The sequence below is a fragment of the Amblyomma americanum genome, chromosome 2 (assembly GCF_052857255.1).
Source record: "Amblyomma americanum isolate KBUSLIRL-KWMA chromosome 2, ASM5285725v1, whole genome shotgun sequence".
Taxonomy (NCBI): Eukaryota; Metazoa; Arthropoda; class Arachnida; order Ixodida; family Ixodidae; genus Amblyomma; species Amblyomma americanum.
The window spans coordinates 43,248,863-43,320,951 of record NC_135498.1 but is presented as its reverse complement, the minus strand read 5'-3'; the positions used below and the strand labels follow the sequence as shown (position 1 = coordinate 43,320,951).

Genomic DNA, 72,089 nt, shown 5'->3' with positions numbered 1-72,089 from the left:
AGGAAATTGGACACGTATATCGAGAATCAACAGGTGAAATGTGTTACGAGTGGTTGAGATAAACGACAAAGACGCTACCAACACGAACGAGATTTACAGGTACAGAGGTGACCTTTGCTACTGAGTCCAAGCTACCGCAGATCTTCTGAGCTGCACTTCGTGGTCTGAGCAGAAGGAGCGTTGCTGATTTTAAGTTAACCGATTCATATGTAAGGCAGGCAAAAGGCCGATACTCCTGGTCAACCTCCCTGAATTCCTTTCTTCAACGTCTCTTTGTTGTGTAATTGATTGAGGGCTTTTGAAAGTATTTTGTACTGGGGAAAGCGCACTGTACAGGCTCATCGCCCAGCGTGTTCCTTGTGAGGGACGAAACATTCTTTGAGCACTTGCGACATAGAACGCAGCAGCAAGGCAAGCCACGACAACACTTCGTCTACGTGACCAGCAGCACGCGGGACCATCGGGCTCCAGGCTGTCAGACACCGGACCATCCGGCGCGCCGCGCCGTTTCGCTGGGCGTTCCTTCAACTTCGTCCCACTTGACACGGCGCATGAGCACAGCTTCTGCAGGTCGGTTTCGCCGGCGCGACGGGCCGCCGACAGCAGCAGCTGCTCCGCACTACGTGACCAACCACGTGGCTGGGCACGTGACCAACCATGTGACGAACCACCTGACCAGCCACGTCGCCGCGCCACCGGCAGCTGCTCCGCACCACGTAACCAACCACGTGGTGGTTGCGGGGCCGCCACGCGACCGCCACGGCGCCGCCACGCTGAAAGCTCAAAATGCTACCGCAATGTAGCTATCACTACAAAAACGCGAGCACGGGCGCTTCGAGCAGCTGGCCTCACGCTTTAACTCCGGCCCAGTCAGCCAGGTACACGCCATTGGTAGAAATCCGAAAGCGCTCCGAGGCCCTTTGTCACGGACGAGGCACCAGAGACGAGACCGGGTCTCAACCTGCCGACCTGATTTTCTTCCTGCTCGACAACTTTCGCTTCTCGCTGCAGCCGCCGCCAGGGCAGCCTTCTGCTGAAGCCAATGCCGAGCATCGTGTGCTTTGTGAGACAGCTCAGGGAAAGTTACTCGCTGGCGGAATCGCGTCATCCCGCTGGGTGAGCCGCACCGGCAGTAGTCGCAGTCTTTACTTTTTATTATACTTGATCTTAATGCCAGGCCATGTTTCTCTATTCCCCTCACTCTGCGCAGACCCTCGCAAACGCGGAAAGCGTGGGTTTACCCTAAATAAGGGATGCCTCATCCTGCCTTGTAACATATATGGTGCTGATGTGGCAAGAAAGATACGATTCTTGAAAACACAAATTGAGCAACGGTGGCAGGAAGGCACTACATTGTACTAGGCACTGTTTCGACAAGAGGACTCTCTGCTCAGACGAAGAGAAGTCGTCTGCTGGAAACGCTGGCTAAAAGGCGCGCAGGATTCCTCATGCCAGCTCTTACCTATTAAGGCGAAAGCGTTTAATGGCTCATACTAGCGGTGTTCGTCCGTCCGTGACACTCTTGAACTCGGTAAGAAAAAGAATCTGTGTGGACGATGGGATTCGAACTAACGCCCTTTCGTTCCGCAGCTGAGCGTGCTAACGGCTACGCTACTTACTGCCAACGCGTATGTAGTTCTCCTTGACTAGGATGCTGGAGAGTTTGCAGAAAGGCGTCTAATCAGATGGATGCCTCCCAAATGCCCTCCACTCTCTCCAGCATTTAAGATTCACAAAAAAATGTGTACTTAATAACATCTTAACCACACTTCAGTGACACAAGCCGCAACACCGCGCTAAAGGCTTTCGCCTCACTGCACATTAGGTCAGCAAAGTGCCTCCTGAAATTTTTTTTCGTCTTCAATGTTCCTCAGTCGAAATGCACGATAAAATGCCCGCAAAACTAGCACCTAGAGCCTCTTTACACTAAGAATGTTGCAGACTACAGATGACTTGTTTCATACCTTCTGTCCACTTGCGCTTCCTCCACCTGCTGCTGGGAAGAAGGCGCCGTCGCGGTGACTGCCACATCCCACCAGGCCCCTTCGAGGCCGGTGTGCTGGTCAGGCCGCCGCATGTCTCGCAGTTGCATCCTCTGGCAAAGATTCAGGCGCTGGAAGCCCGGTAACGGACCCAGGCGTATGTACCGTGTTCTACCCCTGACGGCATCAATGTTCCAGGAATTCGTCAGGGTGCTGTTGTGGTAGTTCCGCGTCTCGTGGTCATTCGTGATGATTCGGATGAAGTCAATCGCGTCGCTGGTGCACCCGAGCATCCTTCTTTGTCCTCCGAGCACACTTGATGGCGAACTGGGAGCTGACTTGGAAGCCTCGGCAGCTCTTGCCTTCTCCAAATCGGTTCCCAGTCAGTCCCGTCAACGTTGTGGCTACTAATCCACCGCTCGAGACGTTCGGAAGATCTCGTGCGCTTCTTCTTCTTCTTCTCCTCAAGTAATATGGCACATACCCACGTGGGGGGATTGGTGGTATTACCATATTATTACGGCGAATTTTTTAAACAGAGATGTACGCAGATTGATTAGAGCCAGTGGCCTGAGCCACCAAAGCATCTCTCGCTCGAGTCTACAACAGCGTCGCTGCTCTTGTTGTGCCCTCGGAAAATTGTGCATGCGCGCGGGTCTATTTGCCAGAGAAAAGTTCAGTCTAAAATTAGCACTCAGATTCTCGGCGAGGAAAAGAAAATGGTAATGATTTTCGAACCATAACGGTCGAAACATTCTAAAGCATGTGGTGAAATTGAAACACTAAATGACTTTCTCCTCCCCTGTAGACGGCTTGCTTCTCAGCGAAAAGCTTATCTGAAGATTACCCTCGCTCGGTTAGGGGTTCCTCTTTCTATCCCGGTTCTTCTCTCCATTGAGGGCAAGAGCCAGAAGTATGTCCTAAATCCAGTGCGTGATTATGTGCATAATTTCATCATTGCGTCTCAGACTCCTTTTGTTAATTATAATTCACAATTTTTTTCAAGCACAAATTTCAATCTCAACTACCTTAAATGAGTCATTGTTTTACAATTGTTTGAGTGTAAAAGGCACCTTGGCCAATCCTACACTGTAGATATCTGCCACTCCAACAGACGACAACAACTAAAAATCCTCCTCCGTGGGCATGCGCCATCGCTTGAGAGGCAACAACAACAACCGTGATGCTATCTATGAGAGAAGAAAGGAAGCATGCGTAGTGAAAAGACCGCAGCGTCACGTCGACGTGATACTTAGCGCTCATAGTTATTCCATCATATAATAGCGTCATTCTTACCGTAACTGTCGTCAACTAAGCAGCAGTGCCACCTGGTGTGACACAGTCATTGCTTGTATGAAACCATTGTCGGAGCGGCCTCCACTGGCCATCTAATAACCTGCTAAATCATCGTATCAAATTTCTGAGGATAGAATATAAAAATGTGGTGCTACGTACCACATTCATGCCAAGAAGGGTACTTCGCGTATTCTGATAATTCTGAAAACATTTAGAGCTTAAGCGCTCTTAATAAAAGGAAGCAATCCAATCCTTTCTCCCCAATTTCCGAGGGTGCCCCATTCCAATATCTATTCCTTGATCAATATGAAATCTCAGGAATAGGGCTACTGTTTCAACATTAATATTGGCCGGCTCATGAGCTTGCATTTTCGGTCACACTAGGCGAGGGTGATAGCTACATCATTTACTTGATCGAACATTCCCAGACCTTTCTGTGTCTGTAGCGGTCGAAAGTACCTTCCTTCATATGGAAATAAGCAAAACTCGATAAATAGGAATTTCTTAAAGGTTAAAGTCAGATGAAAAGACTGCTCTTCGGAAAGTGCGCCATTGGTTCATTTACTATGTATTTATTGTTACTTCGGCTGCAGCTCCGAGGAGTCGCATTGCGCGTCCCTAATAGACCACTCATCGCGTTTGCTTTCGCTCGCTGCGGACGAAAAAAGACGAAGAAAATGAGGAGACGGCTCATAAACGTGAAAAGGCTGACCACCCCAATGGCGTCGTTAGAAAACTAATCAAGGACGGACTAAAAGAAGGAAAGTAAGTACGACAACCAAGTTTTTGCTCGAAAAGCAAAAATTTTAGTTCCGTTTTGGATAATATTTTGTCCATTAGGAGAATTGAAAGCATCGAGCCTAGGTATGGCCTCTAAAATTTGCTGAAAGTATCGCCTAAGTCACACCCAATTTCTTTTTCTGATCCCTTCTTTTCTCCTCTACTTGAAGAAGAAGTAGTTACAGGCACCACATTAAAGGTTTACTGTAAAGGTTATTGGTTAATGTGTGGTTTATCGCATTTAACGCTATTTAAAAAATGTTTCGCGGAAAGGCAAGAACAAGTGGCATAAGAACTACCAAATACTGCTGATGCCGAGATGCGAACTCTCACCTTTCGATCAACTGTAGAGGACTAGGATGACGAGTGTATTGCTTTAATAAGCGTGTTTTAAAGGGCAGCTCCGGCGTTCTCCCTGCCTGCTCAGATTTTACGAAAACTTTCACGGTACATTCTCCACCGCTTTCTGGTCCTTAGTGACGAGTTTCGCAGCGGGGCTGTGTATTGTTGCAGCGCAAGTAAATTTTAAAATTTACTATTTCGTGGCGTCAGTCGGGGAGATTTTTATGGGACACCCTGCGTGTGCGACGTCACTGGGAACAACGCCGTCCCCATTCAGTCTGTGTTTGCTGAAGGAAAAAAAATCAGAGCGAAGAAAAAAATGCTTTCGCATCACCGCACTTTAGGTCAACGAAATGCCCCCCCCCCCCCCCCCCCCGGAATTTTTTCCGTGCATGCTTAACAACCAGCAGTTTTTACCTCGTCCGCCTCCTCTTCCTACGTGAAACGGTGTCCAATTTTGCGCGTTTCCCCTTCTCTCCTCTTTCACTCCTACCCTCCTCGCTTCCCATACGGCGCGGTTCAATTGTCCACCGAGAAGGGAGAGAGTAAGTGTTCCTTTCCTTTCCACAAAACCAGTTTTGTTTGTCCTGCTTCCATCCGCAATCAAAAAAGTAGGGCTCAGGCTTAGCTGAAGTGTTAAGCGTGGATATCTCGAAGCGAAAAGCTTCGTGACGATGCTAGTGGTTTAGATCAAGGTTTTGTACATAGGGTTACAACTTGGGTATACCTTTCTAGCATTTCCAAAACGTTTTGTCTTAGGTATACAGAGCTCGTAGAATCGTTATACAAGGCTATTAAAATCTCCAACTTCCACGCTACCACTTCTGGGTCTTCTTCCCCTCCTTCCATGGCGAAAGTTGAGACGACGGATGCAGCACGCGGCGGCGACGTCGGCTGCTGCAGCAGCGGCCACCTGCGCTCCGCGTGACGTCACTCGGTTTCGCGCATGCGCAGCTGGGTCAAATCTGTAGTGTGGCTCACGCGAAGCCCGGTGTTGACGAGCCTAGTGAAGCTTTTCGCTTCAAAAGCATTGCGTTCCTTTTGGTGTGCAAAAAATATATTCTTTTCCTTTCCCCATAAATCAATTTTCAATTTTCGCCTGCTGGCTGATTACATGATACATTTTCCATGATCTTGATTAAATGCGCTATTGCTGACGGCACGGAGTCCCTTTCGTGTGCCTGAAACCACTTGACCGGCCGCACAAGAGCGGAGTAACACCACTTCCTTGATATCTTCGTGCGGACTACTACTGTACCTTTCACAGCGTTGCACGCTATGTATCCAGCGGAGTATAACCACAGTAGAAATGTGTCATACCGTAACTAGAAAACTTAAATATGACTAGCATTTTCCAAGCAACGTTTACGGTCTACTGAGGCAGTCGCTCCAATTTTAAGCCCGCACATCATGCAATGCAGAATGGACAGGAAGCACAAGAAATGTAAAAAAATTAATGTGGATTAGCTCAGCTAATCCAGGATATACAAAGCCTAAGATGTCGGCGTTCACTCTGTACATTGGCGCTGGCGTTGACAATGTTCCAGACACCGATAACTTTGAGGAAAGGAAGGGCGCATACATGGCTCCCTGGATATACGGACGCCTCAGTCGTTTTTTGATTCATGTGACGATGCTGAGATAGAGATGTGGCCTGAATGCATTAGTGCTTACAGCGTTATGGCTGACATGCGGCACTGCAGCAATAGCTAGGCCGCAGCGTTCAAGTGGTGATCAATCTCTCGCGATCAACCATTAACTGCATGCGACCTCCCATGGTGGCAAGGAAGGCGCGCTGCCTATCCAGTGTACGGAGTGCAATCAAAGCAGGCTTTTGCAATTGGACACCAACGCCACGTACATGAAAGCGAGATTGAGGTCTCCACTCACCCACGGAGCCGGTTGTGCGGCTTTCTTTTCGTGAAAATGAACGGCCTTTGCAAAGTTGTCAACGCCCATGAACTCTATGAACGCCGTCGGCTCACTTGATTTATTTGGATCTGAGGAGAGTAAATGGCACAGTGACCGTCTCACATATCTCGATGGAAACCCGAACCACGCCGTAAAGGAAGGAATAAAGGAGGGAGATAAAGAAGAAAGATAAAACTGAAAATTGAAAGTTTCATTTTGAGGAAACGCGCGGCGCTGCGCAGCGGCGCAACACCTGTGGATCGGTGATACCAGTGGCGCACGCGCAGTAGTGAGTAGAGAGTGAGAGCGAAAGCGAAATATCCGCGGCGAGGCGCGCGTTGTAACGTCATGTGCATCCTCGGAGCACCGCAATGGCGAAATCGCAATTTCGCGGCCAGTAAAACTTTCGACTTTAAAGAGCACAGTGGTGAATGCATGAGCAGTGCGTTTATTCGAGATTATAATATAACAATTATGCTGCTAAATCCGGTGTCAGGGAGGCCGATGGACGCAGCTAAGGTGCGTCGGAGTTCCGCGTCATGAGCCTCTGGAACATGAACTTTTTAGTGCAGTGGAGCCGTGCGGGGGCCCAAGGACCTCCGTGTCCTAAACTCCTTAAATAAAGTTTTCACCACCACCCCGAGGAAAACAGCCTCCAGTTCGCCGGGTGGGAGACAACTCTGATGACTCCCGTACCCTGAAAAGTGAACAAAAAACAAGAGTAATTATAATTGTTTTTTTAGGGAAAGGAAAAAGGTCAGTATCTGTCTCATATACCGTTGGACATCTGAACAGCACCGTAAGGGAAGGGATAAAAGAGGGAGTGAAAGAAGAAAGGAAGAAAGAGGTGTCGTAGTGGTGTGCTCCGGAATAATTTCGACCACCTGGGGATATTTAACGTGCACTGAAATCGCACAGCACACGGGCGCCTTAGCGTTTTGCCTCCATAAAAACACAGCCGCAGCGGTCGAAAATTATTTTCCACATAAAAGTCTGGACAAGGGCTAAAGGTAATTGTACGCTAACGCATAGTAAGTAGTCAGAGGCTTACAGGCTCATGAGTTTTACCACTACCTATGGATTCTCTCTCTCTAATCACTTCTCTCTAATCAAAGAGGGTGCTCTTGTATTAGGAACAATACGGTATCTAGATGCAGGTGCCTTAAGGAAGGCTGCATCAAGGCAACCGAACAGATAGCGCCTGGGCTGTTCACAAAGAGGAGGTGAAGAACTTTCGAGAATTAACCTGTGCCTTGCATACGATGGTTTGGTTTGGTTTGGTTTATGCGGGTTTGACGTCCCAAATCGACTCAGGCTATGAGGAACGCCGTAGTGGAGGGCTCCGGGAACTTCGAACACCTGGGCTCCTTTAACGTGCACTGACATCGCACAGTAAACGGACCTCTGCGGTGGCAGGTCAGGAAAAGTGAAAACGCTAGACAAAAATTAAACCGCTGCTCATTGACACCACAATTACAAACGAGGCAACGGAATCGTACACAACTCTGCACATGCACACAGTCGCTGCCCTCAGGAAACAGTCGGCGAGAGAGAGCAGACGCCAAATCAGGCATCTACCGCGCTCGATTCGTGAGGCGTAGGAGGAAGCAGTGCACCGACAGGACCAGAAACATTCACCGCTTGTCCACTGTGGAGTCGAATATAGGTCGTTCTTGAATGCGAATTTCTGACGAGCCTCCCAGACACACAGTATCTGAAAACCTCGACATCAGAAACGACGCTTCTACTGTACTCCCGACAAGTTGCGACAGAATTTCAGCTTTTTGCGTAGACAAAGCCATCAGGTCTGTGTTAACGCAAATCCACAAAGTAAAGGTGGCGTTGGTTAAGGCCGTTCTCGTTCGCATGCAGCATACGTGGTCGCTGTGTCCCCGCGGCGGCGGCTTGCATTCCAGTGGATCTAGCCGCAGCGCTGGTCAGTTCAGCGGAGCACGAATCCTTCACAGGCGACCGCATGTCGTGCGCCTACCTTTTCAGGCACAAGAAGCCCACTAGAGTCAAGCCCAGGCGAAGGAAGGCATGTAGCCATGGGAAGATTCAGGCGCAGGAAGCCCGGACGAAGGGCCTGCCGTATGAAGCTTCCTGTGGAACCCTCAAAGGCTTCCTGGAGAGAGCAGCTGTAGGCCATGGTACTGCAGCCGTTCGAAGCCCTCGACTTGTCATATAGTAATACCGCCCCGAGGCTATCCCTAAACCTGACTGTGTGGCCGGTCTCGGCAAACTGCGTTCTAATGCACGTTTCTGAGTAACAGTTCTGGGGGGCGAACTTGGAAGCGTGCGCCGTGGTTAGCTTTGCTGCTATTCATGCGTCGCGTTGCACGTAGTAGAAATCAAAGCGTTGCATCCGAGCTTCTTTTTATTTCTTCGGCAAAAATCCCAAGCGCCCTCAGCGACGGCTACACAGGAAACGGAATCTTTCAGGTGAGAGGTTGATAATTTTGAATCATTCGCTCCTTTTGCGAGAAACAAATTAATGCTGCACGCACACATGTATAGATACAAAGTAGAACGTGTAAAAAATCGCATTGTTAACGCTTTTTGCGTAAATTATAAAATTCCGCCTGAGCTACAGCCAGCTTTAAGTATAATGTGCTGCTTCTATTCCTTGCATTTTAAGCCGAACCTGAAGCCGTACGTTACGTACAGTATGCCACAATGTGAGGGCCGCTTTCGCCGATTTAATTCAGAGCCCTCCATTACGGCTCCACGAGACCCACCGCGGTGGCTCAGTGGTTAAGGCGCTCGGCTACTGATCCGGAGTTCCCGGGTTCGAACTCGACCGCGACGGCTGCGTTTTTATGGAGGCAAAATGCTAAGGCGTCCGTGTGCTGTGCGATGTCAGTGGACGTTAAAGATCCCCAGGTGGTCCAAATTATCCCTGAGCCCACCACTACGGCACCTCTTCCTTCCTTTCTTCTTTCACTCCCACCTTTATCCCTTCCCTTACGGCGCGGTTCACGTGTCCAACGCTATACGAGACAGATACTGCGCCATTTCCTTTCCCCAAAAACAAATTATAATCACTCTCGTCTGCCTACCTGCACGGCGTGTTTGAGGTGTCCACCCAGAAGCAGTAACAGTTAATGCGCCTTTCGTTTCCTCAAGACAAGAAAAATCCAGTGGTCTCTCTGAAGTTACAGCGCATGGCTACTGAGCTGGAGTTAATTGGTTTTGGGGCACGGAAATGGCACAGTATCTGTCTCATATATCGGCGGACACCTGAACCGCGCCGTAAAGAACGAGATAAAGGAGGGAGCGAAAGAAGACAGGAATCAAGAGGTGCCGTAAAGGAGGGCTCCGGAATAGTTTCGACCACCTGGGTATTTTAAACGCGCACTGACATCGCACAGCACACGGGCGCCTTAGCATTTTGCCTCCATAAAAACGCGGCCGCTGCGGTCGGGTTCGATCCCGAGAACTTCGGATCAGTTGCCGAGCGCTCTAACCACCGAGCCACCGCGTCGGGCAGAGCTGGAGTTTCCTGGTTCGAACACGGCCGCATTTCCATGGAGGCGAAACGAAAATGGCGCCGTTGTGCTGTGCGTTGCTAGTGCACAATAAAGGTCTCCACGTTGTCGAAATTTTTACCCAGAGTCCTCCACTTCGGCACCTCTTTTTTCCTTCTTTCTTCTTTTTTCCTTACATAATAATAATAATAATAATAAAAATAATAATAATAATAATAATAATAATAATAATAATAATAATAATAATAATAATAATAATAATAATAATAATAATAATAATAATAATAATAATAATTTTTATGGCTCAAGGGTATCTGTGGCAAAAGAGCGTCATGGCACAACGTTTTTTCGTTTTACTCAACGTGGGACCAGCGGCATATTTCCCAAGCATTTCGCCCTGAAGAAGCCGAGCGCCACGCCAGTGGAAAGCTTGTACCCATTTATCATCCGTAGGTACCCGCCGGCATTGGCGATCGAACCCCGAACTTCCCGCGTGCCAGGCGGATGCTCAACCACTTGGCCACCACTGCGGTCTTTCTTTCGGCGATGTTGTGGTCTCCACGGAGATGCGAGAGAATTAGTCCGCCATTTCCTTTCCTCAACAACCAATTTACTTCGCCTGCTGGCTGCCTGCACAGTACGATTTTCATGAGACTGATTTTTTTTAATTGGTTTTTTGTGGAAAGGAAATGGCGCAGTATCTGTCTCATTTATCGTTGGACACCTGAACCGCGCCGTAAGGGAAGGGATAAAGGAGGGAGTGAAAGAAGAAAGAGAGAAATATGTGCCGTAGTGGAGGCCTCAGGAATAATTTCGACCACCTGGGGATCTTTAACGTGCCCTGACATCGCACAGCACACGGGCGCCTTAGCGTTTTTCCTCCATAAAAACGCAGCCGCCGCGGTCGGGATCGAACCCGGGTCATGAGATTGATTAAATGCGTTATTGCCGATGACACGCATTCGCTTTCAGGTGCCTGAGACCACTTGAGCGAAACTTTTTTCATGCGTACTACTAACGTGCCTTTCACAACATTGCACGCTTGTATGAGACGGAGTTTTTAAGCACACCAGAAATCTGCACTACTGGTACGAGAATTTGTTAGTAAAACAAAAACAATGATGTGGCTAGCATTTACCAGGCCATGTGTATGGTCTACTGAAACACTCAGTCGCTGCAAATTTTAAATCCGCTCATTACGCATGGCATGGAAGAATTAACAGGAAGCACAACAAATAGAAAAAAGAGCACAAAAGAGAATGCGTGAGCTGTGCGTTTATTTAAGATTATAATATAACGATTACGATGCGAAATAAGGCGTCAGGGTGGCCGACGGAGTCAGCTAGGGTGCGATGGAATTCCGCCCTGGGGAAAACAGCCTTCACCACAGTTGGTCATCTCGAGTTCGCCCGGCGGGAGACAATCCTGACTCCTCCTGTACCCTGAAAAAGGAACAAAAAACAGCGCGAAATTATTTTCCACTTAAAAGTTTGAATAAGGACTAAACGTAATTGTAAGCTAACGGAAAGGAGCTAGTGAGAGGCTGACAAGCGCATGATTTTTAACATTACCGATGGATTATCTCTCTCTCTCTTGCTAATCATTTATGTGGGATAAAGAGGGCGCCCTAAATATAAGGGGCATGGCTATTCTCCCGGCAGCCATGGGAATTCCGCTCCCTGAATTCTCACGGCACTCGCCTCTCATTGGCTATGCATCATCACAGGTTAACTGCCGGTAGAATGAGATTTCCTTCTTCCTCCGGGAGCCATCTCACGGCCAAAAATGGCGTACCCTAAATTTTTCACGCTGTGCATGATCACATCGTCATTGCCGGTCGAATAAAAATTTGTTACTGTCCCGGCAGCCATGAACATCTTTTTCCTTTCTCACGCATGGTTTCAGCATTGGCGCAGAAGTCGACCCCGTCTGCGGAGCACTTCGGGCTTTTCACCTCTCGGTCAAGCCTTGCATGTTGCCTCACGTTTTTTTTTTCCGACGTAAGGGCTAATAATTAGTATCATTATTACTAGCACTTTTAGGCATTGCACGAAGTTTTCATCGAACCAACAACCTGAAGAAAGCAGACGAGTCAAAATGCGGGCAGTCGTCACGTAACGATGCACAGAAAATGAGAGGCGAGTGCTGTGAGAATTTCGGAAAAAATTGGCTGTGGTTTAGCTCTGGTTAACCGTAGTTCAATTGCGAAAGCTTCGTTTCCTCGGCACGTCGTCTACGCAGCGTCTCATTCCGACACTCCCGAAAACTCAAATCGGTATCTTCCGCAGTTGAGTCACTCCGGGACGTGGCATGATTTCTTTTAGCCGCATCTTCGTTACGACGCTTCTTGAGTCGTGGGCGCGCTTTTCTGGCGTCTCTTGAGCGCGCTCTCCATAACGACTGCAATACACTGAGGCACAAATACCCACGAAAGCAGCAGATTGGACAGCCGTCGCCGTAGCTCAGTTGGTAAGAGCACCGGACGCGATATTCGGAGGTCGTGGGTTCGGATCCCACCGGCGGCATGGTTGTTTTTTCTGCTGGTTTATAAGTAATTTTCTTTAAAAAAAAACTAATTGATTGGCACTAGATATTAAAAAAAGAAAAAAAGAAAAATTCCCTTATGCACCTTGATTTCGGTGACTGTTGGCTTCCTTAATATATATATATATATATATATATATATATATATATATATATATATATATATATATATATATATATATATATATATATATATATATATATATATACCCTCCTCGAGGAGACACCTCCTCTCGCACTACCCAAGCGCAGCACATCTGGTGGAGCGAGCGCCGACGACAGCGGTGTCGCCGGCGGCGCCATCTGTTGGAGCACTGCTCCGGCGTTGCCATGCAACGACGGCTCGAGGTCGTTCGTGGGCCACGCATATGACATACGGCAACACGAGCCGAAATGGCTCGCTGTCTGCAGTAGTAAAGCTTTTTCTTTAAAACAATTCTCACGGCTGCCGGGAGAGTAGCCACTCCCTAAATTTAAGCATAACAGAGTGCCTAGATGCAGGTTCCTTAATGAACGCTGTATCAATTCAAGGCACACTAAAGCTTGCACTATTCACAGACGGGAGCTGAAGGACGTTCGAGAACAAACCCGTGCCGCGCATACAATGGTTTGGTGTGGTTCATAGGGGTTTAACGTCCGAAAGGGACTCAGGCTATGAGGGACGCCGTAGTGGAAGGATCCAGGAATTTCCACCACCTGGGGTCCTTTCACGTGCTCTCACATCGCACAGTACACGGGCCTCTAAGATAGCAGGTCAGTAAAAGTGGAAACGCTAGACAAAAATTAAAATGGCTGCTTATCGGCAGCACTTGTATCTCGCCAACGTTTCACAAACGAGGCATCACTGTCGCTGCCCGTAGGAAACAGTTGGCCAGTGAGAGCAGACGCCAAATCAGGGATTTCCCGCGTTCGATTCGCGAGGCCTAAAAGAAAGCAGTGCATTGATAGGTGCATAAACAATCATCGGTTGCTCATCGTGGAGCCGAATACACCTCGTTCCCGAATGCGAATTTCTCACGAGCTTGCCAGACACACAAATCTGAGAACCGCGGCCTCAGAAACGACGCTTCTACTAAACTCCCTACAAGTTACGAGAGAATTTCAGCTATTTGCGTAGACAAAGCCATCAGGCCAGTGTTAAGGCCGTTCCCGTTCGGATGCAACATACCTGGTCGCTGCGTCCCCGCTGGGGCTGCTTGCGTTCCAGTGGATCTAACCGTAGCGCTGGTCACTGCAGCTGAAACACGACTCCTTCATGGGCGACCGCATGTCTCGGGCCTGCCTCTTCGGGCACAGGGAGGCCCTTAGAACCAAGCCCATGCGCGGGAAGGCATGTAGCTAGGGGAAGATTCAGGCGCAGGAAGCCCGGACGATGGGTCCGCCGCACGAAGCTTCCGATGCCACCCTCGAAGGCTTCCTGGAGTGAATAGCTGGAGGCCGTGGCCCTGCAGCCGTTCGAAGTCCTCGACCTGTCATAGACAGCCGCGGTGGCAATCCTGAACATGACTGTTTTCTCGGGGTCGCCAAACGTCAATATGATGCACGGTTCTGAGTAGCAGTGTGGGAGAGCGAACCGAGAATGGTCCGCCGTGGTCGGCGTTGCTGCTGCTCGTGCGGCGCGTGGTGTTACAGAACGCAGTGCGTTGCGTCCGAGCTCCTTTTTATTTCTTCGGTAAAAATCGCAAGCGCCCGCAGCGCCGACCATTCCGTAAACGGAATCTGTCAGATGAGCTGTGGAGACAGAGGGAGAGAGAATTAACTTTAATTTGCACCCGTGAAAAATGACGGGCGAGAAAGCTGCTCAATTTTGAATAATTGGGTCCTTTTGCGAGTATCAAATTAATACTGCATGCCTGTGTACGTGCAAAGTGGAATGTTAAAAAAAATCGCATTCTTTTAAGCTTTTTGTGTGAATCATAAAATTTCGCCTGAGCTATTTTAAACGCGAAAGGCTTTTATCTCTATTCCTCGCATACTAAGCCGAAACCTAAAGCCGTAAATCAGGTAGAGTATGATACAATGTGAGGGCAGTTTTCGCAGAAATGAAAATGAAAATTGGTTTTTGGGGAAGGAAATGGGTAATATCTGGCTCACACATCGGCGCACACCTGAACCGCGCCGTAAGGGAAGGGATAAAGGAGGGAGTGAAAGAAGAAAGGACGAAACAGGTGCCGTAGTTTTCGCGGAGACAAAAGGCAAAAGACGCCCGAATTAATCCAGAAACCTGGGGCAGATTACGCGACTGTGACAAATTCTGTCACAAGTTATTGACAGTGACGGCAAAATGACGACACGGTGAGACGTCACCACGTGACGCAACGAGGAATCGCCAATTACAGCAGGGCAGCGCCCCGAGAGCATTCGAGGGACCGCCTGCTTATTTTTTTTTTTTGTAAAAAGAAATAAGAAATAAGCAACGATGAAAACAACTAATGTTTTATTTTGCCAAGGCATTGTGTTTAAAATTCTAAAATAATAAGCAAAACAAAAAGCGTTCGAAGATGTTCTATTAAATTAACTGGTGGGTAACTTTCGGTGCCGCAGGGGTGTGCTGACGGCAGTAAAAAGGCCGCTTTGCACTAAAGCAGCTGCTTCACGCAGTGCTATTGTTTTTTGCGCGGCGTCTGGAATCGAGCTACTGTGCGGTTGACCTAAGTGCGCAGAGAAATTTCAACGAATGCAGTGAAGGCAGCGTGACTACCTAGCGAACTTGCAAGGAGCGCACGGAATGAAATCGACGAAGACAGCTTGTTGAAGTCTATTGTTCGGCTGTTGCGATCGACGACAAAAATGCCAAAAGGTGAACTTTTGCAGAATGTGACGAGTGGTTGTTTGTTTCTTTCCCCTTGGGAAACAGAAGACGACCACGAAGTGCCATTTTCTGGGAAAAATAAAGTGCGTTGCCAGCATAAGCGTGTCTTATTTATATGTAGCTGTGCGTCACAGAGGTGACGACGGCACCCACCCCTCCTGCGCACTAACTTTACAAATTGCCTCCAACACCCGCTGTACGCATTTGCTCACCGTCGGTTGTGCGATGCAGACGTACGCCTCATTACCAACGGCAGCTTGAAAGCCGCCGGCAGCAAAGAACCGCAGTGCACATATATCACCTGCCGCCGCACCGACAGCGCACTTGCACGCAAACCTCCCAGTTCATCGGCGAGTTCGTCGCACAGCCACTGCACAGACTGCTTCTCCAGTCGAAAAAGGCGTAGAAACAGCTTGTCCGGCAAGTAAAACAATCAAACGTGTCTTCGTGCGCTCTCCTTCGCCGTTCCTCGCGCCGGCGCCGCCGCCTCACTCGTATCGCCGCCTACACCGCCGTCATTTTCTGTCACAAAGGCAACGGTCAGATTGACAGCCTCAAAACTGTGACAAAAAACTGTCAAATAGCGGCTGCATAATTAGGTGTGCAACGTCATCACTTCTGCCACATCCGTGTCGTCATCTGCAGCCACCGATGACGCAAAAAAGCAATACGGCCGCCGGCCACGACTGACCAATGGGAGCGAGGCTTATTGACACCTTTGTGACAAGTTTCTGACAATTTTCTTAATTGAGAGTTACGTAATCTAGCCCCTGTACTGAGGCTTCTCTATTCCTCGCATACTAAGCCCAAACCTCCTCTCTTCCTCCTTGCATTTCCACCTTCCTCTCTTCCCTTATGGTGTGGGTCAGGTGTCTATCGAGAATCGGAGACAGTTACTGCGTCATTTGCTTTCCTCAAAAATCAATTTTAAACGCAAAAGTCCCCCGTGTGCTGTGCGATGTCAGTGCAGGTTAACTTGCCCTGGTGGTCAAGATTATTCCGGAGCCCTCCACTACGCCATCTCTTTCTTGGTTTTTTCTTTCAGTCCCTCCTTCTTGCTCTTCTCTTAAGCGCGGTTCGGGTGTCCACCGAGATGTGAGACCATTACTGCTCCATTTCCTCATTTCCGCCATTTCATCTGGCCACGGCCTTTATCCCTGCCCGTGTTAATATCTCTCTCAAAGGGTGAGGAGCGGCTTCTACTTCGCCTGTATACTAATACTTTGCTTTACCCTACAGATTTCAAACACTTCGACCCTTCTTTCTCGGGCAGCTATCCACAGTGTGCGGAGAAGTTTTTGGACATCTACCACATGGTGTGATAGATGCCACTCCAGCTCTGCTAGCCCCTATCACCCCAACGCATCCCAGGAGGACTGGAGGCGACCCTGCTTGGCTGCTCTGACCTGTAGACCCAACGGGTCTTGGTCGGGCGAGCCCGGGTGGCCGCTGTCGCCACTGGGGTCCCGTACTAAGGACCTCCACCCAGTACTTGTAAGGGCTGGTACACTCTGGGTCTGCTCATGCATAACCTCCTGTAAGTGTATTTGCACATAATTGTTTTCCACCGCCACAGCTTCGGCAGGGATGAGGAGGAGAGGAAGGAAAAAGAATTTGCAAAGGTTTAACTAGGCTCAACCTGGTAACCAAAGCGAAAACTAAGTTAAGCCTGGTAAAGCTTGGCTAGACTTGGTTGTTGCTTGGTGGTAATGACTGGCGTTTAGTTCTTCGGCGGCGGTCTTCTGAGGCGCACACAGTTCGCGAGGTGTCCCGCCTGGATCATCCATGACGACTGCTGCCGTTGAATTGTCGAGAGCTGTTGCAATCCGTTGGCACCGGCTGAAAGACAGCGGAGGCTATTGGACACAGCGAGCGCACGGCTCCGGTGTAGCTGCGGTTGAGTGACGTCATGGTTGTCGCGCGACTGGAGAGAGGCGCGCGCTCGGTTTCGGCGGCGATTGAGTGACGTCATGGTTGTCACGCGACTGGGGAGAGGCGCGCGCTCGGTTTCGGCGGCGACTGAGTGACGTCATAGCTGTCACGTGGTTTGTTCAAGCAGTACAAGCAGTACAAAGACAATCTCACGCACACGGCGCACACAGCGAAGAAGCTACGCAGGGGAGTAGCAAAAGCTTTCGCCTTAAAAAAATTGGAGGGGACACTTAAGCCCATCCTAAAAGGTATGACACGATAGCGTAATGGGTTAATTTTCATATAGGCCGGCGTTAATTCTCTACTTTAAATCCGTAGATGCCTGGCAGCCCTCATACCCCCCCTGCCGCAGTGGTGCAGTGGTGGCCCACCTGCCTCCTAGGCTGCTATCTTGGGACCACTTTCCAGAAAGACGCGTGTAATTTTTTTGCTCACAGTGCCGACACCAACACCATATTTTCTGAATAATGACGCCTTTAACGCTATCGCGTTGAAAACATCGTCCTAAAATTCAGCGCACGTAGCAGCAAGGCAGCACTGGCGTGCTTTTTCGGCGCGTGAACGATAATGTTTTTCCAATTCTTTTTAGAATCCATGACTAATTTTTCGTGGGTGAAGACGCTTTAGTGACATGTTCGAGAACTTTTTTTTCACTGAAGCGGACGCCAGCGCAGCGTTCCTGGCGCGAATCGAACACTGTCTCGCTGCATACCAGGCGCGAGAAGCCAGACAATCGTTGCGTCACACTCGCCACAGAACCACGTGACTTCCATTTACGGAGACCGTTTCCCTTTGACCCCTTCCTTGCTTCTTTGTGACATCGATAGGACAGACGAAGAAAACGGTCATGCTAACTGCGGCATGCTATTTTCTTTAAAGCTTTATTTTCAAGAGTGCCCCCGAAGATGGGAGAAAAAAAGTGTTGTGGTCTATAAGAGGTATTCACATGACGTCATCCGCAAGGGACGCTAGCGGCCGACGCGGCATTCGTCATGTTGGTGGTCACGCGCGTGGCAGCCGTATCATTTACCTCGCTTGTGATGTGTGAAATGTGAGTGTATTTTGCGTCTCGCCGCAGACCATTCCTGTCCGTGAACTGCGCGCCGTGAAATACGCCGTGAACTGCGCGAAACAGAAAAGAGCAGGCACGCAGAAAAGGTTACACTTTGTGAAAACATCGACCCGTAGGAATGTGCAGGCGCTGGCGTGGTGTCCGACGTATTTCAAGATTACTGCCATGCGTAGAATTCACCGATATTGAGGCCCGCCTTGAGCACACCGTAAGTTTGCCGACCGGCCAAGGAATTAAAGCATGCAAATCTATGAGAGTGTGTAATAGCTTGACAAGCGGGCGAGCCCAAGATCCGTGCTGAGGGTGCCGACGGCTGATGTGCCGTTTTTGTAGAGGTGAGCAGTCAAACGTGTCTGTTCGTTTAGCTAGCTTAACTTGTCACCTCTGTCTGCTGAAAGTGATGTGTTACTACTGAATGTAGCGGAATCGCTGCACATCGCGTTGCTGCGAACCGGTCTATAGATTCCAGGTGTTGTGCACTCGAAGCAACGCTACATTTCTACAATCAAACCTGCAAAACATTTTCGCTATGTCTGCCATTTTTGCTGCGAGTGAATGACAGTATTTGCTCGACCACTTCGTCGCGTAAATAAAGCAGCTATTACGGAATTTTGCTTTCTGCTGAAACAATGAGGCTTCGGCAGTTCGCGGACTACAGCCGCTAGAAATTTGTTTCTGCAACGTCAGTTATGGAATATGCGTAATCATGTGCTGTGTTATCCACGATGTGTCCTGCATGAGTAGCTAACATTTATGAACTGATATTAAAAGCTGCAAGTCATGTAAAATCTTGCGGCCAATGCCGGCGGCCAGTTTTGCTGCCAAGTTGCGGCAGGCAACTCGGCTAAATAACGGCACAGAATTCTGCTACAAACTTTACGTACGATAAGTGTTCCACAAAGAAAAGTGGACGTTGACGCATTTAACAACGTGAAAAGATGTTACGGATCACTAACAATTCAGGCCGGATACCTCACGGCGTACCGTGGCACTGCTCGAACTGGCGTAAAACAACCGCAAACATGGCGCGTTTGCCGCGGCGACGCTCGCGCCGTCTGGTAGCGCGGCCTTAGAGAAAACCTCCTATTCCCCTTCCTGGGCACATGAACGGCAGGATCAGCCGCAAAGCGCTGAACATTCTCCGCTCTAACGGCCGACCCACAGACAAACAAAGCAAACACGCGATAGTTTGGGTACCGGGACACACGAGTGTCGAGGGAAATCTGGAGGCAGATAGGATAGCTCGAGGGTACACAACAAACCGGACATCCAGAAACACAGCCGCCATAGAGGACCCAGAACCGGTAGGCCAAACATACGCGGACACGGTAAACTAATTCAGCGGCGCCAGAATGAGACATCCGGCGCCAGACAAACAACTCAACAGAGAAGAAGCCCTAATCTGGCGGCAACTACAAACGGGGACATACCCGTACTTATACATACTAAACAAAATCTACCGCACCCAAAATGAGCACACATGCCCCTGGTGCGGGGAAAAACACACGCGATACCATATCACGTGAGCCTTCCGAAAAGCAAAAGAAATAACCATAATAGAAAATTCGAGTGCGGAACAGTGGGAGAGGATGCTTTCCAGTGGCACCCTGAAAGTCCTGCAAGGGCGTGTAAGGGGTGCTCGCATGGCAGCTACCCTCAGTGGGGCCCTGCACTAGGGGCACCAACCCTGGATATCAAGATGAAAGAAGCCATCTGAAGAACCGCTAAATCTATATGTAAATAGAGCACAATAAACGTTTTTCACCACCAGCACCACCACCCCTTCCCAGGTGGAGCGCTCAGGCCAGGGCCCCGTTGGCCAGTATCGACAGGGGAACGCTAGATCAGTCGAAGCAACCTCCAAAGAGGAGAAGCGAGGTTTGAATATCGGTGGCTGGGTGCTGGACGGAGCCGAAGAGGGTAATATTGAGTGTTAACGGAGTGGGGCTGCATACCGACATCTGTCGGCGTACTGGGAAGAGCAGAACAGGTGATTGTGAAAGAGGATTGTGATAGAGGATAGAGGTTTTTTCCGCAAACGTCCATAGCATGCTCGTTGTGTTCAACCCGCGGCTTGTGGAGCATCCCAGAAGCTTTTCGAAGAGTGGAGGCATCCTAGCTATGATCCCGCGTGCCACTCGATGACGACAAGGTTAACAAGAGTCGCGAGGCTCGAGGTGGTCACGAATGAGCGCACGCACATGAAGACACCATTCTAGGTTAATTCCAAGGCATTGAAAAAATAACCCTTTCAACCTTTTATTACATCTTGCTGTACTTAATCGAATACAATCTTGTCCAAGTGAGGGATAGAGATGAAAAGGCACACAAAACATAATATTGTCCATTTAAGTCATGACAAGAAAGAAAAGAAGACCACTGACAAACTTTATTTCTTATCGTCATTGAACTCATTCATGTTCGAGGAGCAAGGTATTTTTTATTTGGAGTAAACCTCGCTAATCAGTCCAAAAAGTCTACCAGCGATCGCGAGTCACCAGACAGTGCAGGGGTGGGAAGACCTGCAGCTGCTGCATCAGAACCTCCTCAGGAGGGATCTCGCAAATTGTGGCACAATCCATCACCCAGTTGCCTGTTGCACGAGCTTCTATCATGAGTTCATAACCGTTGGTAATGAAAGAATATCATGTTAAAGGTACGCGCTGTGTTACCTGAGTTGATTGTTCTCCTTTTGCAGCGCATCCATCACGTGCTTCACATCATCGGCATCCTTTTCTGCTTCGCATTTTTTAAACAAGGTTCTAGACTTGTTCCCCAATTCACGCAACCTCTGGTCAGTACCCACGGTTTCCGCTCCACTTGAACGCAGGTGGCTTAGGATCTGGGCCATCCTATTTTCAGCCTTCACACTACCTGATCGCGACGGGCTGGCTCTGGAAGTGCCAGGTCTTATAATGGCAGCACGAACGCAGTGACGGTTGCATTATCTCCGACCACTCCGTAAGCGGCGTGCTTCACATCCTGTTGAATATTTCGGTGCTGCACAGCCGGTTCAGGCGCTCGAAGTCGGGTAAAAGAGCGCGCGGTGACCCGACGTCCTGGAGCTGCTGTTCTGGCTGGTCACTCCGAATTTGTTCGCCTTGGAAGGGCTTGTGACTTCGTCTTAGCCATGCATGGTCGGCATGGTCGATCGGCATACGTCGCCCTTGGTAGAGCTGGACAATCCGCATTCGTGGGCCACGGTGACGTTGCTGAACTCAGCAGCTTCCCCACCTTCCCTGACCATCACTGTGTCGGTTTGAAACGTTCGTGAAATGAACTGTCTATGGAATGGGAAGAGAATCCTCGAAAGCCAATGTTGCTCTTTGCCGTCGGCGCCTTAAGGGAAGGGATTGAGGAGGGAGTGGAAGAAGAATGGAAGAAAGAGGTGCCGTAGTGGAGGGCTCCGGAATAATTTCGACCACCTGGGGTCTTTAGCGTGCACGGGTATTGCACAGCACACGGGTGCTTTTTTGCGTTTCGCCTCCATCAAACACGGCCGCCGCGGTTGGGTTCGAATCCGACCTAACTTTCGGCGACAGGTACAGCGATGTCGGCCATTTACTGTCCAGAACGCAGATGAAACAATCGATGGTCAAATCTTTTTTTCTGCAGGAAAAATGTATTAACAAGCACGCGCAGGCTAATTTCGCACGAACATCATGTTTTCACCGAAATTTCATTGCATCAGACTGGATTAGGCACGAAGTGAGTGGGAGGCTGGTAGATGGCGCCACTCTGCGGCAGGGCTACCGGATACAGCTGGGCAGCAGGGCACGGCCCAACGTCCCGTGTCCTCCCACGCCACTTGGTGCATATTAGGAAGGTACAGCCTGCAACACCACACCAGGCTGAGGTTAGGACATGTGTACTGAAGGGGTGGCGCGTTTCTATTCATGCTGCCGGCATCCTCCTCGATTAATAATAATAAATAATGATTGCTTTTTGGGTAAAGGAAATAGCGCAGTATCTGTCTCATATATCGTTGGACACCTGAACCGCGCCGTAAGGGAAGGGATAAAGGAGGAAGTGAACGAAGAAAGGAAGAAAGAGGTCCCGTAGTCGCGGGAATAATTTCGACCACCTGGGGATCTTTAACGTGCACGGACATCGCACAGTACACGGGCGCCCTAGCGTTTTGCCTCCATAAAAACGCAGCCGCCGCGGTCGGGTTCGAACCCGGGAACTCCGGATCAGTAGCCGGGCGCTCTAACCCCTGAGCCACCGCGGCGGGTTCCTCGCTTTTGCACTTACTATGTTCTCCTGCTTCCGCACCTGTGATTGGCTCAATTTGGTCAATTACAAGCACGTGCAACACATGTGCGCGCAGTAGCTGCTTGCTCGAGCGATAGTATGAATGACTACTCGTTCAGTGAAACAAAGTTTCGCATTTAAAAACTGATTATAATCGAGAAGCAAAACAATAGTTAGCCTTAAAATTTTTTTTCACAGGCCTACAGCTTTGAATCCTTCCACAGGAGCTCTCGTAGAAATATGAGCATGGGGATAGGAGGAGGAAGTCGGCAGGAGAGAGGGACACGTCGCAAGTTTCTCAGTATAGAAGGTCCAAGCGTCAGATGCAAGCAAACTCCCTAGCAGCATGGCACATCGGTCCAGTGTTGGAAATGTGTTGGCAAATGCTGGTCCTTTGTAGGACCGGTAGGATCATCGCTGCGACGCAATGTATGACGAGACTTAGCACACGAAATAATGACCCAGTATTCACAGCCAGTTAGATTAATTGGGGCGGGCACATGCCGAAACTTGGGGGTAACATCATAAATATCGCCCGAATAATCAATATGTTTGAGATACACGTAAAACAAGAGCTTTTTCAGATGTATCTGCTGAAAGAACCTGAATCACAAGCGAAAGGAAAAACACACTGCGTTTTAGAAAATTTCAGCGCAAGTGTTTTGGCTGTATCTTGCATCAACCGAGACTAAAAGTACCATTCTGGCGTTCAGTGGAAGGTTTTAAGGATATGTTTACATGGTGAAGTTTTTAACGCTAGTCTATATTAACACGAGAGCGTTAAAAGCCCCATGAACTCAAGATGCGTCGTCGGGCGTAAAATTCTCCCATTGGCACGACGGACGCGCACAACCTGGACACATTTATTATTGTGTAAATAATTGGTGTATATTACTTCTCTCCATATCATCTCTTCCTGTCTCCTCACCTCTTTCATTTCATTTCTCCATTCTGCCTGCTATCCTTTATTTCCGCTGGCCCAGCTCAGGTGCTTCAGTATCGATGGCAGATGCCGTGGCTAGCAAAAATCTTTTCCTTCCTTTTTATTATTTTTTAATAAAAAACACTTAATACTACTTGGCTGGACGGAAGTTACGTAACCAGACCGGAGCATTCCCACTGGCGAGAGGGAAGGGACGCCACCATACGGAAGCATTCTCATTGCTTCCGGGAGAGTGATATTGTCATACAGGAAGTGACGCCATTTTCCGTAAAGGCATCAAGAGTTATCGCAACGATGCTATCGCATTGTCAGCATAAAAAGGAATTAGGTGTCCGTGTGAATTTTAGGTTCCATTTAACGATGTGCAGGCATACCATAACGTGGGCTCTAGTCCTTGGTAGAGAAACGTCAGCAGATAAAATACTTGAAAAGTCTCAGTCTGCTAGCAAACGTTTCGGCAAGAGTAGTTGTCTTTGTCTTGGCAAGTATTCTTGTTGCCCCCCTCCCCTTTTCCAAGACAAAGGCAATCCTCCTTGCCGAAACGTGGCTGGCAAACTGAGGCTACCTTCCTGACTCTTGGTTCTTTTGTTTTGTGTTGATGTCTACTCGGCATTCAGTAAGGTACGATCAAAGCTGCGTTCAAAGCGTAAAATATCCAATGTTATTTAAAACGGGGTCCGTTGACACAGAGAGTGTTTTCATTGCCGAGTTTTGCCATGGTGGAACCAGGCTGCAAAACTGCGCTAATGCCGAAGCAACGGAAATTTAAGCACGCTAATGTGCTGGTGTCCGATGTGTGATGCATCTACAGGGGTTAAATGCAAAATTGTACAAAGAAACAGCATGACATATGACCCAGAAGAAAGAAACCAAACCTAATTTTTACAGTGATTGTTCAAGTGTAACAGGTGCATGTGGGGCAGGTATATCTTTTCATTTATTTCTGCGCCACAACGTTTGTACCCCCCGATTGTGTGGATTCATTTTTCTCCGCTCATATTCTGCTGATGGTGTGAATAGCAGACAAGTCGAAGCAGTGGCAGTGCTCGGCGGTGTATGCCATCTGCCGCCATGTGATCCGGGCAAATCTGATAGCATTTTCCCTGAACGGACGCGGGCTGGGGAAGTCAAAGCAACCATACGCCGCTAACAGCACACCTCCCCTATAGAAATGGTCTATAGACAGCCTGCAGACTTCATGTAAGCTCCATTGCCTCTTTATAGATATTTCTTTTACTCTATTCATAGTCTATAGACTGTTCGTAGAAAAAGTGTACTAAAAGTGTATCTCCATAAATCTATAGATGGTCTATAGACTGTCTATGGGATTTGTATTGCCTATAGACTATTCCACTAGAATTTGTCTATAGATAGGCTATAAACTTTATAGACAGAAGTCTATGGACAGTCTATAGGCTGTCTAAAGAAGTTTTTGTAAGGGCTGACACACGTTTCATCCCGCTCGGCAAGCAACACACTGTAACCTGTTTCAAATATATACAGCCTTGGTCGACAGCAGATGCCGAGGCTAGCAAAAATATGTTCCTTCCTTTTTTATCATTATTTTTAATAAACCACTTACTACTACTACTACTACTACTACAGTCTTAGTCAGAAGTCTTAGGGCCACAGGGTTCAGCTGCAGCAAAATGAATGTTCCTAGTATGATCCGTGTAGCGGATCATTCAAAACCTAAGTCAAGCAGGAAGCTTGTCTACCGCAAGAAGAAACCTTCTGCTAGCATTTTAAGGCCTTTCGGTCTTTAATAGTGCCGTAAGGGCTCTGTTATGCGGCTGAAGCAAAAATCGTTTGTCCTTTAGGTTAGGTTAGTTTAGGTTAGGTCACCAGGGCGTCCCCGTGAGTTCGCATATGCTTGTGAGGAGGTCAAATACTGTGACAGCCTTTCTTTGTTATGTACCGTCCTCGTTTTGCGGACAATACCTGTGCTACCTGCTCAGAGTTAGACGACGGGACCCGTCGGTCCGGGGGCGCTTCGTCGTGGAGGCCGTTCGAGTTCAGCGTCCCCTGCTGCTTGACGCCCTCGTAGTAGTCGTGCAGCAAGAACAGGAAAGCCCCCTGCGTAGAGCGCTCACGTAAATGTATATAACAGTTTTTAACAGATTATTCCCCAAACAAAGATGGCGCAACACGGCACGGAATATTGTGACCTAGCAGTGACGAAACTAAGAATAACAGACACGCGGACGCTCTAGAAAGGGAGCACGTTCTTTCATGCGAGTTTTCTATGGGTCATCGGCAACAAAACACGCCGTTATTGTCCAATGGCTGTTGTCCGGAAATCACAATTACGTCACTATGGTCTCTTATGACATCCGCAATAGACCATAACACAAACTGGCGTTAAGAAACTCGGCAACGTCATCAGCAAAGAAAATTAAAACTTCTTTCGAAGGAGCGCAGAATAGAACTCAGCACCCTAAGATTGCGAGACAAGCACGCAATCCATACGCCGCAAAACTGAGGTATTTAGTCACGAATAAAAATAAATCTTGTGTATGCGTTTCCTTATGACTGTATGCTAATGAGTAGGCGTGTCATTAGATAGGAAGGAAAAATTCGTTGGAGGCACTTAGATATCTCTTAACTGCGGGAAGGCGAAAGCCGTTTGCGACTCATTGCACTGATTTGAATTTTCCGCGCTTGAGTTCATTTCACGACAGACCATAAGAGCAGCTGGTGCGAGCGTGGCGGTGACGTCACGCTGCGCATGCGCAGCGCATCGGCAGCTGTTGCTTGGTGGCGGATCACACTGCTTCGACGTCCTTTCGTCTCATGTGACGTCATCATCCATGTTTCCTCGTTTTTGAGCAATTTTTACCCAAATTATAGATCTTTCGGTGATCTTGAGGTCACGTGACCTTAAGATCATATGACAGCACAAGGTCACATGAGCTCGGCACCGATGTAACGAACTGACGGCCACTGCGAGTATGAGGCATTAGAGGCTATCGCCTTAATATTTCATGAGCCTCGCAACAAAACTCGCGTTGAGTCCATACTTTCGCATTCAAAGCACGTAAGTGGTCTTAAGTGCCCTGCGTAATTTTTCAGTAATTTATTTCGCCACCTTGCTCTTTTTAAACTAGCGTGCTCTGTGACGCTGTATTCACCATACTTGCATTGGTATCGCGAAGCGCACGCACCAGATGACGTTGTACTACAGGAGGCGACGCAAGAGCTTTTTAAATATGGTACTACCTCGATGGAAAGAAACGCGGCGCACCCCCCTGTTCACAGCAACGATTATAACCGCTGTAAAGTCGACAGTTGTCGGGTGCCTAACGGAACGTTCTGGGTATGAGCCGTACATGTTCATGAAAAGTCCTGGACGGCGCCGGATCGGGGCCCGCATGGGAAGCGAATCTTTGTGATTAATCCAGCGGGAACTAAGTCTAAGAGACGTCAGATTATTTGTCCATGGTGTGAAACAAATTAAGAAAGGGCCACGCCCTATCGGCAGCAAACAAAAACACGCCTGCCATTTATAAAGTAAACATAAGAGAAAGAGCACAAAAATTAATTGAGTGCTGTGCCACTTTTTCCCATGCTGTGGTCCAGGTGGTGCCAACAAGGCAAGAGCGGGGGCTAGTTGGTGTTTCATGCTGCGGAAATCGCGCTAACTGGTACAATTGAAATAAATTGAAATCGAAATATTTAAAAGAAATCATTTAAAAGTACGCGCTTCGTCTGTCTGCGTTAAACGTGGTTCTGTACCACTTAGCGCGATTTACTCAGTGTTAGATGGTGTGTACTGCGTTATGGAACGCATTGTGCCTTTCATGTTTTTCACGTGAGAGTTGGACCGCGCTGTGGCGAGTTGAGGCACCTATGTCAATGCTTTCGAAGAAAAGAATGTCTCAGAATTGGGCGCAAGTTACTTTGGATTCTCCCAAACATTCGTGAATGCGTAAAATGTTAGTCAGCACAGCAGCACTTCTGACATAAACAGCGCGAAGCGGGACTGAGACAAACAGAATGCACACAGGGACGAGCGCTGACTTTCAACAAAAAGTTTTAATCGCTCCTACCACAAAAATAAATTATTCCCTCTACAAAAAACAATATGAACCGTGTATGCGAAAGACAACCCTAGCATGCACACAAAAAAAAAATTCTGGTGGCGAATACCACGGCGTCGCTTCTCCCTTGCAGCTGTCATATGGCAGCCCACCTCGCATGATTTCTGTCTCAATGTTTTTTAAGTGCTATATGCCTCACGGAAAAAAAACGATAATAGAGGGAGAGAAGGAAAGAGAATAAACTTCATTAATAAGAAGTATTTACGCGGGTGGTTCACCCAGATCCGAGAAACCATTGGCGACTACGGCCCTCCTGGCCTGAGCGATCAGCTGGCGCAGAAGGGGAAGTTCTGTGTGAGCCAGCTTCGCCTCCCACTGCTCTTGGCTGAGTTCCTGAAAACGGTACGCTTTACGTTGGTCGGGCCAGTTGCAAACCATGCGGGTGATGTCGGAAATCTCTCCGCAGGACGGGCATGCCTTTGTTGGGTACTGCGCGGGCAAAATCTAATTTCAAGGCGTACCTCAATGGGGAACTCTGCAAGGCGGCCGCCCACACCATGAGGAATCGCACTCCCGGTACACACACCCATCACAGTATTCTGTGCCCTCTATGCCCACGAAGGCATAAAGGGCAATTAGGTGGCTGACAGGATAGCTCGAGGCCGTACATTCGGAGCCCTGTCGCCGTTCACCTCCGAACCTTCGTCTCCAGTAACATACGGTGAAATTATAGACTACCACCACCGTAGTTGCAGGAAATACGCAGCCCCCCACAAAGACCTCACTCGTCAGGAAGCCACTATATGGCGAAACATGCGAAACAGTACCAAACTTAGCTCGAACGATAAGAAATAACAGCAATAAGCTAACTCGGGAAATCATGGCGGCCGCGGAAATCGAACGGCTCCAGGACGCATGTGTTAACGGCCTTCCATTAGAATTGTCCGTAAAAGGGACTGGATTTCTCAGCTGCAGGTACGGAGCGCCACTTTGCCGCCATCAGTTATGTATGTGTACGTGTGCGTGCTCGATACGTCGTTCGTTTTCCTCTTTATTTTCACTGTTTACGGCCACACCTATTTTTCCTTGAACCGGGCAGTAAAATGTTAGTTAAAAGACAACGCTTGTTTGTCCCTGTTTTTTTTTTGCACGTGTCATTATTATCGCTGTTTTAGTGTTGCGCATACAAATTCGCCCGAGCTTCTCTTCTGATGTGCGCTTATTTGACCTGCCAGTGTGGCGAACATATTATGCAATTTCATGGCGCAAAGAGTTAGCTAAGCTTTCCCGGCAATACCCTATGGGCACTTTCGATTGTTTGGTTACTGATTTCTTTCGTTTTTAAAGCAGGTAACATGGCTGCAAGCCAAGAAAGAAGCTTTTGTACGCTAAACACAGCATAAACAAACACAAAGAGAGACCCTCGTCGCCTCGCGTTACGATATAATGGCGTAAAAAATTCCACACTACTTGAGCTTCATGCAAAGAAGGTGCATTCGGAAAAAGTTTCAGGAGTAAGCGTGTGACGAGGACAGAAGTCTCTAAACAGACGTGCATGACGCTCTTAACCTTTTAATAAGGAAGCAATCATCAGCATCCACCAAAGTGCAGCCATACGGCTACAAATAAAAGCCATACAGCTTTCACAAAACTACTTCGTATCTGCTTCTGCGCATTTGGGCAAAAAGAGGCGCTCAGTCTGCTCGCCAGGCGGCACTGTGAGGAGACTGTACAGTAACACACTGCGTCTGAGCCAGTATTGCCGCTTCTATATGCAGTGTATTTTGGAAATTAAATGACGTGTTTCTTTCTCTACATGTCAAATGACATTGTATCGAGGATGCGTTACGTGCCCGGTTCTACAAGGTCTTTCTGCGCGTCCTATATGTTGCTAAGTGTTGCTTAGTAGATCGCTAAGGATTAATTTCACCTTTACCGGCAGCGCCAGATTTTTTTCCCTCAGCTACTTATTCATATCGAATGGAGAGCTGCATGATGACCGACTTCCATTCGGAGAGAAATAACGTTGTGAAAGTCGTTGTGCAGTCTCTAAGAAATTATGAGCATAACGGCACGTATTTCTAATGGATCAACCGCTAAAGCGGCGCAACCTTTCGATGATTAGCGAGTTATGGCGGACTTTTGCATTGCTTGCGCGAGTGCTGTGTGCAAATGACACGGTTTATCTAAGCTCTTAGCGGTGAATTATTCTCGCGTGTCTGCGAGATATTTTCGCGGACAGCACCCGCGGAATGGAGCTGAATTCTGCCCGTACTTTCTCATTGAAGGAACGTAGGTCACAAGTTGCAAGACGTATTTCATAGTATTTTCGTCTTAGCATTAGGGCGCTCATTATAGCATAAAGCGGCCGGCTTCGGCGTTGACGCGTGTAGCTTTGGCTGACAGGAGGCAAAGGCCACTGACAGAAATCCCCCTCCGACATTTAGGAGAGAGGAAGGGGGAGATGGAAAGTAGGAGAGGGAAGAGATAGTGGGAGGCGACGGGTGGCGAGAGGGACAGCGCAGTCGGTCATCAAAGTCGATTGGTGAGGACAGTGGAGAGGAGGTATGGCATGCCACCCTATTATTGGTGGATTGGATAGGGAGAGTGCAGCGGAGGTACGATGTGGCACGCCGGGATTGGCGGACTCGATGCCACCCACTCGCGCCATTCGAACCCACCAGTGGCAGTGGCTACTCCGTCCGAGATGAACACATATGCTACCGCATACTTTGCCCCATGAATCGCAGTGATAGCCTCTGATTTTTTTCCCTGATATCACTTCAGCTTAAGTATGTAAAGTGGCCACGTTCCGTTGCAACTGCACACAGAACATCTACGCCTGCTTACTTCTTGCCAGGGCTTCTTCCCTTCTTTGTTCACCAGAAACTGTGAGAGAGAATGAACAGAATGAATAGCTTAACACAAATAAAATACCCATTTGCGCACGAATGTCGGTCTCACACAAATCATCCGACAAAATGGCGAAATTCATGCCATACGTGTCCTACAGATGGCGTGGAAGGAGACCCGATCAGCTGCTCGAGTGGCGATTAGTGTCTTCTGTACAGCTACACCCTTGTTCTTCTCGTTTAATGAAGAAGTTTCGCAAAGCATTACGCTAGTCACGATTTAGGTGAAGCAACAAAGGCAGTCATCCTCATCACTAGGATCATTATCATCATACCTTGTTACGCCGACTCCATGACAACGGCCGCTCCCACTGATTTATTATCCGTGCCCTACGCAAGCAATGACCGCACTATCCCAGCTTATTTCCGTATCGCGCATGCGCCTATGTGCTCGTTCTCGTTCGTTGGTGCAGCGCTTGTGTGTCCCATGTGTTTTCCTTTCTTGCCTCTTCGTCCCTTAGTGTGCTATACGCTTCCGCCCACCTGACTATCAGCTGACTCCGGCTATGCACTTCGTTTGCCTTGAAAGGAGGTGGTCAATATTTGGGCACAGCTCCTGCACTCAACTTAATTACTCTGCCTGCCACCGACGCTGAGAACACACACGGCCTCAAAAGACGAGCGCTTGGTCCGCAGCGGATGCTCTCTCAATAGATCAGTGAAGAAAACGCGTCGCACGGCAGAGGATTCGGTGGCTGGAGGGGGTGCCTGGCCAGGTGTGTCTGAGTAGCTCTAAACATCGCGGGGTCGGCTGCTCGGGCCGCCTATACCACTGATGCCAGCTATTCGGTTACTAGTCACTTATTCATCTTACGTAAAAACAGCATCGTGTACTCGTTCGCTTGTTTGGACGGCTCCTAATGCGACTTTAGGATGTCTGCATGCCTCTATGCTAAGAGCATTAATCGAACAAGCAGGAAAAACTTTCGTTCCAAATAAGCCAGGCGGCAATAAAACCACGGCCTGGGTGCGTCGCTAGAACTTGCGTACACCTGTCAGAGAAGGATGGACAGCCTGTTTTCCGTTCTAGCTGCATTCGCTTCGAGATTGACTTCCCTGTCGATTTACGGTTTTTGCAATACTTCCTAACTGCCTTATCAGCTATTCACGCTTTAGGCAGAAGTAGTAATAACAAAACTTTCAACTAGAGCTTGGGTGCAGTCGTGTATGGTATGGGAGGAAGGTCCCTCAGTAACGTTCTGTGTTGTTCAAGAATCACAGCAAGAAAATTTCTCGCTCTTTTTGTGATTACGAGGTTTACAAAAAGGACAAGCAGCGGAGTAGCGTGCAACTGTTAAATGCGGCGATGGTGCATTGGTAGATTAGGCCTTACTTGAAATGCGTAGCTGAAAGCACTACTGTAGTGAACCGATACAACAAACTACAACGACATATCTAAAAAAAAAGTATTTCGGTTGATACTTGTGAGTAACATTCGCATCTGAACAGCGTGTTGGCGCATGTTGGATGAGGTTACGCGAGTAGGTAATATCTTGGCACAATCAATTGAGGGCGTACGAGCAGTGCTTGTTCGAAACCGAATCGAATACGAGCAGTCTAGGCTTGCTACCGAAGACAATAAGAAAAATGTAGCTAAAAACCGAATTCACTATCAATGAAACAACGAAAGAACCGAATCGAATAAGAATCTAATATTCCTGTGATTATTCGGTACTTTTTGCGAATGCTTGTGTGCTACGAATATTCATGCGAAACAGAAAAGCGGCTGTCCACAGAGGCAGCGCTGTTTTCCGCTAGGGGGCACTCCACGCGGAGTCAGCATACTGTGCAGTCAGGTTTGTGGCCGTCATGTCATGTGTATAAGAGAATGATCTTTTGTTACTGACGATGACAATGAACAAACTAGCGCCACATCGCAGTTGGTGAGATAAACATGAGTTATGAACTATGGCCTCTGGTATCAAGTGTTAAAACAAGGTTTATTGAACCCAGCTGAACCGTGCCGTGACCCTCAGTTTTGGAGGCCATATGTATTCGCTGGAATGTTTGTTGGCCGCTTTATGGTGCTTAACGTCCCAGCGCAACTCAGGCAACGAGGGACGCTGTAGTAGAGGTCTCCGGACAATTTAGACCACCGGAGGTTATTTAACGCGCACTGATGTCACGCAGTACACGATCTTCCACCATTTCGCCTCCTTCGAAATGCGACCGCCGCGGCCGGGATCGAACCCGTGTCTTTCGGATGAGCAGCCGAGCACAGTAACCACTGAGCCACTGCGGCTGCTACACGTATTGTTGTTATGAACGCCGCCACACTAATCTACCGCGTCGCTGCATTGGAGCCTCGTTTCCGCACTCACCGATCGCGGCAGCAAGGAGTGTGGTGTCGGAGTGGGCCCTGGTTTTGAAAGAGTCCTCAAAGAAAGCTACAGCGTGCCTTATTCGAACTCCAAGCCAATTATTCTAAAACTATTCGAAAACATGACAACGCATTCGATTCGTTTCGGATAATTTCGAAAGTGCTCCATTTGATTCGTTCAGCGGATAGAAAACGAGGATATATTTCGATTAGGTATTGGAAAAGTTAGATTACTCGCACACCCGTAAAAATTGATTTACTGCAGATGCGGTGACAAATTCCTGCCGTACCAGTGCCAAGCAAGGAGAACGCGCTGGGCAAAAGTAACTTGGGGAGTCTTCCTTTTACTGATCCGGAGTTCCCGGGTTCGAACCCGACCGCGGCGGCTGCGGTTTTATAGAGGAAAAACGCTAAGGCACCCGTGTGCTGTGCGATGTCAGTGCACGTTAAAGATCCCCAGGTGGTCGAAATTATTCCGGAGCCCTCCACTACGGCACCTCTCTCTTTCTTTCTCCTTTCACTCTCTCCTTTACCCTTCCCTTACGGCGCGGTTCAGGTGTCCAACGATATATGAGACAGATACTGCGCCATTTCCTTTCTCCCCAAAACCAATTATTATTATTATTATTAATATTATTATTATTATTCTTCCTTTAGGCACTGTGAAAGCTAAGCTCGAAGACACAGTGCAGCGTGTCCTATCGTTAGTGTTCTCGACGGTGACAGACAGCTATATTTCGCCCGCAGTTTGCAACAAGGTTTTGTCAAATGGGTGTACTATACGGGAGAAAACAGCGTCGTTTAACCGTGAAGGTAAGAGTTCCGTCAAAATGTCATTGCACTTCTTCATAACATTGGTATTTTCTTTTTTTTTTTAGGGGGGGGGGAGGTGGGAGTCGCGGGGGCTCGGCTGGCACCAACATAGTTCGGAAACCTAAGAAAGGCCTCGAACCTTTTTACACTTGCATTGTTTAGTTGCTATTGATAGCATAAATGTGGCGCTGTCCATGGTAATCGAGTTTAATAAACTATTTTAATAGAGCAATTTTAGCATGACCGATCTTGGCCACCGGGTTCATCCTATACCAGCTTGCGAGAAGTGGAAATTCGATTCCCAGTGTCTTTGGGTACTGTCCGGCTCTCCGTTGAGGAAAAACTTTTTCCTAGCTTCCTGTTCGGCTTTTCTGGGGTGAAATATGCTTGCGGAAGCGGGTCGCCACGCACAGCACTGCGTGTAGGTAAAAAAATACGTAGTCGATATCTTATTCAAGAACAAGTTTAACAAGGAAATGCATTGCAGAAGAGGCGAAGCATATTTTGAGACGGCTGATAAGTGGAGGTAGCAGTACTCGAGTATTTGCCAACTCTTATGACTGCCGTGTGTGTCCCTGGCTCGCTTTCTTCTGTTCATTGCGTTAGGCAGTGCACATCCATGCTGCTTCCTTGGCTTGAGCAGCCGTCGCTGTGGGGAACTTGCGCTGAAGTTTGCGGTGCCGATTGCAGCGCCATAACGCACTGCCTAGCGAGAAGAGCAAGCAGTTTTGGGTAGTACTCTTAGTACTTTTCCGCGCCACCTCCAGGCGCTTATTGGCGTGAGCCTCCGCGCTCTGTCGAAGGCGCACGTGCCGTGCGTCAGCTATCCGGGCTACGCCGAGAGAAGCTAGGCAATGAATGCTGTCAGCCAAACGCGGGTATCTAATCGCGCAGAATGTGTTCTTGCATTTGCAGCCGCCCAAGCGGCTGAAAAAAGCAGTTTTGAGTCACCGAATGGAACAATTGCAGTGCCACCTTGACAGCGCAGGTTCCCTATAAGCCACTTTATTTTTCTTTTTAACTGGACAACACAGTTAGTTTCCCTGGCCACTACTCTTTTTCATGCTGCATCATTAGAAATGCCTTATCTTCTTGACTCTCCAAAGCGCTCGCCCACTTTCCGTCGGCCTTAGTGACGGGTTCGGCCGTCTTGGCCGCTTTCTCACCTTAGTATCCAGCTAGATAAAGCTGCCGCTGGTGACCCATCATTACCACCATCACCAACCGAACTAAACCTACTGCAGCACAAAGGCCTCTCCCATATGAGGGAACCTGCGCTGCAAAGGTGGTACTGCAATTGCTCCATTCGCTCACTCAAAACTGCTTTTGTCAGCCGTTTGGGCCGCTGCAAACGCGAGAACACATTCTGCGCGACTAGATACCCGCGTTTGGCTGACAGAATTGATTGACTACCTTCTCTCGGCGTAGCCCGGATAGCTGACGCACGGCACATGCGCCTTCGACAGAGCGCGGAGGCTCACTCCAATAAGCGCCTGAAGGTGGCGCGGAAAAGTACCAAGAGTGCTACCCAAAACTGCTTGCTCTTCTCGCTAGGCAGTGTGTTATGGCGCTGCAATCGGCACCGCAAACTTCAGCGCAAGTTCCCCATACCCCTCCAGTTATCCCTGTCATGTGCCAGCTGCGGTCATCTGACACTTTGTAGCGCCACTGCTATAGGCTTGCCTTCACTTGGAATACATTCCGTAACTCCTACTAACCATCGGTTGCTTTGCCTTCGTACTACATTCCCTTCCCGTGCATGTAGTGCTCTCTTCCTCTTTCCTAGCGTTGCACGTAATATTTTCCTTTCCATAGCTCGCTGCGCAGTTGTCAGTTTAAGTGTGAACCATTTTCGCTAGCCTCCAGGTTTCTGCCCCATAGGTGAGCACCGGTAAGATACAGCTGTTGTGTACTTTTCTCCTAAGCGATACTGTTAAAATGTCATTCATGATCCGAGGGTACCGGCCAAATGCACTCGACCCCGATCTAAATCTCCTAGTTATTTCAATTTCGTGGTACTGACCCGCGGTCCCTACCGGCCCTTCATCTGATTAACTGCTGTTTTTTTTCCGAGACTATTGAACGGTAGTTGTCGGCATATTAATTTTTAGACCCACTATTCTGCTTTCACTGTCTAGGTCATCGGTCGGTCACGCTTCGCATTTCATCCCTTGCGTTACTTAGCGAGGCAATGCAATTATTAAATTGGAGATTACTTATTGAGCTTTACCTTTTGGCTCCAACCCTTCAAAATGTAGTTCTCTGAATACCTCTTGTTAACATGCGGTGAATAGTACTGGAGGGATCGCGACTGCCAGCCTGACGCTCTTTCTGAATAAGATTTATCACTTTTTGTATGGAGTATTAGGTTTCCTTTGTAGCCGCTATTTTTATTCTCTAGTAGTTTTTCATGTCTTCTACACCCTGTTTGCGTAATGAGTGCATGGCTGCTGACTTTACGGCGGAGTCAAATGCTTTCTTGTAACTTGTGGAGGTTATTTGTGGGTGTTGGTTATATTCTGAAAATTTTTGTCACTGCCTGATTGATGTCACGAATATGATGTATTGTCGAGTAGCATTTACGAAAGCCAGCCTGGTCTTTTTGCTGATTGAAGACTAAAGTTGTTTTGATTATATTAGCGATTCCATTAGCACGCTACCGGGAAAACTGAGCGCGAGAAACGGCGGTGGTGAAATATAGTTATGAGGAATCGGAAAAACAAGCTGCTGTGTTTACACCGTCCGTGATTAAAATCCCGCTCACGGCTATGTATGGCGCGGTTATTTTATTCAGAATATTTTTTGAGCGGAAAAATTTCGAAGTGCTTCGGAAAGTTCTAGGTTCATGACGGGCCTCAAGTACGCCGTAGTCTTCGGACGATGTTCGCAGTACTTTGCCGAGATTTTAAGCTAAAAGCGTGCAATGCTTCGGACCGTTGCCGTGGCTCTTTGGCCAAGCTAACTTTGGGCCATTGAAATAGAACCATTCTCACCGTTGGACTCTCAAAGCTGAAGCTTGAGCAAACACTGGTTTTGCTTATGGTTTGGAGCTCGAATAATCTCAGGTGATTCAACTACGAAGTTCTTGTGCGCGAAATTCCGAGCACAAAATTTGCTTGTAAGAAACTGCAGACAGTAAAAAGATTCCAGGTATGCCTCGTAAGAAGTAAGTACATGCGATGTAGTTGAAACGGCTTCAATTAAGAGTGGGGAACATATGAACACACATCTAGGATTAACAGGTTCAACACAAATAAGCATATCTCTCGAGTTTCCAGCATTTTTTTTTGTTTATCGCCGATGCGGTCAGTAAGTTATATAGAAACGCTAACAGAGCCAAGAATCTTACGATTTTTTTTCTGGCCAGGTGTAGCAATGGAAACGAAGAAATGCAACGAATAGCAGATGGCCAAACAAGACTGAATTGACGATTCGGAGGACATACAAGTTCTGTGTTCACAATAAAATGTGCAGCACGTAGATACTGATTTTCTTTTCTTTATAAGTGACTACAGTTCCTCCTTTCCAGAAATGTAAACAGTTGTCAAAGCCCTATAATGCGGCAGACGTGTATTGAAATGCTGGCATTGGCAGTGCAGTTGAGAAAAACGAACAATATCTGAGGAGTAAAATCGGAAACTTTTACTTGCCTTCCTCTGAAACAAAATCAGTAAAAGTAAGCTTCTTACGTTCTATTTACGAATGAGTTGAACTTTAAGGCGGCAAAATTATATTCGCCGTACGCCTTAACGCCTGGTAAAAGTATGAGGTAAGCTAAGTTCCAAATATTATTTCAAATCTTCATTGATATGCACTTAGAAAGCTGCACCTTCAGTAAGTCGGATATACTTAGAATTTTTAACTAATGATAGACTATATACCGAACTTCTGAATTCTTTAACATATCTACCCTCTTTAGCTTGCATTTCAGCGTCTTCTTCTCGGTTACGTTTAGCACGAAGCTTTTTTTTTTATTTCGTGGTTGCATACGTTTCGATGTCCATTCACTATGTATATCTACGCGGTCACGCAAGCGGAGGGCGCAGCAACATCGCCATAAGTGTCGAGTTACTTTACTTCGTGACAACCAACGCTCAATGGTTATGCTGAACGCTTCGAGATAGATAATGGACGATTGATAGATGGATGATCGATAAGCTATACCGAGGCGTTTGTCCGAAGCGTCGCTTCGGCTTCTAACGTAACACAGGTCTTGCCACTCTAATACTGAATATATCGAAGATATCAAAATGTAATGGATTACTCACGCTTTGGGCCCGATTATAGAGTACGGGTATCGGTGCGAAGAACTCGAAGGCGATGACGAACAGCTTGATACTGAGCGACCACTGCATCAGCTCAAGGGACTCCTGTAGGTCAGGAATGGTAGCAAAGAAAATGGCGGAAGAACGATCAACCCTAAGGCATTCACTGAAATCCACAGCAAAGAAATTACATCGCCAGGATTAGTGGCAATAAGAAAGGGTAGCATGTTTTGAAGAGCTGTTCGAAAATATTATTATGACGTTTGCTACAGAGCGAGAGGCTGCTCAACTAAATTTAGCCTGTAATAAAGTCTCTCACATAAAAGTGCGGCTCTCAAGGTTAGATGTGAGGCGTTTTCTTGAAAAAAAGAAATAGCGCTGATAGTAACGCATATGAAAATCAGCAGTATCGTTTTCAGGCGCTTACGAAAAGGTATTTCGTTAGTATTGAAATGAACGTTATTAACAATCATCCCTGGAGCCACTGACGGACAAACGAGTTTCAGGAACTTTTGAAGAAGAAAACATTGTTGTGCCCTGCCGTAATTCAGGCTCGACATGCACAAGCACATTTCGGTGCGACATCGTGACTCTCAAGTAGCATTCGCTTTGACCTTTCAGAGGGCAAATTCAGTCACGAGTGCTGCTAATTTATGAAGACCAGCGAAGTAAATGGCATCTGCGAGGAGAACTCATGTGACCACCGGGAAAACACCTGAAATAAATCTTTCATATTTCAGAGCGCCGCTCCTGCCTGTTTTATTTTCGTTTTCGTGGACAGATAAGGTGTAGTGACGAAATAACAAATAAACCAATTTCAAGTCGAGCCAATATTATCACTAATAAGTTACGAGGAGAGACCAGTGCAGCGCAGCTCAGCGCCTAAACGCCTACAGATACGCGGCTTAAGAAAGGAGTCTTGACTGTTAGCACAGAACGTCGCTGCCTTGATAAGTGAAGCCTCAACATGAGCACAACAGAGCTGATGTAGCAATCCCAGTGATAAAATTGCTCAGTCGCAATGAATAGAGTTTCTTTTATGTTTCGGATCCCTCGAAAATGACATAAAACATAGCAAGAAATAGCAGAACCAAAGTGGCAACATGGTGGAGGCTTACGCTTGGAACGGTGGCTTCCTGGTTGGGCGCAACTGTTGCAATCCTCTGAAAAATGGCAAATAAGGAAAGCAGAGGTTGCGCACAAGGCTTCGCTAAGTGCGTCATTAAAATTATAACTCAAGGTAAGAAAGCTAATTTTTGCTTCGAACGCTTGGAGGTCTTAGCGGCACTCCAGGGCGTCGTAAGTGGTTTTGGCATCACTCCTTTTAGGCATCACTTACCATTTCCATTCAAAACAAATACTTTTTTTCTCAGAATAGTTAACCACGTCCTTATAATGAAAAATGGTAAGTTTTCTAATGAAACACACCCATGGTTAATTTTGTACACGCATGCAGAAATGTTCTTACAAATTAAACTGTCAAGATAGTTATAAACAGTGATATTAAAATGCTAGGCCTTGTGCAACTTAGCACCCGAGGAGTCGTATAAACATTTCCCCGTATGAATGTGCATATTAAGCAAGAAAATATGAAAAATAGCCATTGATACGAACACAAGATCTGTCACGAAGAAAATGGTGGAGAAACTTCTACCATGCTCACTGTTTTGAGAAATTATGTTCACCGCGTTCACTAGCAAGCACGAAACGTACCGTGTTTTCAACATGAATGCTAAATTCGCATAAATCAAGTGTAATCACTGCTAATTAGCACACGCTCTAAGAAAAAGCCCTTGCGAGTTCGCAATGCAGACAGTTGTGTGCAAAGCGCCTTACAGAATTAAGTGCGTCAGGAGGCAGCTGGCGGAGGAATTGCAATGAAAAACTGGCTACATGGTATTTCAAGCACACCTCACAGGGGTGTAAGCTACAACCTTAGATGTTGTGCGTGTTCTGCCTGGCATTGCAAAAGACACAATACGATGAGTTGGTTCGAAGGGGAACGATACATGAGTGAGCTTCATGAAAGATTTCCGCTTTGCATCGCAGCTTTTTCTGGGCATCGTACAAGGGACATTCGAGAGACACTTAGAACGAATTGAAGTTCGCCTACATCAATCAATTACTGAGGGTATCCCAAGTGCCAGTGGCAACTTGGGATACCCTCGCACGCTTTCCAGAATACTACTGATGTTCTACTGGGCCTACCTTTCCACTGCTGTCACACGCTATATGTTCAGAGCTGTCGGCAATGTCAGCGCCTTATCGTACCGCCATCCAAGCCTGCAGGCCTGCTCAAATGCACTACACTGGCCAGTAAGTGCACCAATAAAGTCTGAATGGACCTTCTTGAACCTTTCCCTTAGTCCGCAGTGGCAGCTGGTGGAACTTCATCGCTACTATCTCACTCGATATGCCGAGGCCAAAGTGTTGCCTTATGGCATAGCGTCTCAGATTGCCCGTTCTTCATGCATCAGATCGTACTTCGGCACGGCGCCTCAACCTATGCATTTACCGATAGATCGACTGCCTCTACTTCGCAGAATATGGCGGGAATATTTAAACTCGATGGTAGGACGCATCGCAAAACTACTGCTTACAACGCGCCGACAAATGGGCTAGCGGAGCGGCTTAATAGGACCATGGCGGACATGCTGGTGATGTATCTCGATGTCCAGCACAAGACTGCGGACATGATCCTACCGCACCTAATAGTCATCTACAACATGGCCGTCCAAAACACATGTGTCACACCGTTTCGCCTCCCCTAAGACAGAAAATATTTCAGACGATGTTGGACGCAATGCTCCCTTGCGCAACCGATGACCAGCTTTAATATGATACTGAGCAGTTTCCCCAAGACGCTGAGCAGGCATTTCACTAACACGCTTCACACTTTTCAAAGCAACAAATAAATATTCACAACGGCACAAGCTTCGCCACAGGAAGGTCTTCTACAATCCCGGCTACCAAGTTTGAGTGTGCACCCCTATTCTACGGAGAGGCTTGCATGGAAAGCTCAATTGTCCCTATTTCGGTGCTTCTTAAATCTTGCGGCGCGTCAGCGACATTAAGTGCGAGGTGCCTCCAGAGAGCCCAGAGCAGAGACGGCGTCGACTGTCCCGTCCAGAGAAAATACATGTTCTGCGCATGAAGCCTTACTTTGGGAGGTCGACCAACAACAGCTGTTTCGAACTGTTCTTTGTGTGCGCTTGTGTGCATGTGTGCCTGTTTGTGCGCATCTTTTCAGAAGGGAGGAATGCCAGGTGGCGCTCGGACTGAAAGACGAAGTTCTTCAGCTCCGTTACTAAAGGACGTGCTGTCAGTCTGTGTCCAGCGTTCGTTCCATCCATAAAGTAAACAAAGGGAACAACAGGAAACAGTCAGCGACAAAACAAGACGCTATTGGCGCCATTTCTTTCATTATACGGAATGAACCGTGTCGTTCGTTAAAACCAGTTGCTAAGCTAGTTGGTACATACTTTAAAAAGATAAAGTTCGGCAGCTCCCAAGATATACGAACACACACATTGATAACGAACAGGACAATGTGCTGTTCCTTCCACACCAGGGAATTTGTATCTGCCTATAGTTTTGAGTGAATGCGGCGTACATGGTGGAGATTGCGGAAGGGAGTATTTGTATGCGTCTGAGGTGGGAAGAGTTCACCGGAGAAACTTGCTTATGCGGTGAGGAGTAGAGACGCCTATTTAGGCGGAGGGTCTCTATGCGGTTTGAGAGAGGGTAGAGGGTAGAGTCTGTGTGCCCTCTTCGGTAGGTATATTTTTGAGCTAGGGCGTTGGCTCTAATATTGACATCGAGGCCTTCATGTCCTAGGACATGGTCACGCGAAGCTATATCCCAACCACTTAAAGGCGTCCAACGCGGCGCTGGAGCAGTGGGAGGTGACGCTGGCCAGCGGCACACTAAGGGACCAGGAGCCGCTAGTCGCCATCGACAAAGCGTCGGCGGAAGGTGCTAGAATCTTGGACGGAGGACCCCAGCCACAATAACAGTTCATTCCCTCTATCTGTTCACTGTGTGTGTGCTTGCCTTCCTTCAATACTGTAGAACTTTACTTCATTGAGAACAATGCAGATTCGGCTCGCATTGGCTTGAAGACAAAGCATAATTCCTCAAGCAATTTTAACGCTGTTTAATGCTCTGATTGCATTAAATAAAACGTACACCGAAGTTCACAGCTTTCAGCATCATGAAATTTGTGGTCAAGCTTGTTCCAGATACTAAGATTCTGAGGACGTCGCAGATCCTCCAGTCGCCTGCGGAGACAATGCTTTCATTCACTTGTCATGATATAAAATCCTTGTGATTATGATCTGTCTCAAACTAAATTTGGTAGCGCCGTAGTAAGCCCGACTGGTAGTCTTATGTTATAGAAGAGATTGTTCTTACCAAAAACACCTTCTTCGTTAAATGTTGTCTCAGACACCCCATGAATTGCGCCTAATACCTGAATAAATGAAAGCCGAAATGGAAACAAAGAAAATAAGTAAAAGGGAGCGAGTTTTTTTCACGTCTGCTTAAGCGACACTTTTGTTATGGGCACTGATAACTCCAGTGGTCCTTTAATCACGAGAATCCGCAGGCAAATTGTTTTTGTAAGCAGAGATTACTCAAAATATGCAAATAGTTTTGCGAATTAATGTTTCAAGAAAGCACACGTTGAACGTATCTACAAGGGTTCTTTACTGTGATGCTTCACAATAAGTAAGCGTAACTGATGATTCTTATGTTGCATTTCAACGCGCCTCTGCGCAAGTTGGAATCTTTCGTCTCGAAAACCTTGTGAAATTGCTTCAGGCATGCATTTTACAATTATATATGCACGCATTTCACATTTTTCGTGCATATCTAGAAAAAACGAGAAAATATAATGTCCTCCGCAGGCCCAGAGAGCACTCATAAAGCGGCGTAGGTTGTCAAAAGAAAACATTAATTCAGAACACGACCTTCCTCTGGTGTTAATTGATATGTGTTTCAAGGCCTCTCTTTCGCGATACTTTTCATTCAGTGTTTTTTAGATGACGTTTCGCTTACTAAGACTTTCAGCAAACAAGGCATTTGAAGACGCCAAATGGTACGCCAAACACTTACCATCCAAATATAACATATTATCGTCTTCTTCTTCTCCTCACAGTGCAGACGCCCACCATTCTGTTTCTTCCCAATTATTCGTCTTCGTCTTCTCGAGCGCTGGAAAATATAATGACTGCAGGGGACAAGGTAAGGACTGCTTAAACGTAATGTCTGATTACTTGTTTTAATTTATCTTAATCTACATGCACATTAGTGCGCCAAGCACAAACAAAAAAACAAATGGTACATATAGATGAAATAAAAAGTTATTATTGCCGGCAGTCGTCTAGTGCAGTTGGAGATAAGCACACGTATCTTTTATGCCATAATTAACTGGAGTAAAGAAAAAAATTGCATTTTGCCCTTCAGAGAGCCCTCCAAGTGTTGCAGGGACGTCTAAATGTAGCATAAATCGCCTCATAACTCTAGCGCTGGAGTACCCGTTAATGTCAAAATAAGATTCAGACGGAGGCTTAATTAACTGTGCTGGCGACTGCCAACATATCAAAAGCTTCTAATCCTCTAACATTAATGTTGCAGCAGTAGAATCTTTCGATGCCTTTACTATAAGTTACGTTACTTCTTGTCTGGTGACGTCACTCCCTTCAAGCCGATAGGCGAATTTCGTGACCAACGACAATTTTTTTTTTCCGGATGAGGCTTTTAATGTGGTAAAATTAAAATTTTGTCGTGTACAAAAGTAGGTGGAAGCACGAAATGCTTCGCATTAGCCGCACTAACCGTATTTACCTTTCACAGTGGGGCTCTCGCGCGCTTTTCTTCTTCAGCCGCCTACGGACACCTTCTTCGCTTTGCGTTCACCCGCTCCATGCTGCTGTTGCCGATCAGTCGAGCGCCTCTCGGTTCCACCCGTGAGAATCTCTCATAATTCCATATCCAGAAGTTGCTTGCTGCTTGTCGAATACTTGTGGCTGTCGAATCATCAACCATCGGTGGCTCTACTCCCTCTGAGTTTTTTTTTTTTATTCGCGGAGCTGTCATGGGAGCACGTACAACATGAAAGGAAAAAAAGGGGTGGATCAGGACTGTCATAATGACTCATTCCCTTCACTCTAGACTCTGAGCGGCAGGCACAGCTAACTCTTCTTGCGAGCTGTCATCATTGTGGACATTCTTTTGCGAGCGCGGGTCGTCTCCAAAAATGCAGTTGATTGGTTTGGTTTATGGGGGTTTAACGTCCCAAAGCAGTTCAGGCTACGAGAGACGCCGTAGTGAAGGGCTCCGGAAATTTCGACCACATGGGGTTCTTTTAACGTGCACTCACATCGCACAGTACACGGGCCTCTAGAATTTCGTCTCTATCGAAATTCGACTGCCGCGGCCGGGATCTAACCCGCGTCTTTCGGGCCGGCAGCCGAGAGCCGTAACCACTCAGCCACGGCGGCGGCAAAAACATGCAGTTGAGCGCACTCTCGCACCAATCAGGGATTAACGATTTATGACCTAGTGAGATATTTTTTTTGGAAAACTGCAATACCGTTAAAGGCTTCGCGGCCGTTCCATGTTCCTTCTTGCAGAGTGATGAAATAACGCCTGTCAGGAAAGAAATTATGGTGACGCTTAGGTCAATTGAAGAGTGAAACGCAAGAGCATTTGAAGAATTGCTGTTGATACATGTTTATCAGTTGTTTCGCCCCATGCACGACGTTTTCACTGCCTTCGAATCTTCACTTGAACGCACACAATCACGCGCTGAGCAAGTCCGCCGATAACCTGTTCCAACCTGCTTGTCTCAACCTTACCCGGTTGCGCGCTCATCCTTCTTTTTGGCTTTGAATTTTCGCGCCGTGGTTACTTGACGTCGTGACGTCCTCGCCCTCTCGACCAGTCTGCGATGAGGCAGAGGCTTTTCTGCCCAGTGCAGGACGCTAAATCACATAATGTGAAGTCTATAGTGCTGTTGTTAAAGGTTATGATCTGAGACGTCAGCTAACCATCATACTACTTGTTGCGCCTTCGTGGGTTAGCACGTTGTAACCCCCCCCCCCCCCCCCCCCCCCTTTTTTTTTAGGTGTACGAATGCACTTCAGACGGAAATTCGCTTCGGTTTTAGCATTAGTTCCGGCTTCAGTTCTGGCAGCAGCTTCGGCGCCACTGTCTTCTATGAAGGAAAGTTTCAAATAGCCAAGTCTAAGGCGCCCGGAACTGCTAAAGAAAGTTCACTTGTGCAACTAATTAGCAAGTCGATTGTGGAATGGTCTCTTGAACACAGGAACAAATTGTCACGGAGTAAAACCAGTACGTTAAGCTTTCCTCATCGCTGTTTTCTTAGTCGTTCAACTCCGTGCATAAGATTCCCAACACGTATTCATTTGTCCCACATATCACTCGGATCCAAGGGCATGAATGCCACTTCAGTAGTGTGCTTTCAATAGGAAAGTAATACAGTACTATCTGGGCTACTCACAGACACTACAAGTTGCTGGACTAAATGCGTCACATTTTGACTTAGTTACAAGGTCAGGTGGACGACAAAATGCTACCCACTTGTGTGTCAAAACAGCCACTGAGTACAATCTTCAATCCTGAAACTTTTTATTCGTGTACGTAAACTTTTGCGAGATATATCATCGAAACTTCACACGCTCTGTTTTACTGGCTTTTTCCTGCAATAAACACATCAGAGTTTTGTTTTCATCCACGTTAGGTCAATCTTTTTCGCAGAGGAGAGTCTGCTAAACCTACGTAGATGCACTGGCCGCAAATAACGATCTCCTGTGCCATAAGAACACAGCCTTCGGCAACAACAACTCCCGCCTGTGTCATGCCGCTTGCCAACAGCAGCAGCAAAAGATTTCAACGTTTTAATGCTTTATTTTTATGATCAAGCCAAACTCATAAGTTCATTCTAAGGTGTGATTTTTGTTTGGGACAGAACAAAACCTCTAATAATAGCCTATTCAGTCGTCGCGGAGAAACTACATATGTTGGTCGTCACTGTAGACAGAGTGTCCCTTCAGCATTAAGTTGCATTAGCTAGTAGTAGAGAAGACCACCACGCACATAGTGAGAACATCGTTCTGTCTGTGAAATTCTTTTCTATTATGTACTCGAAGAAGATGCTTATCCGCGATATTCGTTGCCCTAGGGTGGGTGCGGGACAAAATGCGTGGCACGTGGGTAGTTGGCGCCACTCGGCGACTGCTGAGCGGTCGGGTACGGCTGGTATGTCGGATACGGTTGTGCGGCTGGATACATCTGGGAGGCTGGGTACGGACTGATGAAAACAAATCCCGGTGGCAGCTGGGGCAGCGACGCCCCTCCTTGCACGCCGCTGGATGCGTAGTAGCCCGGCATCACCTGGAATGTGGCAACTTGGTTAAGATGCAATCCGCCCGGTGACAGTGAACACTAATAGACATAATGTTATTGATCTCCAAACATGGCACAGGAGCTCTGAGGACTAATTGACGTTTGCCTCTATAATAGATTATCCACTTTGCATAGGTGACAACAGTCTTTTTTTTTATCACTAACGTCACAAGTTTGAGATGAGTGCGCTAAAAAAAAATTGTTCCATGCTGACCTCAGTTGTGCCCCAAACTTAATATTTTGCAGCCTAAATGCCAGCATAGACCCAAAGAGTGAAAGAACAATTTATTTAGTTTTAAAAAATAGCGGATTTGTCCTCGTGTCCTGTTCAGGGTGCGATAAAACTTTATTGGCTTGAAAGCGTTGAAAACAAAGCACAATAAAATCATTATGTATACAAAATGGTAGCGAGTCCTTAAGCTCGCATGGCTGGTAGCGTTCAGTTAGGTGTGCAGTTTCCAGCTTTCCACATATATCTCCGAAGGCGGGTGCGATTTCGGGCACCTGCAATGATTTGCGGGCTTGGTGTAATAGGAAATTTGACAATACAAGTATACGCTCCTCTCTTGGTGTTTTAGAACATCACGAATAAGAGCTTTAACACAGTACCCGTATTCCTCAAATTATGTGAATATTCAAACTAACTAAAACAGCTAAACAATGTTTATGCGCACCAGCAACAGCGTGCTCCTCACAGTTTCGCTTGTGACGTTCTCGTTACTGTACGGCTGTCCGCGCACGCACGTACGGGTCTTTGCATTTATCGTCGAAGATACTTCGGTTTAAAACCCGCATCGCTGAATCAATACAAGACCTTCGCATGGCGTCCGGGATCCTAGCGCATTGGGCCACCGCGTCGTAGGACACACCTTCTGCCATACAGCGAGGCAAACTGCTTTCGCGCCGAGCTACCCTGTTTCCTTGGTTGCTATAACGCCATACCGTCTCTCGCCTAGATACTATCACTGCCAATTCCTCACTCGCACGAGGTCGTGTGTGAAGAATGTCGTTGCGTAATCCGCACGTCAACTCCACCACCGAGCCCACTGCGAGCGTCACCAGCTCCAACCCTCGGGCTCTCTGCGAACACGTATTGCGCACAATGTGCCCACTAGGGGCGCTGCGACTGCGTTTCTAGCGACGCGTGTATCCACTGTTGATGCCCTTCCAGAAGCAGCTGCCACTGTAACAAAAATCACTAAGGGCAGCAAATAATCGCCAAGAATACTACAAGAGTTTCTTTTTGGAAGAATTAACATTTGTTGTGAGCGTATAAAAAAAGCTCCGTGTTACGTTGTGTGCAACAGCTTTGAGACAGGCATTAACGATTGTTGGGGTGTATAATCAAGATACAGTAAAGTGCTGTCAAGTCTTTTTTTAAGTAACAAAAGTTAACGCTTATTATCTAAATTTTTCACGGAGCAGTTTTCCTGATTTCTGCACCTTTTTCACCGTTGCATATCAAACATGAAAAACACCCTCTTTGTCAATTAGACAAGTAGAGCCATGCCAAGCATCACAACAGTAGGATTTTTCACATAACTGCTGTCAAGAACTGCAAAGAAGTGGCATATTCAGCACAATCTAAACTGAAAGCGTATTGTTACCTGGCGCGCTCTAAACACGTATACGCCTGTAATGGGTGTAAAAAGAGAGTAAGCGGTCCTTTAGCGCACTCGCTTTTTGGACGAATATTTTACTTGTGTTACTACCTCTTAATTCTGGAGATATGTGAAATCGTTCAATCAGAAAGCCTTACAGAATCAGAAAAGGACCAAAAGATTTGTGGCTTCTTTAAGTATAGTTATACCCGCATACTGCACCCAACGAGGCACATGCATACCCTCAAGGAAAACGACAAGACAGCTGCTAACACATGTTAAGAACGATTCTGGTCGCGCGGATGTGTTTACGATGGAAGGGGTCAGTGCTGTAGTGTTTGCCTCTGCGGGGCGTTTTAAACATGGGGTCCTGCACTTTGTTTAGGAGAATACCTGAACGGCCTGCCCAGGGTAGGCCTCCACTGCCTCCTCGTCCGGGGACGCTTCGTCCTGGAGGCCGGTAGAGATCAGCTTTCCCTGCTGCTTGACACCCTCGTAGTAGTCGTGCAGAAAGAAAAGTATCACCCCCTGCGCGGCGCGCAAGAGTCGGACAGTTTGCAGCGAGAGCTGTTAGGTGCACATTTCCCTGTTCTGTGGCGTTGATGATCGCTGCGATGGAGTAACACTGCCCCACTATGATTGGTCAGCATGCAGTGACATCACTCATGACGTCACTGTAGTGACGTTCAGAGGTCTGAACGTGGGGATGTCACGCGCACTCTAGAAATGAATTAACAATTTTACATTCACCAGCGACAACAGATATCGCTGAATCTCGCGCTGCGCGTTAGTAACCGCCCTACAAGATTCATTAAGCTGCTTGTTTTTCGTCGGGGAAATTCGCCCTGACAGTGCGGTGATCGTTGGGGATATTTTCCGAACGCATTAATCAAGACCACAAAAGACATCTTCCATAGGGCCGACCGGACGGGTGAGCTTCTCAGCATTTAGTGTCAAGTCTTACGCTCTCTGGAGCTTCGTGCCTTTGCTGTTTTCGCGTGTTCGTTTGGCGGTACTGTGGCGAATAGAGGCGCACATTTATATTATTCAGGAGGCTAGTATATTCTTAAAGATTTGCAATATTCTTTCTTAGATTTTCTCAATGCTTACTGTTATCCAAGAGCTCTGCCAGTGTCGCAGCGAAGTGACATGTCAGTTACATCGACTTCGTCTGCAATCATCATCATGCCATTTCAGAAGTGCTGACGTCTTAGCCAGGTAGTACAGCTAGCTTCAATATCAAAAGGAGCAGTCAGCTGGTGCACGAGAACAAGTTGTCGTGTTATTTCTGCTCTAAAATTGAAAATGCCTTTTCTATATTACACGTTCAGAGGAAAAGAACCCACAGTGAAACAAGAAATATGTGCTTGTCGCTCAAAATTATTTACGTGAATACTCAAAATGTTACTTATCGTACTGAAGCTACCTGTAGGTATTTCAAGCATTTCCCCCCAGAGGAGCAGAGCAACAGACCAGGGGAAAGCTTGCAGCACTTATTTGAAGCTAATGCCTACCTGCTGCCACTGTTAAACAACCCTGCGCCGCCTGCATACTAGGTGGGTGGCGCTGTATAGGAAGTGTCAGCCAAAGGAAGGAGACCGACATAGATTAGCTGGGGATTGAACTCGACAATTTGTATCGAGTACTTTTGTCTGGTTTAATAGCCTAAGAATGCCGTTCTGAATGCATGCATTAACTGCAAGCCATGCAGACACGTTTTGTACATGGAAAATATCAGAACATACCCTTTGCAATACCATATCCTCACGTCCGAAAGGAAATCTGAATTTTATATTTGAAAGATATTTAATTGTGTTTTAATTCATTACTAAAGGTTCGTTGGAAATTCTCAGCCAGATTTTAAACTGTCGAGGTTAAAAAAATGAGTGCGTCCCATCGAGCAGTCAAGTCTGCCGTTGTAAACCAACGCGGAGCGGAATGCTTTTGATGACCGCAAAACTTTAATGCCAAAAAAATGCAAGCCTACGGACGAGAGATGTGCGGTTATAATGATTGTTTTAGTGAAATCTTCCAATATACGAGAAAATCGTGTTCATAAAGCTTTCCTGCTCAGAAATGCTTTTGTCCAGAATTGTCGGGCATGAGCTAACTATTGAAACTTCTATAAGTACGCTCAGTGGTTAGTGACAATGTACAGAAGAGCTCCACGCATACCCAATAGTTTAGAATTATAGAATTAGTCAATGTCTAGTCTATGTGGAAACTGTTGATGACGAAAATATCCACGAACCTTTTGTTTGCATCTACGACTGCTAGCATAGCGTCTATTTTATGCACAAGGATCATGCACAGAAAAGCGTTTATTACAAAACATAATTTTACACCTCACAATAAACTGCAGCAGCTCTACAAATAAGAATTATGGAACATAAATATCAGGTGCCGTCTCCTCTACATCTAGCAAAAGCCTGAGCTCATACTCACCTTAACCGCCGTGACAATCGCAACAGGCACCATAGAAAATGCGACGAAAATTTTCTGCAAGAAGTAACAGCGTGCATCGCTTATTGCTGTGGTTTTGTGCACCAGTCCAATTTGAGCCATTCATATATAGTGTAATTTAGCAAATACACACACAACTTTCTCTCTGCCAAACATAGTATTCCATTAACACGCACTGTCTTTGGCTTTTGCAGATCGGCCTTAATGTCATCACGTATGAAATATGCAATAACATCGCTTGTGGGGGACCGAATGTTCGCGCAAGTGCTTTCAAGTTATTTTCCCTGTGTACAGTGCGAGCTTTCTCCGGGACGTAAAAAGTGCGAGCTGTAGTATTTCACAAAGCAGATTATGCCTTGTAGCTGCTTTTTACTTCCTGGTGCGGCAATCACAACGTCTGCAAATGGGGTAGTAAGGGCACCGACCCGTCAGAAAATTTTTAATTGCCACAAATTATTGAACGGGCACGTTTAGCTAATGTTCAAACTTACCCCGAATTGTACAGAATCAGATGGAGGATTTCCTTTCAAATACTGAAAACAAATAAATGAGTATGAACAATAAATTAGCAACGTGACTTTTCGCTCTAGAGAGCGACGCGAAACCGGGAGCTGCAATCCTTTCGCCAGGCATGGAGAGATACAATGAGTACGTACAACAATAACTTTTTTCTGCGATTGTTCTCTTATGCTGTTAACTGCACCTGCATTGATCGGCTGGATACATAACTCGCCTTATTCACTGGCGGCCACGGTTGGCTGGTATATTAGACGGCCGCAGAGGGTCGCCCAGTTTAGACAGGCTTGTTCCCAGACCCAAGTTTTCGACTTTTTCATTTGATAAATTTACCAAAATACTGTGTCGGCGTTTGTTTGACGAAAACTTGCGCTAGACCAGTTTATTTAAAACGGTTAGCTGCGTCTACATTTATACATTTATTAACCTAAGCGGGTGCCGCAAAACTCGTGTGTTCGAGCTCTCCTGAAGTACAGCTACTTAGCCTCATAACAAAACATTGTCTCCAAACTAATGTGCTTACTTTTTTTGCGGAGAATATTGTGTTCTTTTAGGCATGAGAATCGACTTCCAAATTTTATAAAAAATGTTGGCTTTCTGCACACGACCAGTATTGATTCTCCAGGATTTATGCGCTGCGACTGCACAAAGATGAAAGATTGACTCTATTTCAGAGCCGTCCTGTTCAACAAAGTCTCGATGTCGCGATATTTTTCTGCACTGCCAGATAGACGGTTAAGTGGGGGGACCTAGCGTGTATTACAGTTTTATCTGCTGCGGAACATTGGCGCAATCATATTTTCCTTATAATATTTCAATACTGCAGGCATTGTGGGTTTTTTTTTTCCGCTACATGGGCTTGCTTCCTCAGTAAGAATGGGCGGGCCTTGATGATACGCAGGAACTACCTTTTGAACCAAGCTTCAGGACGCAGAAGTCTTACTTCGTTGCATTCGCCATGCACCATTCGGTTAACTGCTGTTCGTATTCCCTTCATGCGATTTATGGCGCTTTTAAATAATGGGCATCTACCCATTTTTCTTGATGCTAAAACACTGAGATTTTCGCCCGCAAGGCAAGCTTGTGGCTTTAGGCTTATGGTGGCGTAACGTCCCAAAGCGAATCAGGCTATGAGGGACGCCGCAGTGAATGGCTCCGGATATTTCGACCACCTGGGGTTCTTTAACGTGCACTGACATTGCACAGTACACGGGCCTTTAGAATTTCGCCTCCATCGAAATTCGACCACCGCGGCCGGGATCGAACCCGCGTCTTTCGGGCCAGGAGCCGAGAACCATAACCCCTGAGCCACCACGGCGGCTGCTTAAGGAAGCGTTTTCATCAAAAATACTAGACTAAAAACGGCCCCGGAACAGTTTTCAAGCGCAGACCAACAACGCGAAGTGCGACTAACCTATTATATATATTTCAGTAAAACTTCTTTTTCGGCTAGTTGGTGCATTTTGAGCCTAGGAAAAGGAGCAGTGCAAAATCATGCAACCATAGCCGAAGAAAGGACAATTGACACAAGCGCTGTGTCTTGTCCTTTCTCAGGTCTCCACACGTTTTCTAGCTTTTGCGAAGTGTAACATCGATACTTTAAACAAGTGAAGATCCAGCAGTCTTTGTTATTTTCGCCATGTATTGTTGAGGTGTTAAACCTTGATGTCAAAATCCCGGAAAAGCAGTTAGCCGCTTCTTTATTACGTGCTGCATGGTGTTGTTGCTAGTTGCTTCAGAAAAAAAAAGTTGCTTTTCTTTTATAGAAGCTTTTCATGGTGTTTACCATTCGGCTGGAAATCGAGCTATCAGACAAATACGCTTAGAGGAACGACTCTAATGGTTTTTCAGCTGGGGCGAAGCATTTTCGTAATCGAAGAAACTGGTGCGAGAAAGATAACACAGGAACTGCCTAATACCTCAAACTCAAAGGTTTGCGACCGTTCATATGAGACAGGCTCATATAATGTTGCACATGGCCAGCCCTACGTGCGACCACTATGCATCCAGTACTTTCAAAAACAAAACCCGCGGAGCGAGAAACCTTTTTTTTTCGTAGTTTCATAGTATAGGTCACTATTTAGCAACGTATCTTCGTCATTATTTTTTTTTTCTGGGAGAGGAACCTGGGCCTTATATTTCAACAGGTCTAAAAACACTTTCGGAACACAATGAACTCTTTCGAAAAGTGCGTCATGCTTGTACACTCCCCCTCAGGAATTCGGCAGTTGCTTACGTCTTGCCACGTCATTTTTTGTTGTAGGCTTCTTAGAAACTGCGAAGAATGAAATAAATCTTATTAAAGTCAGGTTGGTAAAGCCATGTACGCATGGTATACGCTTTAAAGGAATCGACGCCCAAAATGGCGATACCGCGCGTTGTCGAGGCCCATATCACCTTCCATTGCCGTCAATCCTGTAACACTCAGGATGTATAGGGAAAATGAAATAGTCTTTGACTTCGCATAGATATTAGAGTTTTTTTCAACTGGATTAGAAGCCGCTGCTTGCTCTCTTTCTTTTAAACAGATGCAATTAGTTAATGTGTAAACTGGTAACACATTTTATGAGTTGCAAGCATCACTGAGAGATCGTTCATGTATCCGTGTCATTTACGCTATTCCTTCCAGAGCAGCGTCTGTGAAGGCTTGCTTTCTAAAAGCGGGGCTTCATCTGCGGAGTCCCAGCCTATAAGAGCCTGGCCACAAAACGAGAATCGACAAAATAAAAAGGAAAAGGAGAGTAGGGCGGGAAGCAGCATTGGCTCAGGAATCCAGATTTGTAGCGATTTGTAGGTATAACTTCGCTAAGCAGCTGTATGGAAAAACCACCTGAAACAGACAATGTAACATGTAGGAGCCCTCTGTCATGCCTCAGCCCTTTCACTGAGATAAGCATCCTCTTGAAGACTGCAGCAGCTCTTTATCACCACTGATACGGTCAGTAAGTGGCCGGAAATAATAAATGAAATGTATACAAAATTACTGAAACGTAAATATCGCCCCGAAAAATTTCTAAATTCTGCAGCTGCAGGTTATAAATTTCACTGAAAATTTTACTTACCGCTGGCTGAAACGGAATCAGTGAAAGCAAGCTTTAGCAATTGCACTAGAAAAGATTGAATTCAAAAATTCTGTTCAGAGATTTTTGAAATACATATATGAGTGGGGTAGCAAATGCTCAGCGCGCTGTTAACTGCAAACTCGCTTGTTCCTTTAGTCAGTCTTAATTTAAGCAATTGACTTCAATTGGACCACACCAGGCCCTCGTCGTGGAGTGGCCCTGCTATTCTCGGACATCTGACGGACCATTTGGTCGTGGTGAGTCTTGTGCATAATTCCCTCGGCACTGGATTCTGCGTCGGAATAAAGTTATCTTTCTCTGTGCAGTGAGGTTAACTTGAAAGAGTATAAACATTAAATTTTTGCTTGCGTGTTTTCTTATTTGTAGTGATACGTTAGGCTAAAGTGTACTGCATGCATCACATCCTAGTATTCCACTACGACCGCAAAATAAATGATAATCCAATTTATTCTTGGTGCTGTTTTCGTTTAAACATTCGAATGACGGCTCTGATGCGTACAGAGTGTATACGTCACGTGAGGCATGAAATAAACACGTGAAAATAAGGATGAAATAGCATCGGCTCGCTAAGATGATGTATGCCTTAACGCTTGGGACGGTACCGCTGGTCCGGCAATACGTACAGGCGCGGCCAAAAGTAAACGAAGCACGCTTTTTTGTTCTAACATTTTTCACTCGCTTCCTAATTGAGACAGGCAATTGTGGTATAAATCGCTTTCTCATGAACAAATATTTTTTCCTGATGTCCTATGGGAAAGGAGAGATGTCAATTAGAACGGAATGGAGTGCTCTGTTTACTTATGTCTGCGCCTGTACAGCTGCGCCAGTATTCCACCTCGTAGGCACTCCACGACCAAGAGGAGGGCGCCAAATTCAAACGACAAAACGTGAAACATGACCACTAATCAATTTCAGTTCGTGTCTGCAGCATGTGTGGTTGTGCTAGGTCGTGCTTGGCAAGCCAGGTCGGATCTTTGCGCTATCGCCAAACCAGTCTGGGCATTGCCTAGGCCACCGCTAATTTTTTTTTAACACGTGCTTTGTTGCCAATGGTTGCATTCAGTGGGCCAAAGTGAATCGCAGACTTATAGCTTCAAAGAGACAGAGACACGAGTAGTGCAGTTGTCACACGACAAAAAGCAAGACCGATAAAAAGTAAGAAATGAAGAAGGAAAACGTTAACAGCGCGAAGACTGCATAGACTATACTCACACTTTGGGCGGCATTGTAGTTGTAGACAGTCGGAGCAAAGAACTCGAAGGCGATGACGAACAACTTTGTGCTGAGTGCCATCTCCATCAATTTAAGGGACGTCTGCAGCGCAACAGTGGTAGAAACAAAAAGACGACAAAGAATATGTTATGCCTGGACGCGGTTCTATGATATCTCGCAAAAGAGGTGACTTTGAAGGCTATGTCGACATCAAGCGATTAAGTATATGGTGAAGGGTGCGGTCAGAGCATGTGAACACGCCGCTTGTTCAGTGGCGGTGGTTTTAAGAGAGTTGTGCAGTGCAGCTAGTGACTGCACGGTGGGGGAACGTACATTATAAGAGACAGTGGGGGGGGGGGGGGGGGGGTATATTATTTTCGTTCTCATTATAAACTGATTCTCTCTCTCATTATCTGATTATGTTGATATTTGCCCCACAGCAAACGATGCGTTTATTTTTGACAAAATTAAATTTAAGCATGTAACAATTTTTTCGGCCAGCACTCGATTCAAACTAGAGGCGGCGAAGTCTTAAAGGACTCCGTGATCAATGTTGAGAAGTGGATAGCAGCGCAGTGCAGCCTCAGTGATCTTCTTGATGTCATCGCAGCTTGATGGAGATACTTGCACTTAGTTTATTTGCCTATTCTGGCTTATGAAATCGCAGCTCTGTTTTCAGTGAATGTAGACTATTTGTAATTATAACACCTCAGCCTATCGATACAAGCCGCCTTCAATAATATGTGCTCAATGTCTCTTTACTGAAAAAGTGAGCTTTCCAGCTTTAGCACTTGCTTTATTACCACGGCGGAAACCGGTTTTCAAAGAAAACTCCCCTGAAAAGATAGCCTTGACGAGTATACCGCGAGGAACGTCTCGGTTTCCGAGAGTATGGTTCCATTTTTCATTTTTTATTGGAGGCACTAGATATATTAAGGTATGCGCGTTTTAATAACCTTAAGCAACCCGCGGGGTATGACGGACGCTAAGCGGAGGACTCCGGAGTAATTTTGACCACATGGGCTTCTTAAACGCGCTTGAAGAGATCACTGATCAGTATTTAACTGGAATCAAAATCAACCAATAACACTTGTGGGGATCCATACTGATCCGGAGTTCCCGGGTTCGAACCCGACCGCGGCGGCTGCGTTTTTATGAAGGCAAAACGCTAAGGGGCCGTGTGCTGTGCGATGCCAGTGCCCGTTAAAGATCCCCAAGTGGTCGAAATTATTCCGTAACCCTCCACTACGGCAGCTCTTTCTTCCTTTATTCTTTCACTCCGTCCTTTATCCCTTCCCTTACGGCGCGGTTCAGGTGTCCAATGATATACGAGACAGATACTGCGCCATTTCCTTTCCCCAAAAAAACAATTATTATTATTATGATTCATAAGTCCCTTGTATACCACTTAGTCTTCATAACTATGCGCCATTGTGCAGCGCCCGCTGATATTTAGAAGACAATATGGGCCCCTAGAGGTTTTCAGTGCTCATCAGGAAGCTAACAGAGGTGGTGCAGCTATCATAGTCACCCTGGCCAGTGTTGAGGCACAGAGCCTGGTGATGTTTAAGCTTCAACTCGTGTGTTAACATGTGCGTTAAAGTCAATTGCAAAAAATATCACTGCAAATGTCGGAAAAAGTTGAAAGCTTACCTTCGGCACGGCGGCTTCCTGATTGGTCGCTGACTTGCTAACGTTCTGAAATAACCCCGCCAAGAAAATCAGCAACCAAACATTAATTTCTGTTACCTGTTGTACTGTGGTTGCCATTAAAATTTGAAAAGAGTGGCTATCCGTTGCTGTAGAGCACACATCAATAGGATAGTGTTCTGCTGAAGTACCGAAAACATAGACGGCAGCTGTGATTTATGCTAGTACCGTTTTTATCATAAAGACAATGTCGGGACACTTGACTGATTGTTAATTCCCACATGTTAATTCCCACCACTTGACTGACTGATGTTGCTGAGGGGAAGAAGGAAAAGGAAAGTGCACGGGCCTGCCTACTGGCTCAAGCCGAGCCGCGCTCGCTGCCGCGTGCTGAAAGTAGGAGGGGTAAAGGATAGGAGACCAAAGAGTGAAAGAAAAGACGCGCCACGTTAATACGCCCCGGGCCGATCCCGGAGGCAGTGCAATACCGGGCCGACCCATGCCAGAGTGCTTCAAGCCAAACACTCCGCCATTTTCCAAAATAAGTTTGAAATCTTAGGTCCAAGGACCCACTGCAGATATTAAATCAGGTATCAGGCGCCGACTGTCTACAACTACAATGGCGCCCACCACTTTCCCGATTACACTGCCCATATCAGCGTGGCGGACATTAGTGAACCACGTTTTTGCCAACCCTAACACCAAAAGCGCCCGGGGAGCGGAATATGCTAACGTCTATTTTTTGAGAGGGTAAAAATTTGTACGATCAAGTTTATTTCTGTTAATTCGCCCATGAAGGTTGCTGTGTAAGCTTCGATAATTATATCCAATAGTATGTGGGGTTGAATATTCCTCAGCGGCGCACGTGTTACGAAATACTCCTCACTGGAGGGCTAGACATCAGTTTCAACCACTCGGGGTTCTTCGACGGCGCAGACATTGCACAAAACGCGGGAATTTTTTGCGCTCGACCTCTGTCGGAATGCTGTTGCCGCTTCCAGGACTGGGCGCCCTTCGGCTCAACAGAAAAACACCGTAGCCATTGAGTAGTAAATGCGCGAAATCTATCAGGTGGAGGTGTTTTGTTTTAGATATGCTTTCTTCGGAAATGGCAAACTATTTTATGTAGTTTTCTGAGCATCTTACGCAAACGGACCTCGGTTCCTATAAACTCCTTCCAGTACGAACTAAACAGAAAGTTCTTAGTAAAGCGAGAATCTATTAGCACAACAACATTTTTAGCAGTCACCTAGGACCCTTTATATACTACGCATGTTGCAGTTTCCTGAAGAACTCCTTTTGCAATACGAAATAAATTTATATCAGCTGGAACATAGCCGTATAAATGACTTAATACGTTGATACAACTGTCATAGACCAATTTTTATTGACTTCCATTGTTTTGTTACCATTATTCAAAGGTTAATGGGTGCGATATCGACAAACGTACCCCGTACTTGATGGCCTTCAGCATCATGATGTCGGCGGAGAGGCTTATTGCCGAAACAGCAGTGGACAGCAGGAAGTACGCCTTCCCGTAAGCTGCGGAAAGGTAACTCGCGTTGACTTGTCGCCACTGCATGTTTCCTTGCGAGTTGTGCTCTATTGCCCCCCCCCCCCCCAAAAAAAAAAGAAAAGAGAAAGCAACGCTGTTTTTATTTATTTATTATTACCTACAAGCAAAAAAACACAACAGGGGGGGGGGGGGGATGAATACAAAAAGAAAGATATGCCCAGGAACAACGTAAACATGCAAGTAACACATGTTAGTAACAGATGAGGCCTCCAGTATACAAGGCAATACTTATTATAATGTACGTATGATTTCTTGCACCAAGACATCATAACACGATATGCAGGCAATATTTCGCGGTAACATTTCGGAATACACTGTGTGGCGAAATTAAATATTTTTATGCACAGACATAAAAGTTAGGCGATTTTGTAAAATATTGAGGACTGTTTTCTTTCACTATACTGCGCACGGCAGGATGCAATCAAAATATTTATTCAATGTTGCAACAGGAGAGGGAAGGCGGTTCCAGTTTTTCATGCCAACCTTTAGTGAATGTGGTCTGTGCTCGTGGATACACATGAAGGTGGAATGGCAAATTCATCGTGCGAATCATCATAGTAAAACATACTGCAAGAGAGCCACAACAGTGTGAGCTTTCAACGCGATGCAAGAGGTAATAGGTTTAGGTTAGATTTCATTTCAAATACTCATGCAGTAAAATAATAATTAGAGAGGTTAAAACGAGCTGCATTGTTCTGAATCAATTCTAACTGAATAATGAGATCAGTAATGCCTGCATCCCACACCGACGATGTGTACTCAAGTTGCGAACGCAGTATTGTTTTGTAAAACAGAAGCGTGGTGTTTATAGTGACTGAGTGAAAGTTCTGGTTTAAGAAGCCTGGCATGCGGTTAACTTTCTTGATGAAATTGACGCGAGCTTTCCAGCTATGGCTCCTAGTGATATGAATGCCTAGGTACTTGTATTAAACAATAGATTTTAGAGCGACTTTTTTAGGGTATAAGTAGATAAGCTACTAGAAGACATTGTGACGCAAAGGAATTTACACTTGTTAACATTTAGTGTCATTTGCCATTATTCGGATCAAGGGGAATTATTGTTAACATATGTTCGAATTGCGCGTATGTCGTCATCGGTTATAATTTCACGGAAATGGACACAATCGCCTGGACACAATTGATAAGGCAACAGAATAAGGCAAGCCATTAGTGAATATTATAAAAGTAATGGCCCAAGGAGGGCACCTGGTGAAACACTGGGAAAGACTGGCGTGTAAACATGAGTTATTGCTATTAGCTGCAAAGAACTGCGGACGTCATGTTAGAAGAACTCCAGCCTGTTTGGCACGCTAGTAACAAGTTCTGTCATGAGCAGTTTTAGTACCAAAGCCGGTGACTAACCTCATGAAAACATTTAGCAGAATCTAAAAAGGTGCAATTTCCAGTGGAACGATGATCTAGAATATCCTACAACTTATGAGTAAATAGGAAAAATGGTGTTTCGAATGATTATGACTTACGAAAACTATTTTGTGCATTATGGAAATAGGAGTTTTATTCAAATAAATTTACTATATGGGAAAAGGGACATGTTCGAATATCTAGCATGGGATTCTGGTGATTGAAATAGGGCGATAATAATGAGGTGAGTGCTTGTTTCAAGAGAACCTTTTCGTAACCGTGGTCTCGTTCTAATCATATTTTTTATGAAACTATTACTTTAGGCTCAGGTATGCTGTGCTAGAGCTACCATGGAAGACACTCTATCTTCACCTATTCTTTATGCATGCTCATTGAGTCGTTTAATGCTTGCCATAGAAAGAGTGTGTCACTGCGTTTCTATCCACGGGTCTGACTCTTATTAAACAATGGAGTCGCTTCACATTACATTCAAAGATCAGCTTTAAATGTCCTAATTCAAAAGAGCGCATTCAATTTCGATGCAGATCGTACCGATGGCAATTATACTAAATTTTCGCATGGTACTCTACTCATAAATACAGTCTCAATGTTGTCGGACGGATCGAACTATGTCGATGAATAAAAAAGGTACGGGTGTGATTACTGGTACAGTTGTACACAATCCACTCCGCATACTACAGCTGTTAAAAAGTAATCAAAAATGGACATTGACAATGCTGCCGAGAGAGTGAGTGGTATGTAAAACGAGCGGTAAAAAAGGCAAGTTCAAAGAAACAATTTTGGACCGCGTCATGGTCCGACATGTTAAAGTGACTTTGAACTCGGATGCTTGGAGTTTTCCATCAATAGTGTAGAAGGGAATTCAGACTAAATGCAAATACTTCAACGTTTCCTCGGCTCCGTTAGCTTTTTTTTTCTTTTTTCCACTATGAAATTCTAGATTGCAGGAAAGAATCCGCCTCTCGCATCAAAGTGGTTGAACTGATGACAAAAAGCGACACACCGCGCACCCGCGCACCTGTCGCGAATTGCATAAATAAGGCGGCTATTTTTTCATTGCGCAAGCAAAAAGGCTTCCGAACTCGAAAAAAATTCTGTTGTCTGTTTGTCTGAAGCCAGCTAAACCTGCAGAAATAAAATAAATAAGCAAACAAATATGGCCGCCACTGTGCTTCTAACTCACGGCGGAACGAACACAGCAGCTTCGCTGTCCAATGCAGGAGAGCACTATGAGACCACCGCTAAGAATCAACCCTCTTGTTTAACTGCCACGCTCTGTCGCTGTTCATTGCATGACATCGTCTCAACTTCCTTCAGTGCATAATGAATCGAGAAAAAATCGCTGTCCCAGTGCCCGCTTAAGGTGCGTTAAGCAGCTCTAAAATGTTATAGCGCGCTACCACAAGGGTCCCCAGTCACCGATGATCATCGATCTTTGCCTGAAGCTTTATTTTGAGACTCTAGTCTCGAACCGAAAGCAAAGTAAGACGCAGCGTGCTAGCCCACATACATAGTATTTGGCGAAATGAACTATATCAACTGTAATTTTTTTCCGAATTTTATTCTTTGAGAAGGAGAGAATGTAAGAGCTCTTTTGAAATTCCTTTCATTGTTTTTAGTGCTTGGCATTTTGCTGCGAATTCACCACTGCAAACAGGCCACATGAAAGCATAAAAATACGCTTGATTAATAATAATAATAATAATAATAATAATAATAATAATAATAATAATAATAATAATAATAATAATAATAATAATAATAATAATAATAATAATAATAATAATAATAATAAAAAACTGGTTTTGGAGGAAAGGAAATGGCGCAGTATCTGACTCATATATTGTTGGACACCTGAACCGCGCCGTAAGGGAAGGGATAAAGGAGGGAGCGAAAGAAAAAAGGAAGAAAGAGGTGCCGTAGTAGAGGGCTCCGGAATAATTTCGACCACCTGGGGATCTCTAACGTGCTCTGACATCGCACGGCACACGGGCGCCTTGACGTTTTGCCTGTAAATACGCTTGATTCTGATTTTATTTTTTCATATAGAATTGGCTTGACAGAGCCAACGAACTTGCTCGCCACATATTGCCATCTTCATATGGGTCCAAGGCACTCAGTGAATACCCTGAGGTGCTCGACATTTCTGCCATATTCTTCCGAGCGAAGACGTGCCTTTGTTTAAACCTGCATATTTATTATTCCTAAAATACTGCCCTATCAATATGCGCTCGTTTAATATTGGGGTCAACATATAAATAATTAATGACCGCTATAACTTTCAAGCACGACGACAATGTAATGAAGAATAGGGCTACTCACGCACGATATCTTCGTGAATTTTCAGCACCGACGAGATTATGTACATGACGTTAAGTCCCTGTAAGAAACAAAGATGGATAAGAACGAAGCAGATGAGCTAACTTAAACGTACTTATTAAAGCCATTTTGTAAGCAGGAGCAAGTGCCGTAGTCGATGTTGCAGTTGTCAGAGTAGCTTTCGACACTTCCGCTTAGGAGGCTGCACCACTGCGGGGCTTTAAGCGTAAGGCATCCGAATCAATATTTTTATGGAAGTGTATGAAGTTGTGTACTATGCAGCGACGACCTTTTATATACCTTGAGAATGAAATAGACAGGAGAAAGGTTTTAATTTTTAAACAAAGCGCTTTCATTATTTGGATGTTTCAACATGACATTTTCCATGACAATTTCCATTATCTAGAACCACTTTCTGGATAGCATGCAGATGTGAATTGAAAGCCCACAACATATGTGGATGCTTAACTTTGAGACGTACGCGAATAAAGCCTTTTGTTGCAAGCGTGAAGTGAACAACAACAACAAAAATTTGGCAGAGACACTTTCTACTTACGTGTGGCGAAAGCATTACTGTCGCTTGGTACATTGACACCCGCCCATACACACACATACCACCCATACCCACACACCCGTGTATGACACCACCCTGAACGCTGTAACGAATGATTGCGTCACAATTTTGATAAGGAAATCGGTTTCTTAGGAAAGGAAATGGCGCAGTAACTGTCGCACATATCGGTGGACCCCTCAACCGCGCCTTATGGGAAAATGTAAAGAGTCTGGCAAAACGTACAATTGAAGGTGGTTATGTCGTCGGTTTGAATCTTTATAACAAGCTAGTTTTGGAATTTTGCTGGCATATGTCAGCTACGTGCAAAGAGAAATCGTATGACACCACCCGGAACACTATACAGCCAATGGTTTCGTCACAATTTTGGTGCGAATATTGTCGGCAAAACTGGCACCACATTCAGGTCGGCCAGTGGGGAGTATAGTGTACTACAGACGAACGACACGTATATGACTGTCTGAAGTGGCGGTGCTCGGCTTGTTCTGCGCGTCATACGGTCGCTTGATGACGTCACCCTATTTTTCTTGCCATCACTGAGATTTTCTGTACCATCTGCGAGTACACACACTAGTATTGCTTTCGCGTTAAATCACATAACACTTTTGGTGTCCACAAAACACCAAAGCGGCCTAACACAAGGTAGTGAGGCTTCACTTAAGACACGACTAGGGAAAGTTGGCATATGTGCTTTCAGTATATAATATGACGTTCCGCTTGCATAGCTACTTTAGCAGTGAAGGTCTTCCAGCTAACCCGCGTTGGTACTCTTCCGTTGTGTGGGCTCTTAATGAAAAACACATCTGAGGATCGCAAACGCTTACCGCACAAAGGAGGCATATTGACGACACGGTATGGATGGCGACCATCTTGCTTGATTCCGGTTCTTCGTCTTTGTCGTCTTACAACGATGCTGAAGTTCAGAGCGGGACAGCTTATCGCGCATTATAAAAGTATGACTGACATATTCCAATTGCTGTCTCACAAGTTCATCTAAAAATGGGTTCCTCAGTCATTCAAATAGTTCTTACGGTCAAAACCCTAGGAGTGCTTTTTAATGAAAATTTATCATGGGATGAACACGTTGAAAAAGTCAGGGACAGGTTGTCCAAGGCTGCTGGTATGGTGTCCCGCCTGCGATACCTCTTTCCAAAGCATATTAAGCTGATGCTCTACAACGCACTGTTTTCCTCTGTTGCTAACTATTCTATTTTGGTCTGGGGAACAACATCATTTATGAATATCAAACGGTTGCATTTACTTCAAAAGAAAATTGTTCGAAATATTGTTAACGCTTCACGTTTTGAACATACGGAACCAATCTTTGCATCGCTTCGCATCACCCCCCTTCTCCAAGTCTTTGAATCTATACTACTTAGGCGGTATAAAACAAGTATTAGAAAAAATAATCTATTTATGGCGCACCTGTCGAACTTAAAATGTAAAGAACTGATGTATGCCACCCGTACTGGTTTCACATGGTTCGTGCCGAAAACTCGTACGAATTATGGTCGCCAAATGCTTTCACACACTCTTCCGTCCTCATTAAATAAGGCATCTAAATTTGTGTGCACTTAGGTACCGTGAGAGTTGTACTTTTTACCAACTGAGAGTTGTACTTATTATTTGTATTTTCTTTGCTGTATGCTTACTTGCGGTTTTATTTTATTTTCATATTCATGTAATGATCCTGTTATTAACATACATGACACTCTGTATACCATCCTGATGCTGCTGTCAAGTCATTGTAGGGTGCGTCGACCCCTGTCAAGCCTTCTCTCTGGCTTTTTGTCGACGCACCCAACATCCTCAAGATGTGGAATAAATTGAATTGAATTGAATTGAATGAAACAATCTAAATGTTCTACTTGACACATGGCGCAAACGTATGTACGTGGTGTTATATCTTAACTGACGAAGTCCACTATCAAAAATACAGATTTTTTCCCATTAGAGACCCCACGAAACAAAAGACTCTCACCGTCTGGAAGACGTTGAAGTAACGAGAGTTAGCTGCTTGGTTTACTAGATGAAGAAAGCGAAAAAGAACGAGCCGCTCGTCTCGAGAAATGGAATGTAATACCCTTTGAAACGGGATGGATTGCCACCATGCTCGGCTACGCATGCGCGCACGCCGTCAAGCGGAACGATCGCCGCCTAGCGCCATCTATCGGAGCAATTACGATGCACGTCTACCCATTGTCGAGTTGCTCCCCCTCAAGATACGTCCCAAAACAAAGTTTGTTTGGGAGGTCAAGGTGGGCCTAGAATTCGTCTTGCGGTGCGATATTTTAACGCTTCAATTAGTAGTTACATGTATACAATGTTTACTTATTATTTAATTGTGGTCTTATTTCTATATCACAACCAATAGGGTTTTATTTGCCTCCAAATGCGGCATGCAACTGTCCCCGGATGGGTGCCCGTTGTTGTCGGAGTGTATATAGCGGAACGAATATACACATATATAGCGGTTCCGTAACGGGACAGCTTTCCTACCCAGTTTAGGATGTCTTTTGGTGGAGAGGGGAAGGCACAATCAATTTTATTGGCCACCATCTTGAATTCGAAACCAAAACTATGCCGCCAATTTGTCCTCTGGCGTCATACTCACATAGTTCCACCTCTGTCCACCATATTAGACCGTGACGTCATCATTGGCACGCAGCAGGTGGTTGTTTCTACAATGCTATTGTAGATAGCTCCAGAAGTCAAGTTGCGGCCACAGATGGCGCTGTGATCAATGGTGGTAGCAGACCCCACGAAATCTCGAAACGTGATGAGTAAAAGCTAACGCACTTAGAATTCAGCGATGTATATCCTATTAGCTTGGGATGAATCCCTATTACTGCAATACTCTTAAATGCATAAACATTCAGACAACGACTGATTGCAGCAAATTCAGATGTAAAGTAACGGCTTTGTCCTTTTTGTCTAAACTAACCGCTTTGTGCTAATGCTTAGGTGCAAGGGAATAAGGGTGCTCCCGGGCAATATCTGCATAAACATATTGCGTGAAACGCAGTATTATCCCCCTTTATGCAGTACGTACGGTTTCGTTCTGTTTCTCTTGACTGAGGTCCCTGGGAGGCCCTGTTTTTCCAGAGGATTTGATCTAGGCTTTTAAATGCATGAATGATCCGGTGTTGTTCAGTTTAGCTTAGTCGAGCGTTCCAGAGCTGGTCTCCTACTGAAGCCCATAACGAGAGCAGTTTCAAAGGTTTGCGCACTTATATTGAGAAAAATTTTAATGTACAAAAAGATTTTTCATTCTAAAAATCATCGTCCTTCGACATTTCTGTGCATAATTTGCATTCATTGAAGAAAGCGGGTCTCCTTTTTAAACCACGTTTAAGATTCTTCTTCCCCTAGTCACTACGCGAATGTTGGTCATGATTTTTCAGAGAAATCGCAAATAGCTACGTCCAGTGCAAAATTTGGGGGCCGCAAAATATAATGCGAAAGACGCCATTGATGAGGACGATCCTCTAGTCGGGGGAAAGAAAATGGCGCAGTATCTGTCTCACATATAGGCGGACATCTGAATCGCGCAGTAAGGGACGGGATAAAGGAGGGAGTGAAAGAAGAAAGGAAGAAAGAGTTGCCGTAGTGGAGGGCTCCGGAATAATTTCGAGCGCCTGGGGATCTTTAACGTGCACTGACATCGCACAGCACACGGGCGCCTTAGCGTTTCGCCTTCATCGAAACGCAGCCGCCGCAGTCGGGTTGGACCCCGCGTTGTCATGGCGAAAAATTTGTTGTTTTTTTATGGATAGGAAATGGCGCAGTTACTTCCTCGCATATCTCGGTGGACACCCGAACAGTGCCATGAGCGAAGGAATAAAGGAGGGAGTGAAAAAAGAAAGGAGGAAAGAGGTGCTGTAGTTGAGGGCTGCGGAATAATTTCGACCACCTGAGGATCTTTAACGGGCACTGACACCGCAAAGCAAACGGACGCCATACTGCGTTTCGCCTTCATCGAAACGCGCGGCCGGTTTCGAACCCGGGAACTCCGGCTCAGTAGCCGGGCGCCCTAACCACTGAGCCACCGCGGCGGGTGGTGAAAGTACCAGTCCCTTAGATATGACCGGAGTGAGCTTGCCCTCCATTCTTTGAAGAATTCATTGAGGTGTTTCATATAGCACACCGTCATGAAGTGAAATGGTGGCCATAATTCTGCGCTGAACAAAACCTAAACCATGACCATCCCTCGACTTGTGGGGAACTCCACTCCCCTAGCCTTTCCTGGTTGGGAGGCTGCTTTGTTATACTGAACAGTGTTTTGCTGCTTGGTTGCAGTGTCGAAGTCACAAGAGAGAGACAATGCCAGTAATAAGAATATGAATTGGTTTTGGGGGAAACGAAATGGTGCAGTATCTGTCTCATATATCGTTGGACACCTGAACCGCGCCAGAGAGTATTTCTTAAAATTGAAGCTGTTCTCTTTCTGAATTTTCGCAAGAATGTCCTTGCGAAATACTCACCAGCGTCTGCCTCTTTCTTCAAGATACAAGGACCGTAGACAGCTGAGTGTTTTGTTTCCGTGGCCCCAGTTTTCGCACTGCACATTCCGTAGAGATTTCTTTGCGATGCCTTCGCCTTTCTCTATGAGTTGCAGGCAGATCTGAGGCCATCATTTTTTAATTCTTTTGAGGTGACTACAGGCGAAATTTTAGAACACGTCTTAACTTATACAACTCCCCTGCCTCAAATGAGGAGCCCTCCATGCTTCCTCAACTCAAGGAGGCATTGAGGAGAGCCAATTTTAGTACGGTCCTTATCCAGTCCTTGGGTAAGGAGGCGCTCATGGCGACGAGAAGCCGCTTAAAAGCACCTTTTTTCAAGAATATGTGTTTCATAAAAGAAATATATATTTGTATAAATTAGAAAAAGATAGCCCACATCTATAACCTTGTATTTCTTTTACACGCATCAAAAGTAAACTCTTCTAGCGATATATACTGTACTCCCATGCTGCAACCCACCTCGATTTCTCCTTTCCTAATAAATCTGGTTTCAGGCCATCTTTCTCGTGCAAGACTTTTTAATTTGCAACCAAAGTTCTCCTAAAACCAGAACGTTTATTTCAAAGAGGCGTCATTTTTTATTAAATGTTTCAAAAGCATATCATTGCAACCTCACCAACGTGTCATGTCTAAACTTCCAATTCTGTCATTTAACCCTGAAAACTTATCAGGCATCCGTTCTGTTTTAATTGAGCACTCAAATTTCACTGTTATCATCAGTAATCTGTGGAGTACCCCAGTACCAAATTAATCTCTGGAGTGGCGCAGGGATCTGTTTTAGTGAGCTAGCACTAGATGGGTCACTAGCCAAAAAGCTATGACTTGTCATGTTGAAGCTTCGGACTAACTCGGCTTAAGTTAGTATGCAATAACAATCATCTTCTTCTTGCTCTGTTTGACCAAAAGCATTTTTGTTTTAGATTTTACTATTATGGCAGTGCGCTTAATAGAGAGGTGCACGCCGCCAGTGTTATTTGGTGACCTTGAATTCAGGATTAAATGTCTTCTCCAGCGATTCCGCCTTGCGGGTGTTATTTCTAATGGGAAATTTCTCTAATATGAAGTGCCAGCTAGAGTGCCAGCTCAGCGATCGCGTTTTCTTTTCAACGCATTGTTTTTACAGCTGCAAAATCAGAAAAACAATGGCCATAGCCACCTCTACTTTCATCATTAAACCTGCAAAGTTGGAGGTGTTTAAAATAGCAAATGACAAAATAACAAAAGCAAATGTGTGACAGTTTTCATTAGCTTGCACTGCACAGGACAATTATTCAGCATTTCCGCGGCTTTAATCCAATCTTGGGTCGAATTCTCACCATCATGCTCTTCTCGACACATGTGACCGGATAGCCCCGAGATGCATCGTCAAGCTGTTCGCAAGCATAATGTGAACCCGCTACCTAACCGGCTCAATGATGCCCTTTGCCACTGGATGGCGTAGTGAACACGGTACATGATAATGTATGCCGTCATACATGAACTTCTCTGCCAAGTGCAGAGAACATACTTTCCCTGAGGCAATGCGAACGCCACTGTCAAAGGAGTCTAATGAATACACGAAAAAGTTTTATTGTGCGTCGGCCAGCTTTGCAATTTTATGCTGCATGCATATAGGAACTTTAGTCCATCCCGGGAAGCTCAGCGCGGGAAGCTCAGCCTCGAGTTCAAAACAAAGGCTTCAACTTTTTCTCATTATTTAGGAAGTTCATCGCCTAATGTGTATTATGTTAAAAAAATTGAGGGTCGGCTAGTTAATGTCCCGGCATTATTTGCACGAAGCCACATACACAAAGAAAAACGAACACATAAGGGACATCATTTGCCACATTAATGAAACGCTTCGCATATCACGAAACACGTATTCTGTAATTACGCAGAATAATTTTTTTTATCCTTGCACATCATGTGTTTTCAAGAGAGGGGGCCCTATTTTTGTTCACCTACAACCCATCGGGTTTGAGAAACTCTGCATCTTTCGATTGCGTTAAACGAGGCGTAACTGTATGCCATTTGAGTGCATTTCTCGTCAGAAATTTTTGCTTTTCTAACTGTGAAGTTGTCTGTCAGTTCCTGTATAATCATGCAAAGGCTGTATGCTTTATTCTTGTTCTTTTTTTAAAAAAGCAAACACTTCCAACAGGAAAACCGCCGTAGAGAGGCTTAACTTGAAGTAGGACGTAAGGAACATCTGTGTGTTCGTACTCCCCAAGATTTATTGTCGACAGTGGCCACTGGAGCTTGAAATTACTTGTCGTTTATTTTTTCTAAAGCAGAGATATTGTGTCCAACTGGAGAAAACGTTTGTTTTTAAGTCCGCCGAAAATAATATTAAAACGTGTAGCCCTTTTTCTGTCGAGGAACTAGACCAACTAGAGAACTAGACCTTACCATTCTTCCCTCTCATATTTCTGCCAGTAAACTCAATCTTGTTTCATTTTTCTTCGCTAAGGAGTTCGGCAAGGGACAATCCCGAAAAACCCGGCGTACTAGTTGTAAGCGGCAGTCAAGAAGAGCGTTCAGGTACGATCGAGTGGACGTTGTCTATTCGTTTATTTGTTCTCCAGAAACTAGGTGGAGGGTTGGGATTTGTAAAATTAAAAATACGGGTGTTAAAAAGACTCGGTGGTCGTCAGCTACATATGGTGCAGATGCAGATAGAATTGAGCCCAGCGCCTTGTGGAGGTGCAAACAATCAGTTACCAGTGATATGAGTGAGTGAGTGAGTGAGTGAGTGAGTGAGTGAGTGGGTGAGTGTGAGAGTGTGAGTGTGTGAGTGTGTGAGTGTGCGAGTGTGTGAGAGTGTGAGAGTGAGTGAGTGAGTGAGTGAGTGAAGGAACGAGCGAGCGAGTGAGTGAATGAGCGAGTGAGTGAGTCAGTCAGTGTGAATTTTTGTGCGAGTGTTCAGTGAGGGAGTGATTGATTGGTTGATTAATTGATTGATTGGTTGATTAGTTTATGGGTTTAACGTCTGAAAGCGACTCAGGCTATGAGAGACGCTGTAGTGAAGGGCTCCGGAAATTTCGACCACCTGGGGTTCTTTAACGTGCACTGACATCGCACAGCACACGGGCCTCTAGAATTTCACCTCCATCGAAATTCTATCACCGCGGCCGGGATCGAACCCGCGTCTTTCGGGCCAGCAGCCGAGCGCCGTAACCACTCAGCCACCGCGGCGGCAGTTAATAAATAATTATATTAATTGAGTGAGTGAGTTTGTGTGAATTTTTGTGCGAGTGTTCATTGATTGATTGATTAATTGATTGATTGATATATTGATTGAACGAGTGAGTGAGTCTGTGTGAATGTTTGTGCGAGTGCTGATTGATTGATTGATTGATATATTGATTGAATGAGTGGGTGAGTCTGTGTGAATGTTTGTGCGAATGTTCATTGATTGATTGATTGATTCATTGATTGATTGATACATTGATTGAATGAGTGAGTGAGTCTGTGTGAATGTTTGTGCGAGTGTTCATTGATTGATTGATTGATTGATTGATTGATTGATTGATTGATTGATACATTGATTGAATGAGTGAGTCTGTGTGAATGTTTGTGCGAGTGTTGATTGATTGAGTGAGTGAGTGAGTGAGTCCTTTGATATGTAGATACGGTCAGGCATCAAGGATTGACAAGTCCCGCTTCGGCGCTGTTATGCGGTTGCAATATAGCAGTAGTTGTGCTGCCAACAGAGGAAGTTCCACTCAAATGATGTAGTAAATATATCTGGGCCGCTGGTTTCTCTGTATCGGCTATATAGTGCAGGCCCTAAAGGAAACATCTCTCCTTTCCATTTTCCATTCTTTCAGATTAGACGACACTGCTTCCCTGGCGTCGTACTTTCTAGTGTTTAGTTTCGTCGTCGTTTTTCGATTCTCTGTCATCGGGCGCTAATTCCCGTTGCCGTAAGTTGTGCCTGACGACTCCAATGTCAATTAACAAACAAAGGAAAACATAACTAAACCTGGCTGCTGTTTGGTAGAGCCTCAGATATGCGAGTTTGTCTAAGAATCTGTGCGAAAGCAGCGAAAATGAAATACGATGCAAGCGGCGTCAGTAATCTTGCGACGAAGCGATCCATAAGACTGTACATCTAACACACAAGAATTGAATAAAGATCTAAGCAGTGGAATTTTGGCTGTTCATGTTGTTATTTTATCTGTTAGGTTTGAGTTTGTACGCTCACTATTTACTGGAGGTCCGCATCTAACTGAGAAATTGAGGTTGAAAATTCATCCCTACTTGTACTATTGGCACAACAAGCTCACACTTGCATTATTAACAACCAGACGTAGAGCTAGAAGCTTAACTGAGTTCCATGTGAGGTGTTCTACAGTTGCAACCAATCAGTCCCCTGTCGAGGACGACATTAAAAGAGAAGCGTGAGCGGCAACCGGAGCCAGTAGGTGATAGTGCAAAAGTTCTTATAATGGGCACAAGCTTTCCCCTGGTCTGGTGCTCGGCTTCTCTAGGGTGAAATGCTTGGAAAATGGATCTTTGACCTCACCTTAAGAAGTCTAAAATTCCTTGTGCCATGGCGCTCTTTGGCCATAGATGCCCTTACGCCATAAATATCCATAATCATCATCACCGCTTATACGCTGACCAACACCGAACAAGAATGTTGTCACCGTACGTACGTTCATGGTACGATCTTGTGCCGTTCCCTAGCAACCCGAGCTACTACCCGAGCTTACCCGAGTTACTCAGGCAAGCTCGAGTAAATTCGGAGGAAGGTCGTGCCTGCTGCCAGGAGGTTTCTCGGGAAGAGCGACATAGATCGCAAAATCTCTACCGGTTGCTGTGATAGAAACAGCCACCTGCCAGTACAGGGGCGCATCCCTTAACCACTGCGCCACGGCGCTGGTATACTGTAATGAGGATTCGCCGCCATCTCTGAATGTTAAGTTGCGAATGACCAAGTTGAGTTGAGTTTAGTTGTTATATGATACAGGTGGAATTAGCCTTGCTTATTCTGTCGGCAATTGCTCTACCATAGCGTCACTTCTATGTTAATAAGGTCCTTTCGGATCTGCCCCGCTATGCACACAGT

General features: G+C 46.1%; 2 protein-coding genes across 2 annotated transcripts; both read right to left on the bottom strand.

Annotated features, from left to right (window-relative positions):
- Positions 1-45,776: 45,776 nt before the first annotated feature.
- On the bottom strand, positions 45,777-52,986 carry LOC144118519 (uncharacterized). The gene is made up of 5 exons (XM_077651441.1): positions 52,953-52,986; positions 50,692-50,733; positions 50,183-50,236; positions 48,131-48,265; positions 45,777-46,124 (listed from the first exon to the last, which is right to left on the bottom strand). The coding sequence occupies exons 1-5, from the start codon at positions 52,965-52,967 to the stop codon at positions 45,909-45,911; spliced, it is 462 nt and encodes a 153-aa protein (XP_077507567.1). The 5' UTR covers positions 52,968-52,986; the 3' UTR covers positions 45,777-45,908.
- Positions 52,987-53,332: 346 nt separating this feature from the next.
- Positions 53,333-63,396, bottom strand: LOC144119657 (uncharacterized). Its single transcript, XM_077652224.1, has 6 exons — positions 63,335-63,396; positions 61,943-62,000; positions 58,112-58,203; positions 56,665-56,709; positions 55,012-55,113; positions 53,333-53,413 (listed from the first exon to the last, which is right to left on the bottom strand). Exons 1-6 carry the CDS (start codon positions 63,377-63,379, stop codon positions 53,333-53,335), a joined length of 423 nt encoding a protein of 140 aa, XP_077508350.1. The 5' UTR covers positions 63,380-63,396.
- Positions 63,397-72,089: the final 8,693 nt, after the last annotated feature.

Coding starts and splice junctions, on each gene's coding strand:
- LOC144118519 (XM_077651441.1), bottom strand. Junction 50,237..50,691: donor CTGATTCTGTACAATTCGGG/GTAAGTTTGAAC, acceptor TACTTCTTGCAG/AAAATTTTCGTCGCATTTTC. Junction 48,266..50,182: donor CGATTGTCACGGCGGTTAAG/GTGAGTATGAGC, acceptor CGCGCCGCGCAG/GGGGTGATACTTTTCTTTCT.
- LOC144119657 (XM_077652224.1), bottom strand. CDS start 63,379: ATGGTCGCCATCCATACCGTGTCGTCAATATGCCTCCTTTGTGCG. Junction 56,710..58,111: donor TGAAGGCCATCAAGTACGGG/GTACGTTTGTCG, acceptor GGGTTATTTCAG/AACGTTAGCAAGTCAGCGAC. Junction 55,114..56,664: donor AGGAAGCCGCCGTGCCGAAG/GTAAGCTTTCAA, acceptor GTTGCGCTGCAG/ACGTCCCTTAAATTGATGGA.